Source organism: Miscanthus floridulus, chromosome 8 (genome assembly GCF_019320115.1).
Source record: "Miscanthus floridulus cultivar M001 chromosome 8, ASM1932011v1, whole genome shotgun sequence".
Classification (NCBI taxonomy): domain Eukaryota; kingdom Viridiplantae; phylum Streptophyta; class Magnoliopsida; order Poales; family Poaceae; genus Miscanthus; species Miscanthus floridulus.
The window spans coordinates 68,362,202-68,434,290 of NC_089587.1; the positions used below are offsets into that span (position 1 = coordinate 68,362,202).

At 45.9% G+C, this 72,089-nt stretch overlaps 2 protein-coding genes and 1 pseudogene across 5 annotated transcripts; 1 reads left to right on the forward strand and 2 right to left on the reverse strand.

Annotated features, from left to right (window-relative positions):
• The first annotated feature begins 34,935 nt into the window (after positions 1-34,935).
• Positions 34,936-39,732, forward strand: LOC136476621 (uncharacterized). The gene has a single exon (XM_066474532.1). The coding sequence runs from the start codon at positions 35,128-35,130 to the stop codon at positions 39,337-39,339; it is 4,212 nt and encodes a 1,403-aa protein (XP_066330629.1). The 5' UTR covers positions 34,936-35,127; the 3' UTR covers positions 39,340-39,732.
• Positions 39,733-44,430: 4,698 nt separating this feature from the next.
• Positions 44,431-46,523, reverse strand: LOC136472443 (beta-carotene isomerase D27, chloroplastic-like). Of its 4 annotated transcripts, none has more exons than XR_010762345.1 (5): positions 45,662-46,523; positions 45,316-45,411; positions 45,150-45,214; positions 44,720-44,791; positions 44,431-44,621 (listed from the first exon to the last, which is right to left on the reverse strand). XR_010762345.1 is itself a non-coding variant. In XM_066470150.1 (4 exons), the coding sequence occupies exons 1-3, from the start codon at positions 46,317-46,319 to the stop codon at positions 45,165-45,167; spliced, it is 804 nt and encodes a 267-aa protein (XP_066326247.1). In that variant the 5' UTR covers positions 46,320-46,523; the 3' UTR covers positions 44,431-44,791; positions 45,150-45,164. The 4 variants fall into 4 exon arrangements, 1 of the variants encoding a protein (XP_066326247.1); XR_010762344.1 differs by having other exon boundaries at positions 44,694-44,791; XR_010762346.1 differs by lacking the exon at positions 44,720-44,791 and having other exon boundaries at positions 45,069-45,214.
• A 1,497-nt stretch (positions 46,524-48,020) lies between these two features.
• LOC136469304 (putative F-box/FBD/LRR-repeat protein At5g56810) lies at positions 48,021-56,921 on the reverse strand (annotated as a pseudogene).
• Between the last annotated feature and the right edge of the window lie 15,168 nt (positions 56,922-72,089).

Below are 72,089 nucleotides of genomic sequence, written 5' to 3' on the forward strand. Positions count from 1 at the left end.
ATGATGAAGGCAAGTCCTAGCTCCCCTCCCTACCATCTTGCTTTAAACCACTGAAATGCTAAAACATGACTATAAGATTATTACCCTAGAATATGAGCTCGATCATCGTGATATGATTATTGCTAAATTAAGATAAATGGTTATCTTGTTATTTTATGAGCTCCACGCTATGAATAGGTTTAGGGATAATAATGGAACTTAAAATTGTTAAACCTGAAACTAAACTCCAACATGGGGCAAGTGGTGGTAAACTATGGAGATAGTTTACCATGGTTGGGATGCCTGGAGAGGATTCCTGTGGGAGATACTCGCCTCAGTCACATAAGGACCGGTTCATAGTCCCTCTCGTCTAGTGAGATATTACGTACATCCACATGTCTATATGGGTAGGCTTGATCTCACACCCCGTTAGATAGAAGTATAATTTCTACTAGGAGGCCGGTGTAGGTAGCGAAATATCAGGAGCCGACACGGGGGATATGTTTTCTTCCGTGGTCCAGTTGGCGTGGATGCTATGTGATCTTCCACGTTAAGCTTTTGGTTTTTGGCCGCGTTCGAGCCCTTGATTTCCTTGGCCGTGTTCGAGCCATGTTTTTTTGTGATGATTTGGTATCATCGTGTTGGGAGGATTAGGTATCTTCTCGGTATTTGTGTTTCCAACCCCTGAGAAGCCATAGTAGAGTTATATGGACATCTAAGGTCGCGTACATTCGGGTATGAGGTTTTGTTAGGTCTATTTCATCCACTGATCATGGATGAGATTGCACCTATCATGTGGGGAAATTTGAACACCTCTGTAGAGTTACTTAAACCTATTCGAATAGCCACATCCTTGGAATGAGTAAATGCTAGGATGGGATACTATGATTAGTTTTACTTTTATGTGTAATGAAACTAGTAATGGAATTGATGCTAATCCGGGCACTAGTGGGAATGGTAATACTCCGCTAGGACCCAACCTTTAATTATAATCACCACTACACTTCTATATCCACCCTATGGTTAGGGCTTGCTGAGTACGTTTGTACTCACCCGTTGTTGACACACAGACCTCGACACGAAAGAAAACTATGACTTCGATGAGGAAGCATACCATGAGGATTAGGATTCTCGTGAGGAAATACATTCGTAGGAGTATGACATCGAGGCTAGGGTTTCGGCCTCGCTCAAGTTGCCCGCGGAATAGGACACCGCTTCGCTGTATAATAATCCTGCTCTAGAGACCACCAATAATGCTGTTTCACGGTCGTAGTCTTCTGCTAGTTATGTAGCCCATGACCATGCCCCTTTGGGTCACTATTGTAAGACCTTATTTCTAGATATCAATAAAACTTGGAACCTTTTATTATATATCTATGTACCATTCTTGTGATTTGTGTGTATTTATGCGTGATCCTGGCACAAATACGGATGCACTTAGGACTCTCAAATTGAGGGGCCGGCAGAGTGGTATCGGAGCCGAGCTTGACTGTAGGACAAAGCCCTAGGATTGGAACGCGTTAGATAGTTTTATAGTAATAGTAATGACACCAAACCTAATACTAGTAAAGTCAATGAACCTTTTCTCATTGTCGTTCCTCATTTGCGCCGCAAAAATGTTTCTAACCCTTGTGGTGAACTTTTGCAGCAAATGGTTAACAATTGGGTTAAGTTGGACGGCCTGCAAGCCGAAGGATTCCCACTGCTCCTATGGGAGATGCTCTAGTGACTTGGCTACACCGAGGCACCGATGTACTATAGACGTGAGTACATCGAGGATGGTGCACCCAAGTGTGAGATTTGTGTGTGAATTCCAGAACATCCATCATGCCCAGCATTTTAGACTCAGTACCTCATAGCCTATGGAAGAGAATTACAGGACACAAGCCAGAAAGCAACATGCCAGGCTCTTGCAGAATACTGTCAGATTTTTGAAGAAGACATTGAGCACACCCCTACCAGATTCTTCCTGGTGCCTAATTAGACCACCCCCATGTGGTGTGAGAAGGTACGGGCCATGGAGAAGATCAACCCGCAGACACCAGAGTACACAGCCATATCCACTGTCAAGTATCTACATGTGCTTGACTCCCTCTATGAAAACTAGCAGCGGGAATTGTCAAGATGGATTACTATGGCAAAGGAGATTGGAGATGAGTTACGTGACACCAACTGGGAGTTATTTCTAGTAAGACAAGAGAGAGAAATTATAAAGAACAAGTTAGACTCCTATCACCAGGAGTTGAAGGATACCCTACAACAGTCACGCGCCAAGACACTGCTTCGCTGTATAATAATCCCGCTCTAGAGACCACCAATAATGATGTTTCACGGCCATAGTCTTCCACTAGATATGTAGCCCATGACCAGGCCCCTTTGGGCCACTGTTGTAAGACCTTATTTCTAGATATCAATAAAGCTTGGAACCTTTTATTATATATCTATGTACCATTCTTGTGATTTATGCGTATTTGTGTGTGATCCTAGCACAAATACGGATGCACTTAGGACTCTTAAATTGAGGGGCCGACACACCTTCATGGACTTCTCCCATAGCTACTATAGCCTGATCATCGTCCAAGTATTTAATCAACAAATCTTTAGCAGTTGTCCTATATAATTCACCATTGTGCAAAATAAATTTGAAAGCACTCCGCCGAACATTCTTGTCAACTTTAACCTTGGATCATGTAAATATGCAACTATAGGAGCCCTCTAATCACTTGAATTGGCTTTAGCATCAATAAGGAGCAATTTAAGCCGATTTGAGGAAAATTCTACAGGCAAACCGGCCTGGCCGGTTCATCAGCCACAACATACAATAAAACCGGCCTAGCTGGTTCTAGAACTGGCCTGGCCAGTTTGGTAGACCTAGAAGCAGCGATGTAGTGCATCGGCTCCCTTTTGATGTGGAAATTCCGCCCACCAACGTCATAACCTGATGCTTGTTGAGCCAACATGTTGACCTTAAAATTCCCATGCCTTGGAAATATACCAAAGTCGAAATTCGGCAAAAGAAGCAATTATATCAAGGCACATATCAAGATGAGCATTAATAAGTGATCCTTCTAGGCATTGAAGCTCACCAACTACTTGATGTGCCACTAGCAAGGAATCACCAATGGCTTCAACATGTCATACCCCATGGATTGCAATATGGCCAAACCGAATAAGAAAACTTCACATTCGACTCAAATGTTGGTGCAAATATAGTTTTAATTGGCTTGACATCTCAAATAGCACCATTGTGAGAAATAATGATTATGCCGACACCTTAGCCTTATTTGCAAGCCGATTAATCATATTGTCATATCCATAAAGTAAATCAACATGCATATATCATGCCCTCGGGCCTAAAAGCCATCAAAGTAAATTCCATGGGGGTCTTACTAATAGCACGATGGTTGCAAGCATTCATCGGCTATATTTTTACACTAAGGGCGATATCAAAATATCGGTCATATCAATTCATCCACAAAAGTATGCATTACCAAAATAAATATTTCAGCTCTTGATCATCGGTAAGCAAAATAATTTGATAACCCTCCATAACATAAAGTTCTAGACCAAGGATCAAAATAAGGAGCTAAGGGATAACCATACATACCAGGGGATAAATTCCACATAGGCATAGGCAAGAGTATGGATGATGCCAGGACCAATGATTTTGATGATTTGGTGCAAACCTCTAACTTGGCAATTATTTCTTGAATCTCCTTCTCTTCTTTGCCTTTGTTGCAGCACTTGCTTGAGCATCATCTTTCTGAACTTGAATATTTCCTTTAGGAATCCATGCCAAGCCTTTTTCTTTTAACTTCTTAGTAACCCATGCCAAGCCTTTTCCTTTCAGCTTCTCTGCACTAAGCTTATGTAACTTCTTTTCTTATCACCTTGGTAAACCGATTGAGCATATCGGTTTTATTTCTATTTTGGACAATAGCAATTCTTTCTTGATTTTTGGCACTCTCACCTTCTTTCGTTCAGATTTGGAATCTAGAATATCAATAGATAATTTTCCCATGTCTTTGCCATCAATAGCCAGATTTTTCAGCAATGTAATCGGCTTTTTAATAGTTGAATTCAGTTCTGAACTTTTCTCCTTTTGGCCATCATACTTCACACGGTAAACTTGCTTTACCACTTTCTTCTTTGGCTGAGCTCCGGACCGATTTTGATCAAAACGGTCTTTACAAGATGATGACCTCTCTGAATGTCTAGGAACTGCATACTCTACATATTGTGGCCTAAAATATGGTGGAACATGTGCCACTTGATCAAACCAGCCCCAATATGAATAAGGATGAAAATATATGGGTTGTGGTCCATCTAACATGGGAATTGGCTGCTCAAAAGGAGAATATGTTGCTACTACGTGAGATCTATCTCCTTGCCAATTCCACTCTCGAGACTTACATTTTGGAGGTAATTTTGATGATTGGACCTTGCTTGGTCGATTGGTGACATTTGCTTCTACTTCCTTCTTGTATTTAGCTAGAAGTTCCTCGAAGCTAAGCTTCGGCCTTCTACTTCTTTGTTTGTCATGACCTATACCTCTGTTACCTTTATGGGCATCATCCTTCTTCTTTCCATCTTGATAGATATGCTTCAAAGGAGGATCCTTGACCGATTCCTCTTGCTCAGTGGGATCCATCGGCCTTTGCTTTAGTTGGAGAGATTTCACCTGCCACCTAGTTTCTTCTGGAATTGTGATCACTTTGTTGTCCACTGGAATATGTTCAACTTGCAATTCTTGGACAACAACCTTGTTTCCACTTGAGGGCTCCACATCTCTCTTGGGCATTTGAGCCTTGAGCTTTGAGTGAATCGGCTAATGTAAGCTGATTCAAAACCTTTTTACCATCATGACCAATTGAATCCAATTGGTCCATTTGCTAAGCTTCAGAAAATCTCAATCGCCCTTTATCAATGGCCGATTGAATCACTCGAGGAAATATATTGCAATTATAAGTATTATGATCAAAAGAGTTATGCCACTTGCAATATGTAAGCTCTTCTAAGTTTTGAATAGATGGCAAAGCATTGTGATCAATAATTCTAATAAAATTATTTTTGAGCAAGACATCAAAGACATGATCACAAAAAATAAAGTCAAAGGTGTACTTTGATTTCTTCAGTTGATTCTTTTGTGGAGCCGGCTTTAAAGCTAGGCAAACGAAGGGATCAGATTTAATATCAATCCATTCGGCCACACCTTTGCAATTGCTTTTGGCAAGCCTTAGCTTTGACAAACTAGCACTATCGGCCTTGCCATATGGCACAATGTGTTGGCCGATAGAATCTAAATTTATTTTATCATCAACAAATAAAATGCTATTCTTAATTGGTCTTTTACAACTACTTCTAAGGATATCACCAATAGATGCAGAAATTGAAATAGTATGACTGGATTGGAACTTGAACAAAATATTTGTATTTTGTACCTTGTTGATCATGTTGGAGAAGTGTGGGTCTTTGATTTGAATGATGTTGCTCTTCATCTCTAGAAAATCATCAACAACAGGTGCCAAATCATTCAAAGATGCATCGGTGGCTCCTGGAACCAGTGGAACCAGCCTAGCCAGTTCGGAAACTGGCCTGGCCAGTTTGGTAGTGTGCTCAGCTAGGGGAATCGGCCTAGCTGGTTCAGAAACCGGCCTGGCCGATATGGCAGCAACAACAATAAGGGATGAACTAGCCTGGCCGATTCCAGAACTAGCCTGCCTGGTTTCATCTAAACCACCAGTCGTCTTTCCTCTCTTCTTGCTTGTAGGAGCTTCATCTTCATCATCTTGATATGCTTTATTAACCGAAGCTTGTTCGGCTATAATTTGAGGCCTATCAATAATGCCGTAGCCGCCAGCCGTCTTTCCTCCCTTTAGCTCCTGAAAAATTAAGTCTAGGTAGTTTCTTGCGCTTCCTATGTTTTTCTACAGTTGGACTTGTTTCTTGATATTTGATTGATTTGAAAAGGATATTGTATTGTTCGGCTTTGGTAGCCGAACATTTGCTTACATCTGAATCAATTCTCACTTTACTAACTGTACTAATGGGCAAAGCTTCTTTTTTCATACTCATGGCCGATGACTTAGATGTGATCGGCCTCTTGCTAGTATTCCCAAAGTATTTATTTTTAAAATCTTTGTTTTGCTTCTCAAGACTTATTTCAAACTCTAACATTGCCCTTTTGAAATCAATGTTTGATTGAGAATATCTTGCTGAATTCTTATTGATTCGACTTGAATTACTGGCAACATATGGAGTTGAATCATGAGTATGAATATTTACCCACCTTTCATTGATTCGGCACGAGTTAGGAGCAACATTTGAAGCCGAATCATGAGTACTACCATTAGCATATCTTGCTGAATTTTCATTAATTCGGCTCAAGTTGGGAGTAACATATGAAGCCGAATTATAAATAGGAGCATTGGCGTATGATGCTGAATTTTAAGAGTAATTGGCTAAATAATTAGCATTGTCATAGCCAATTCTCTCATTCATCGGCATGTCTTGTGGTGAAACCACATATTGTGAACTTATAGCCGATGAACAAAGGTTTACATATTGTATGTTGCTAGAAGCATCAAAACTCGAAGAATTTATAATCGGCATCGGCTCTTGACCATAATATCCATAATTATGTTGTGTATAATGAGGATGATTAACAAAAGTATTAGCTGATGCAACATATGTAGTATGATTATGACTAGCAACATCAACATGAGAGTTTATAGAACTTGCAAAATAATTATTGGTGTCATGAGATGCATTTGCAAGCTATACCTCAGGGTAATTGTAGTAGTTTTATGATGCAACACCTCGGTACTCCATGATTCAGAACTTAACCGCCTTGCTGAATTTTCCAATAGCAAGCGCAACACGTTGCAAAATAGCAAACGAGAACACAAGGGGTCAAAACCAGATGCGATCGGTCTTTTGGGCTAGATGCAACGGTAATGACGAGCACAAGAAGATAAATCAGTGAGGAGTAGGGCTAGGGCAAGAAGATTCGGCCACAAAGTAGAGCCGAAGCAAATTTTTCCCCAGCGGAGTTGCCAAAAACTGTGTTGACGTCGGATGTGGTCCGAATCACACACCAGCAGGGCTTTGAACACCCGGGCCGCCACGGACCGAAGAACACAACAAGGTTGTCACTCTTTCGTGATGACGAACGGATAGGTTTATGAGCAAACCACCAAAGGATAACCAACGTACTTGCGTGATGAAGAACCGGCTAGTTTTCAAGCAAACTAGCAAAGGAACTATCGAAGCTCTCGCCCGAGAGGGACCTCGTCGCGGAAAGGACGTCGCCGGGTTGCCCTAGGTCGGCCGGCAAGCCTAGGATGCCATCCTTGATCGTTGGATTAAGGGGCGAACATCATGGGATTGAAAAAGAGGGTAAAAGGGAGTTTGTAGATTGATTTTTTGATGATTGAGTGTCGGATCCCTCAATCGGCCATGATCCTCTTATATATATATAAAGGGGGTGGTCTTATTCCAATAGAAAACAACTCCAAATCGTAATCTTCAAGTTTTCTATCAAAAATCCCAATCAAAACGAGTCTTAGTCAGTTTGGAACAGGCAAACCGGCCTGGCTGGTCTACAAACCGGTCTGGCTGGTCCAAACCAGCATGGCCGGTTCCCCAACCGGCCTGGCCAGTTCTACTGTAGTCCGGTGCAGAAAATCTTTCAAAAATTGTAATTAATTCATCCAGACTCTAAATGAGGCGAAACATATATGTCTTTCGATCAGCTTGACAAGAGGAACGCAATGGTGCAGTCCAATCTTGCGTTTGAACAACTTGTACAAACCGGCCTGTCTGGTTTGGGAACCGGCCTGGCCAGTTCCAGCAGGTCCAGCACCTCCGAAACGCCATTTCTTCGTCCAGGCTTCAAATGGGATGATCCAAATATGTTTGCTGACCGTCTCTACAATAGAAACATGATAGCGGAGTCCATTATATGCTTTGGCCACTTTTGGTTGTCAACAGGCCTGTTTGGATCCCATGGACTAACAAGTAGTCTTGTTAGCTCTTATAAGTGGACTAGTGAACTAACAACTAATCCATAACTAGTGAACCAACAATTAGTTCGTCTATTTAGATATTTAAGGACTAAAAATTAGTCAGCTAGTTGTTAGTTCTGTGGCTAAGGCAGAAGAATTTCAACGTCGCATTTATATACTGGTCGCTATATCTAGTTGGTGACTGACGTTCTATATATATTACAATTTCCAATGGATGACACACACACACAGAAGCAGCAGGTCGTTGTTGCATATGATGCTGTGTGGAAATTAGCTACCTAGATAAAGCTGAAGAAGAATAGATAGGTGGAACCTTCCTAATTTGAATTTGTTCCGAGCTTTATTAGATGATAGCCAACCAGCTTTGAACGAACTGCATGAATATACGATTCTTGACGACTTGTTGAGGCAGCAGAACGATACGTGGAAGGGAAAAGCGCCGACCGTTGTGCCGCGACGTATAGACATGCACTATGTATATACACCACATTATGCCGATTTTCCACTTTGGAGTTCGGACTAGGACTCCTTACGGGGAGAGAGAAGCGAGATTTTTTTTTATAAACAATGCTACAGTACTCTCCATACCTAAATTTGACTAAAATTATAGAGAGAGAATTATAAAGATTTTTGACATCAAACAACTAGGTATACTATGAATAATCTAATTACACTTATTTAGTATTATAAATGCATTATTTTATTATATAAATTTGATCAAATTTGAGAGGCTTTGACTCTTTAAGAAAATTGATCTCTGTAAAAAAAACCTCAGATTAGTATGGAATACAGTAGATTCCAAGAATTCTATAATCCATGGATCTCCAACCTGCTAATATATAGGATTAGTTCAACAAACAATAATCCTAAGGTTCGAAACAAACCGTCGCAAGGATGGAAGGAATGAAGGAAGGAAGCTGCCCGTGTGTACGGTGCTTATTAGCTTGAGTTTGTGTCTTGTTCATCTAATTATCTCTTTTAATTTGATGTGAGGTGAGGTGGATTATTATTAGGCAGACCCCCGGCGATCTCATGACACATGTACAGCCGCTAAGCCGTCTCGGGAAGGATCATTTGGGCATGGAAACCCCCGTGCCGGTCTCATCTGGACGAGGCGAGACCAGACTAGACTCGCCTGAACATGGAGTAATTGCATTTTGCTTGGAGTCTTTGGACGACGGCGCCGCCGCCATTGCATGCGTCCCTCTTCCTTCGTTCCGGCCCGACAACTCTCCCTCTCGATCTGTCTCTCTCTATCGTCGCTCGCAATCGATGTGAAATTGTGAATGCGATATAACTATGTAAGCTAGGTAGCCACTTAAGCTAGCTAGTTATAAGCACCAAGTCATGCGTCGACGGTGACATCACAGAAAGGGAAAAGGTTCGATTTGGGTCCCTCTCCAGCTAGAGTCTTTGGACGACGGCGACGCTGCCATTGCATGCGTCCCTCTTCCTTCGTTCCGGCTCGGCAACTCTCCCTCTCGATCTGTCTCTCTCTATCGTCGCTCGCAATCGATGTGAAATTGTGAATGCGATATAACTATGTAAGCTAGGGCCTTGTTTAGTTGGCGAAATTTTTGGCGAAATGGTACTGTAGCACTTTCGTTATTATTTGACAATTAGTGTCCAATCATAGTCTAATTAAGCTTAAAAGATTCGTCTCGTGAATTTCGTCTAAACTGTGTAATTAGTTTTATTTTTTATTTATATTTAATGTTTCATGCATGCGTCCAAAGATTCGATGTGACGGGGAATCTTAAAAAATTTTGTAAAATTTTAGGAACTAAACACGCAGCCGCTTAAGCTAGCTAGTTATAAGCACCAAGTCATGCGTCGACGGTGACATCACAGAAAGGGAAAAGGTTCGATTTGGGTCCCTCTCCAGCTAGCCCGCCCAAAGATCCGTGTAGGATCCAAAAAGATCCGTGCAGTCATCAAATCAAATCAAACTACTTAAATATTTGTATTTAACTAGTAAATATGACCGTGCGTTACAACAGGGGAAAAATAAATCCATATATATCGGAATTCTATTAAAAATAAGCCTTCTTCATCCTCGGTGCCCATGCGTGGTCAATATGTTTGTTGACTCAAGTTTAGATGAGGGCTGGAGGTTAGTCATATCTTGTCGACGGTGGGTTAGATCAGTGCATTATAAGGATTCTAATGTCCGTACCCTCACCTCTAGCTAGGACGAATGGATAAGAAATTATGCTTTAATATTTGATAGACATGGATGCAAGCGAGACATAAAGACTTTTGGTAAACGCATAACGTTTTTCTCTCTCCCATCGTACACGAACCCAAAACAAAAGTTATATATGACAACAAACACAAATTATCCAAAAGATGGACAACATATCCTAGCAAACTCTTCCCAAAGCGTCTCTGTAGGCATCGCGTTGGTGGCGTCTGCACTGGTCCTCGCGTGGCACTTGCAGAGCAACCCCAGCCTCTGCACGTCCTGTGCCTTCACGATCCTTCACATACGGTGTCTCCTCGACGATGGTGGCCGTGCATTGAACGGCGAAGCAGTGGTCCTTAAGGATACAAACTGGACTGCTCGATGAATCACGGACTTCCTCAGGTGCCCGAGACACCGTACTATGATGACAGTCGCCGTACCAGCGTGATGCCCTCTTTTTTTTTTTGTTTCCTATAAGTTATTGTACTGTGCTCTCCCATTTTAAAGTTCAATAAATTTCCTGTAGGGGCTAAGGCCCCTCCCGTGCTTTCAAAATAAAAAATAAAAAAAACCAACGTGATGCCCTGGTGATGATGCGCCGGAGAAAGGTCGAACTTGATGTGGACGACGGTCCCGGCGGAGCCTACAGAAGTACCCTCCTGCCTTGGTCGCACAGGACTCTATGTAGATGGTGTTCTTGCCGTTATGCGTCGTCTTGAGCCGCGAGTAACCCTCGACATTGAACACGTGGTGCCTGGTGCCGACCGTCGTTGCGGCGACGGTGGACACAGAGATCTATGGAGACGACGTGCGGCGTAGGCCATTGGCATAGGCATCGGCATCGGCACCGTGTAGGGGCACGTAAAAAAAGCTCGTCGAGAACGGCGACATCGCCCCAGCACCGATCAAATTGGGTAGAACATAAATAAAGGCTCTTCTTAAAAACTGGAAGCGATCGATCGATGGCACAAGATTTTGGCTTAGAAAGATTTATATATATGGGCAAAAAATACCTGCTCTTAATGAACCAAGAAACCTCCTGTGATTATTACACGGACAAAAAAATGTCTAGGACTCTAGGCCGGATCTCCGTCCGTAGCGCTTTTCCACTTTTCTTTATTTGTTTTTTGTCCATTAATTAATTAATGAACGTGTCCAATTTCTTTTCCAACTTTCCATCTTCTATATAGCGCGTCAGTTGTTTTTTTATTCACGTTTGTGTTCTGTTCGGTTTGCTTGGTTGTGCCAGCCTTAATTTTCTTTTCTTCCTACCCGTCTTGTGCTCGATTTCATGTTGGTTTCGGAAGTGTTTTTTTATCCAAATTCCACCATCCTTATAAGTAGTTAGGAAAAGGCTGGCCAAAAAAAATATAGATATAGATAAAAAACGGAAGAAACTCTCTATTGTCTGGTACATAGGGAGAGACGGACCATAAAAATAGGTGAAAAGAAATTTTATTTTTTTATTATTAGGTATAGGTAGAGGTATAGATTCTAACAAGCCGTAGGCAAATTATTCAATTCAAGCAAATACCTTTGACGTCCGTGCACGGTGTACCTCTGTCTCCGGAGGCAGGCATCCCGCCCGAACAAGGGACTCTGAGCGACCTAGCTGACACTTTTTTTCCTACGTGGAGAGAACGGCAAAATATAGATGCGAAATTTCGAATCCAAATTCGCTGTCACTAAAAAGATGCAAACAAAAAAAGAAGCAACAGCCCAGTTGGACTTAACGGGCTTTGAGCCAATGGCTACGCCTACGCGCTGGGCCTTCAAGATTTACTACTTAAATCCAGGTCCAGCCCACTCAATCGGCGGGGAACCGTACCCTCACGGCCTCACGGGCTCGTGCCTCGGTCTCGATCCGGTCCTCACGTGTTGCACCCAGGCTGCCGATGATTATTGGCATTCGCCGGTTGCTCCGCAAGTTCTACTTGCTTTGCTTCATCTAGAATTTTCATTTTGAGTTTTTTTGTGTGCAAATTACACAATTTCAGACGCAAGCGCTTAATATGCACGCACTCACCCCTATAAATACACGTACGCAAACCTTACCCTTATGAGCATCCCTGAAAGACTATGCTGACATATCTCGAGAGTCAAAATTGACAAAGTCACCACAAGCGCCTCGCTATTCGACAGAAACGTCGCCTACCAAAGTGGATTTGAAAAATGACTTGCCCTGTCTCCGCTAAACATGGTGATTCTAGATCAAGCTACCAAAAAAAAAGGAGATGTTCAATCTCGATCAGTCCTTGCTGCCTCCGTCCCAAAATCACCTTGATAAGTTGTACACGGATAAGGGATTATTTGATACACGCGTATCCACTTTAGGTCTTGTTTAGATGCGCATATATTTATCTCAATCCACATTTGTTGAGTGGATTAGAGTGGAGTTAAATTAAGTTTCATTCTAATCCACTCTAACACATATAGATTGAATTAGATACACATGCATCCAAACAAGACCTAGACTTCTTTTGACTACGCGTGTGTTTCATACACCTGTCTCCTAACCCACACGTGGATTGGGTTAAACCATCCCACCCACCCGATCCACATCTTAAAACCACGGGAGATCTCCTTGCCATATCCATCCGAAGCGACGATAGAGGACAAACGGGATTGGGTGGGTTTGAGGCCTGTTCCACGCCCAAACACGGCCAACCAAACGAGGCCTTAATACATATATATTGAGGTGAATTAATTAAAGTGAAAACTTAACAAATTTCTTCATTAATCACTCCAACATTTGTATCAGACGGCTTATCAGCTAGAATCTACAATATTTTTCTCTCACAACAAAACAGCTTCAGCCGGCTTTTCTATCAGCCGAACATAGCCATAGATAGAGGTGGATACGTGCATACAAACAAGCTCTAAGTTTCAGCTGCATACTCGGAAATACGATTATTTTCGAATGAAGTGTGTATCTTCTCAAGTGGTAGTACGTGGCAAATGCAGTGGCCGGTGCCTCCTCTCCACCAGCTGGTACGCGCGCAAAATAATATCTCCAAGCCCATGGTCTGAAATCGACCCATGAGAAGTGATCCTGCGGGCCAGAATGGATGAAGTATGTTCTCAAGTAAGGGTTTCTTCATCCTGCGGGCGTAAGGGTTATTATCTTCTAGCCCGTACTATGTACTCAGTTTCAGAAATCATCGGGTTTTCAGACCCGAGTCTCTGTCTAAACGCTCCTTTCCTCTCCCCCACTCCCTTCCTCTCCCGTTCCTTTCCTGTCCACGGCCGTCTTCCTCTCATCGATGCCCGCGCCCACGCCCGCACCCGCGCTCCGACCCAAGCTCAAGTTTGTCATTGTTAGGGTTCCGGCAGTTCTCTCCCTCCCTCGTCTCCAACTCTGGCGGGCTTAGAAGGAAGGGGCTCGGGGCCATGGCGGCAAAGCTCCGATGAAACCCTACCATGCCACGGTAGGGGCGGGGGTGAGGTCAAGGACGGCGTCTGTCGGTCACCGACATCCATCCTGTCAGGAATCGACATCAAAGCCAACGAGGGTTGTCGAATTCACACTTCGAGGCCCCCAGGAGCGCACTAAGCAACTCCTCTTCAGGATCAGGTTGAGTGGCATACAACGGTTCACATACCAAACCAGCACATGCTAATGAATAATGCTCAAACAGATTATATTGGATAAATTACAAGAGAAAGTTTACATAAGTTACATGGTCTAAACCAACCATTAGGTGAGATCTAGAATCCATTCTAGAGTTGATCACTCAAAGTCACTCGAACAAACTACGGAGTTAACTTGTAGCATGCTCAGGGTCACCCCTCCCCGACGCTACTAGGCAGCGGCGATGGAGACTCGACTCACATCGATCTACATCTTTCCTGCAAAACAACTTAACGGCTGCACCATGAGTACATTGCGTACTCGCAGGACTTAATTCCAACACATAATATTTGGTGGATGCATAGGGTAATTATCAGACATTTGTATAAGTGCGGAAAGCAATGATGTTCGTTAAGATTATGACATCTATGCTCAACATTAGAAGTAAAGATATTTATCATCATAGCAAGGTGCTCATAAACCATCTTCCATTCTACCATGGGTATAGAAAGAAAGAACAAGCGAACAGTTTTGTCCCAAGGGACTCCATGCTTTCAAGACTCTGTAGAGGTGTACAACTGTACCCACACAGAGAAACGGGATGAACCTCCATATCTCATGCACCAGTGATAAGGGTTGCCTCACGTCTCCAACATTTCCCTAATCTAACCCGAATGTCCGACAAAAGGTTCGACTAGGTTCCCAGTCAATGTCCTAGACATTCTCGACCGAAGCCACCCCCTTGCCAGTTTCACAGACAAACAGGTCGCAACTAGTTACTCAGCTTGTCGACCCCATCCACGACATGTGGTCTGTATGGATGGTTACTTGGACTTATGTATCCCAATACACGGTCCTTACTACTCCACGAGCTATGTCATCTGACATCCCACACTCACGATGACCTACCCCTCACATGAGCAAGATATCCAAGTTATCATCAGGATTATCATATTAGGAATATTAGTCCTTAGCCAGATTCATTAGGTAAGTCAAGTTGTACCCTCATTGGTTTTAGTAGTTAATTATCCAGGTGTAGCATCCTACACGCGTGAGTATGAGTTCCCTTCTCATGCTCGACTTCTACCATTGCCCAAGCAACTAAGCAATAAGCATTAAGCGTTTCCCTTCCCATTGTTTAGGCTAGAGGCTTCTAGCAGATTATTGAGCTACTCTAGGTGTAGTGTGAAGGTGATCATTATCCAAGACTACATGTAATGCATGACTCATAATGTAACTTGATAAGTATCCAAAGTAGGGTTCATAATAGTGGGGTGCCTACCTGATGGTGTTGCCGTTTAGACATTTAGGAGTCGACGATGAAGACTTACGCACGTTCCTTACATGAGACAGTCCTGAAAGAATACAAGAGATCGACTAAGAGACTCATCGATGATCGAAACAGTGAGGAGGAACATGGGTGGATAGGATTAGGTTACTACTTTAGAACTTAGGGAGAGTCATCTAACTGTGGCTCTACTACTGCATTGGGCATGACTAAGCTCTCTTGGTTGTAGGTTGATTACTCAGGTAGGTTGCTTAAGTGGGCTCAGTCTTCCAGTGACTAGAGAACACTCTGTCCTACCGACGGACATTCTGTTGTGTTGGATACCGAGATGGGTTGTCTCTGGTCTTGCTCTGTACTGATCGACGAACTATCCATGGAGTTAACGGAGACTCCGATAGGTTTGGGACTTAGGCTTATCTAGAGTTCTCTGTCCACATCGGATAGTTCGTTCAATCGACGGACGCTCCGATATGAACTGGGTACTCTCGGGTTGCTAGGTACTTATCCCTATAATTCAATGGATGCTCCGCTGTGAGTGACAGATGCTCTGTGGTGCTATTGGGTACTCTATGGTACTTACATGGCTCCCTGCTTGGGTCGGCGGACACTCCGCGCAATTCTGTGGATGCTCTGTTGTGCTAAGCTGACAGAAAATAAGATTCCTTGGTGGTTTCCTAAGGGCTAACAGACACTCCGTTGGGTTGATGGACATTCCGTCACACGGATGACAGAACCTATGCTCTTGGGAAATCCTAGGCTTCAAGCTTAGATTTGTAGAGTCGTGCATCTTGCATGTGCTAAACATTCCTATGGTAGTTTAGGTGGATTACTAGGCTCACTATGGCTAGGTTGTAAGCTAGTTTCACTAAGTGTGGCTTAAGGCTTAGGGATTAAACCAAAACTCATGAGATAAGAGATAAACCTTGAGATCGAGATAGAGATCCTTGGCTTTGAGATGTAACACCTCTAGTGTTACGAGCTCGCTAAGCACCGAGATTATGGCCTAAGAGATAGATCTAATAATATAGTGAGTTCATTTATTTAGCGTAAAGAGGGGGTGATGAAAACACCTAACAAAAAGAATAGAATGAGTTTTGTTAATTGTTGGCATGAAAACAATTTCTATGAACAACGACCAATTATAACTGGAGTATAGTGTGGAAATAAAGATTTGAGGGCAAATTACGTAACTGGGCATGCAATTTTAAATCTTGGAGAATAATAATGCCAGCTAGTATTTTTGGGAAGCTCAGAAACTGAATTGAATTAAATCCACTCTTCATGGTTAACTCGACAAACAAATGATTATGTTTAAAGTGTTATCTTTGGTGAATTATATAGTGGAACATACTTAAATAGTGCTTTAATATTTTGTTCCTACGAGTTAGTATGAAATATGGACTAGGTCATGGTATGTTAGTTAGTTAAAATTAACAAGGTTTAGACCCTTTGAAAATTACGGCTAAAGTGTTAAAAGTTGTAGATCAAACTGATCTCTTAACTTTTCTAAATCGGAAATGATAGACAATGTCGTTTTTTGGCATCTAAATTTCAACAAAATTGGTTAAGTGACACACCTATGTTTTTGCACGATTGGGTGCATCAAGGTGTGAACTTGAGCGTGGTGAAGGTTGTGGTTGTGTTTGAGTTGCAATGTTCACGCAAGTAGTGTCCGAACTACGTCAGAACGCGTTTTAGCTATGTCGTTGCCGCTCTGTTCGTGAACTGTCATTCGGCGCGACAAACCTACCTTGGTGCCTCTCCAACTTCCTCTCGGGGCATCCAGTGGTGACGACAATTGCTTCGTTAGCAAGTCGATAGTGCCAATATAGGTTTCGTGGAATTGGTGGATTTTTGTCGAGCTAGTAAGTGAACTTTGGGCTGCTTTAAGAAGCATGCAAGATGCCGCTCCAGGCTCTCGGCTTGACTACCCCGGTCACCACGCGAGAATGTCATCGTGGGCTAGCCGCTCCTGGCCATGGCCGCTGCTCCGCTGGCCTCCCTCGCTGGCTCTAGCTGCACGCCGCGCCGCGGGATGTCGCTGTTGCTGCCGCTCTCGGTGTTGTGTAGTGTCCATGCCTGAGCCATGCAAGCCAGGTCGTGCTGCTGCACTGTGGTGCCACTGCACGTGCGCTGCCATGCGTGAGGCCGATGACTACTACTAGCCAAGAGCCATAGCTTTAGCTGACGTGGCACCCGTCTCGACCACTCAATCCACCTACTACCGAGCCGTTGCCTGTCTTTGCTGTCCTATCGTGTTGCTGCCTGCCTGCCATAGCCGCTGATGGAACTACACCGCTCCATGAGTTAAATTCATGCTCCATGGGGCACCGCACCTCGATTCAATGCCCCAGTAGCTAGGTGTGGAAGCTAGCTAATAGCCCGTCCCGCACTAGGGCATAGCCAAGCTTTATTGTCGGCCAATTTCGAGTTTTGCTCACCGCCGATCCATTTCACCATCGTGTCTTGGTTTGGTTTACGGTGAGTCTCTTCTCACCACTGTAGTTCATTTGATGGCCATACAAACTCACCATTGACCCCTCTATCTAGTGCACGCCTTAGCTTGGCTAGAACCTTCACCGGTGATGGGCTGACGCATTGATGTCGTGCCCGGAGCGCCACTGCGTGGTGTGGGCGCACGTGGCCCGGTCACCTCGTCACTTCCCCATCTTTTCCATCACCGTAGCTAGCCTCGGGGTAAGCTCCTGTTTCTCTTGCCCGGTCCGTTATACTCATTGTAGCCCTAGTTCGTCAGAGAAGGTGCGCCGTCGTGGAGGTTTGCCCACCTGTGTGGGCAGCACACTGGGGGTCATCGTTAAGCTTCAATTCACCGCTCTAGGTTTTGTCTTGGCCCCACGGTGCTCGTAGGCTTGCTCGTAGGGCGGGTGCTTCGCTCTGATGGCCGACGAGGGCACGCTACGACGGTCGGAGCCGCGCCGCTGTGTGCGCGGGGGGGGGGTGTCAAGCTCTAGCTTGTTACGAAGATAGGTTTGTTGGGGTGCTCTCTACAAAGGCTTTCTCTGGTGCAATAGTACTCGGAGGTGCCGCATAATATTTAGGTAGGCTAGGGGCTATTTTACAAAAAGTGCAACGTGGGCGCGGGCTCCCCCGCCTTGGGCCATTGCTGGGCCAGCTGTCGCGCATGCCACGTTCGTGTGGGCCGCTGGGGCCGATATGGTTGCTGCCGACCTCTTTTTCTTTTCTAGGCATTTTCTAATTTAGTTTCTAAGGCAAATTGTAAATTCAATATAAATTTGTGCAGTGGACCAAAAATTGTAAAACCAATTTTGTTAAGCTTCTAAAATCATGGTCTACCTACTAGTATACTTGGTTCACGTGGTTCTAAAATATTTCACAGATGCTTAAAATGTTTTAACATGCTCTAAAATTATTAAAGTATGAACTTGTAGGAATTTTTGTGGTAAAATAATGATAGTGTTAGCTTTGAAATTTTTACGGTAGCTTCACAATATTATTATGTGCTTTCTGTAATTTTTGCAGCTCTAGAATAATTAGTTTGCTAGAATACCTATTAAGCCCTGGTTTAAAAATATATTAAATCAATAAAATGAATTAAGGATATATCTGGGGATTTTGTAGCTAAAATACTTATTGGGAAGTAATGCCTCGCCCATCAACATGCATACATAGCCGTGTGCATTAGTCGCTAGAGCCAGCTCATTAGTTTAGTAGCGTAATCGTATTTTAGAGTTGCGATTGCCATGATCATTTACGTTTCTGTGTTTCATCCACATATATCGTAATAGGAACAACGATGGATCATGAAGTTGACCGAAGTAGCAGAAGCAAATGGTGACTTGATGATCATGCCACCATGATGAAAAGCTAACTTAGTTATATTTTACCTAGGCAAGCCCCGGTGCATAACCCCTATTATTCTACACTTTATTTTATGCTTGTGCATTAAGTTTAAGGAGTTGAATGAAACCCACTTGCATATATATATCCTTATCCTATGAGTCTTACTAGTATGATAGGATCATGTAGATTACTATGCTATAGGACTCTGGTAGAAGTCGAGTGGTTGCCTGTCACTCGCAAGAGATAGGAAAGATATTATTATTGTTATTATATTACTATCACATGGAATATATGTGAATTATAATTGGAGGCCGGGTGGAATGGTACTTTGGATCTAGACTTGGTTTGGCATTTGAGCGAGGCTCGGATTGCACTTGTTCTGCCTGTGTCGGTTAAGGACCGCTCGTTGTATTGGATTCTAGTCAGGTCACAGACTTATTATTCTGAGCACATACTTGCTTATGGGGGGGGGAAGGCTCATTGCTCTCTTGTCGTGGGTTCTGGCTCTTTTCGGACCAATTGATTAGAGGCGGGGATGGTGGAGGTCTAAGCACCACACTAAGTCCGGGACTCAGGTGTGGGAGCTTAGAGTCCAAGTTTGGACAGGGACCTGGACCCCTTGACAGGAGAGTGGTGGGTTGGTTCTACTTGTGCCTGAGTACAAGGGGGCGTGTGTTTTAGGGTACCCAGCTAGGATACATTGGTTCACAAATCACCATGTGATACAGTATGGCTTGGCTACGATCTAGCACCGTAGTAAGAACTGGAATATGAAAGATGGTTTAATGGTTCTGATTGCTTACCACCAGCTAGAAAGTAGCACAGGTGCTTACATAGAATGGTTAGTTAATGAACTAATGATGACTGCTAATGAAATTGAATATAAGGATGCACGCTTAGCAATGCTTCCTGCAGATGCAATAAAACCACAAGCCAGATAGCCTTGCATATCCTTGGAGTCTTTTCTTTCCTCCTAATGGGTAAGTCTTGTAGAGTACAATTGAGTACTCAGGGTTTGTTCTACCCTATTGTAGGTGATAGGAACATGTGGAGCTAACACTTATGTGTGGAAACCTCCTGGTGGGCTCAGCAAGGATTTCCTTAACGTTGTGGGCATAGAGTTTATTTGAAACTTCCACCCAAAATGTTTTACAATGGAAAAACTTATAACCGGTTATGATGTATGTAACGGATCATCATGTTAATATTTAACTTGTCATTAAATGATTTTATTTCCGCTAAAACTCTGATAACATGGTTATATTCTATTGTTATAAATAATAAATATTATACTCTAATGTTGCATGGAAAGTGATGTAAGAAATGGTTAAAATGTTGTAAGCTTTATTCTCCCATTTATGATCCTGTTGAAAAATATGGATTTTCAGGTTCTCCCATGAGGTGTGCTCGACAGAACTGTTTAAATTCGCTCACTCTTGGGGTGTTTAGCGCCTAATGGAAGACAAGCATCTCCAGAAGTGAGTTATTTTAGGCGGTTCTGCCACATGAGATTAAGAGCTTCCATAGCCAAGAGATTGAAGATCCAACTCTTCTTCCATCCAAGTCTCCATCATTTTCTAACCTCCATCAAAAACCACACATTAACTACTTTGGGGAAAATCCACAAAATAAGAGCTACTCTCTTGAACTCACCATGACTATGTTGAAGAGGTTGATGGAATCCATGGGAAGGCGTTGATGCTTTTCTTCTTCTTCCTCCTCTCCTCCTCTAATCCTCTCTTCATTCCTTTCACTCTCTAGTTCTAGGGTTCTTCCTTGTTCTTGAGAGGTAGAGAGAGGGTGTTTGCAAATGAGTGGATAAGTGAGAGGGTGGGTGGGAGAGTGTTCTTTCAGCTAGTGAAGTACTCCAACTCGTGCTGACATGTGGGTCCAAGTCCACAAATAAGAAACAACTTAATTTCCACTTAGCTCTATTCTGTCCTAACTTTTATCAGATGGTCCGGTGTGCTAGCGGACGATCTAGTATTCCCTATCTTTGCTGAATTAACTAAGTCATTAACTTAATGTTATCGATGACCATGCAATCACGCTGAGGTATGTCCTTGGGAATGATTGTGGTGTTGATGATGTCAATAGATGGATTGCTAATCCACGTAGATGTTCTCTTCCACTCAGGACATGAGCCTGACCATGGTTATCCGAGGTTTCTCACAAGGTGCTTCAATGGGTTCTTGATGTCGAGTGTTGCGTTGCACGTTGCAAGTCTTCACAGATGGTTGGTGGTCGTCTCCGTTTGATAAACCAAAATGGTTGTTTGGGTTGCAACGAACTCGGGTTGTTACAGCGTCGAGCACGAGGAGGAAGGCGAGGACGACCGCGAGCATGAGGAAGGCCGGCAGGGAAGATGAATTTCTTATATGTATATTGAAAGTGCATCTAGCCCTTTAGTGGGTTTTGGATGATTGAATGACAACATGATTAAAGGTCTAACCCGTTTGCTAAGTGTGGACAGGTAATAGGTTATCTCACAGGTACTTAATGAAAACCAAAATGATGTGTTGTTGTATAAACAATATAGTTCAAACATAAGACAACAATGCAAATTGAATCATACAAAGGCTTATTTATTGTGGGATTTTTATGTACTATGTGAAAGCAGGCTCGTAAGAATTAATTAACGAGACATGAGGGATTGCATATGGAATGGTCTCATATTTGAAGCTTGCTAAATTGAAATAAAAAATATAACAATACAAATGAATGGATGATTCAACACAAGATGTAACTTGATGGCTTGAGATGGTGAAGATAGCAAGGAAAGGCTTCGAGGTACTAAGCAAGGGTGAAGGGCAAGAGACGGCTTGGCGGCCAAAGAACCTAGCTAAGGTGAAGAAGGAAGTACTTGCATTTAGTTGAGGTACTAATCAAGCTATGATGGTCATGTCTATGTGGAGGATTAAATCACTATTGGAGTGTTTGATGGAAGTGACTTGATACATTTGGGATTATTCAAATTTGATGAATGGAATCAAGTCATGTGCTCAAGATGGCTATGCTCAAGTGAAAAGATCAATATCAACATGGTGGCACCCTCACTTGATGAAGAGTGGAATACACGGCTTCGGTTGAAAGAGATCAACTCAAAAGGTTTAAATTTGTTATACTTTTAAATTTGAGTTAATAAGAATGTCGTACTATTAAGAGGGATGCATCATGTTGATAGATAAGGTTTCATAAGTGCTCAAGCCAATCCATGTGAGTTTTTAGAGTATTTGAGAGACAAAAAGAGCTAACAGATTTTTGCTGGTCTGGCAATACTGGACGTGTCCGGTATTGATACCGGACGTGTCCGGTATTGATACCGGACGTGTCCGGTATTTGCCCAGCAATGGTAATATTGTTGATCTCAGGTTGGTTCGTCGAGAGTTCCAACGTCTCGTGCTTAATTGACTTGGAGAGTTCACTGTGGTGGTCATACCGGACGTGTTCATTATTCATACCGGACGTGTCTGGTATGGACGGCCAGAAGCCAATGGCTAGTTTTCAAATGCCTTGAGGGTCAAGAGTTCTGACATGAGTCGGGAGTTCCGGCATGAGTCGGGAGTTCTGACACCTCACATACTTTAACTCAGTTACCTTAGTTTTCAAATGTGTTGAGGCTCGGGAGTTCCGACGCCTCACAATGTTACTGTAACTCAGTTACCGTTGGCGCAATGTAAGTCATACCAGACGTGTCCGGTATGCGTATGGCAACAGCTATAAAACACCTAGTTTTCCCAAGGGGGCTATAAATACCCCAAGCCTCCACCTTTGGATGCTGCTGATTCTGCTGATACAAATACACGTTTTTGAGCCTTGCCAACTCTCCCAAACCCTCTCTTAGTGAGTGTGTGATCCAAATTGCCAAATCAATTAGTGGGTTGAGAGAAATTCAAAAATAGAGCAATCCAACCATTTGAGCACTTGTGCATATTGTCAATCTTGTGATTTGTATTTTTACTCTTGGACTCTTCGGTCCTAGACGGTTAGGCGTCACCGGAGAGCACCCGAGAGATTGTGGTGTGCCTCGGAAAGTTTGTAGCAGTCGATTTCGCCGCCTCAGAATCAACTAGTGAAAGGAGGAAAAGAAGTTGAAAAAGACTCCGGCTAGAGTGACCTTCATGGTACCCTCTAGGGCTGACCTTCGCTGGGTCGCCCGTAGCCTCCTCAATGGAGAGTAGGACTCGAACGAGTCCGAACTTCGATAAAACATATATCGTGTCTCAATTCGCATTTCATTTGATGTTTGTGTTGCTCTTGCTCTTGTGCAGGTTATTTGTGTACATTGTCATATCTAGTAGGTACCTGCAATTTGATTTGAAGTTAGAAATCGAAAGGAGCAAGTTTAGGGCTGTTCCACTGAAACCGTGTATACCGGACATGTCTGGTATAGCTACCGGACACGTCCGGTTTTGATCACTGTGCCAGGCTGTTCTGCAGAACACGTGCATACCGGACACGTCCGGTATTTCCTGCCTGTGCTGAATATATTCATTCTCTGTTCTAACTTTGTATTACAGGGTTGTAACTTCTATATATATTCTTTATACCTTGTTTACTCTGTGGCTAACTTGTGAGGGGTGGTACTACACTTAATTTAGAGTTTTCATTTTGAAAACTCTCTTTACTAATCGTTTCCGCATTTAAAGGTGTTAATTTTCAGAAACGCCTATTCACCCCCCTCTAGGCGGCATCCTATGTCCTTTCATATATGAGATAGGTATCAATATCCAAATGATCTGTTTCTAGTTCTAAGATCTGATAAAAAAATATGGGATATAATATGAGATATGGGATATAATGCAGGATCACTGGTATCATTATGTATTCTATCTAGTTTCATCCCTACTAGAAAATCCTCATTTCTGACCAATTTTGAGTAGACGCTCAGTATCTCCATAGTGGGGCGCCTCAAATTCACTCAAGCTTGCACCACTGCTATCGTCGTATCTGGGCCAAAAACTTTCAATTGATGGCAGCGGTGGCTGAAAGTCCTAGTTTTGTTTTGGTTAATTGAAAAAAACCTAAGTGTACTAACTTTTGTCATGAGTGAAATGTAAAGATAGGTTGGTACACACCAAGTGATGAAGCTAGATGATGGTCATGGTGATGGAGGTGACCAAAAGATGATGATATGTGCTCCAACTTAAAAAGAAGAAAGAAAAAAACAAAATAGGCTTAAGGCAAAGGTATATTTGATAGAGCCATTTTGTTTTGCCACTCAAGACACCATAGAGGGTGTGAGTGGATTTAGGATAGATAACCATACTATAAAGAGGAGAAATCTTTAATTGCAATGGTTATCTAGTGCCACTAAGTATGTGTTTTTTTTGCATATACTTAACTTAGTGACGTGGTGAGATGCATGAGAAAGCCTATGAAACATATTTGTGAAAAGCTAACTTAAGTGTCCAATTTATTTTGGAATATTTTGGTGAAGTTAGCACTCGAAAAGGTTTGAAAAGTGGTGTTGGAAATTCACAGAAGGTGCTCTGTTGAAGTGAGCTGTCTGCTGGTCGCTCTGCTGGGCTAGGCTGCTGGCCGTGTGGGCCTTTGGCGGCCTTGGGCCAGGCCCGTCGACCCCGCGTAGGACAGAGGGAGCGCGGTGAGACGGGAGGAAGCGGAGGCCTCGTGGCCGCTCGTTTATTTGGCTGTTTGACCGCGCATGCATGCCTGTTGGAGAAGACAGAAGAGTGGAGCGGCGTGGTGTTGCTGCCAATTTTAAATGCATGTGTGGGGCCCACGCCGAAGTGAATGTGAGAGAGAGCGGCGGAGTGCAGGCGCTGTTTTGGTTTGTCTGCTGCCGCTCCCTTATACCGTCTCCGGCAAGGGAGACCTAAATACGACACCAGTTTCGGTTTTGGTTATACACAGGTAAAGGTAACGCACACATAGCTCAGCTCTCTCCAACAGCGACGCAAAAGCAGAGCCCATCCCGAAGCAGAGGACGACTGCACGACTGAGGACGCCGCCGAGCAGCCTACCTCGCCCGCCGCGGCCTCGACGTTCACCCGCGCCACGGCCTCCCACACGGGCGCCTCCACCACCCCCCGTACCGCCCGGCCAGGTCCCTGCCTGGGCGCAGGAACGCGCGGTGGAGCCAGAGGAGGAAGGTGGCGGCGGACCACACGACGAGCTCGATTTGGGGACGGGGAAGCTCGATTCGGCGGTGGGGAAAGTCGATTCGGAGGCGGGGAAGCTCGATTCGGGCGTCGGGAGGCTCGATTTGGGCTCCTACGAGCTGGAGAAGAAGGTCGGTGGAGGTCGTGCTTGCCGACTTGCTCGTGCTTGTGTTTGCCGGTGTGCTCATGCTCGTGCTTGCCGGCGTGCGCGTGAAGGACGGTGTGCTTGTGCTTGCCCGCCGTTGCTCGTCTGTTGCTAGTGCTTGCCGGCGTGCTCGTGCTAGCCGGCGGATGTTGCGTGCTCCTGCGTGCTCGTGAAGGCCAGCGTGCTCCTGCGTGCTCGTGCTTGCCGGCGGAGGCTCCTGTGTGCTCGCGCGTGCTTGTGCTTGCCGCGGAGGCTCCTGCGTGCTCGCGTGCGTGCCGGTGGAGGTCGCGCGCGGAGAAGAAGGTGCGGCAGACTCCGCTCGGAGAGTTGCGTAGCGAGGAGAGATGCGACGTTTTTTTACGTTTTGTTTGGGCTGACAGGCAAAATACGTCGTGTGGTTGAGTCACCCGTTGGAGCATAGGAAAAGTACTATGCGAGACTTATTTTTGGAGCGGTGCCGCTGCCATTCGTTGACCGCGTGCGTGTCGAGCAGGGAGCGTCGTCAGGAGATTTCCCAGCAGCTTCGTAGGAGCGCCTGCTCGTCCCGTTGTGTTGGCCCCGCGTGGGGGCACGTCTGTCTTGCGTTTGGAGCCGTTGGGCTTGGGGAGGCCGGTGCGCCTGGCCTGTGCGCTGGACTGGCTGGGGGTTAAGGCTCGGCCTCCCCTTCTCTGTCCAGCAACTCTCCCATTCCCCGTTCTTGCAAGAACCCTGAGAGAAGAAAAAGAAAGCTCTCGTCTCCTTCTCTCTCACTCCTATTGATTTATGCTCCAATCAAGTGAGAGAAGCTCTAGTGTTGATCTTGAAAGCTTCAAGAGCATCTCCTCCCTCTCCTCTCCTTCGTCAAGCGTGGTGCTCACTTTTTAGAGGATTTGAGGGAAACCCTAGTGTTGTGCATTTGTGATTGCATATTTAGTGGCACTAGGTGGTGATTGCAATTGTGGATTTCTTGTTACTCTTAGAGATTGCCGTCACCTAGACGGTTGGTGATTTGGTGATTGGTGAGGGGATTTGGTGATTGTGTCTGCCCCCAATCAAGGATTATTGTTGTGATGGGTTCTTGATCTTTCCCCGATGGAGAGTCAAAAGGTACTCTAGTGGATTGCGCGTGGCTTGTGCAATCTCCATCTTGTGTTGGTTGTGCGGCACCCGATTGCGGGTTAGGCGTGTGATGCCTATTAGCGTGTGAACCTCCAAGTGGGTGAATCGCCACAACGGGGATTAACTTGCTGGCAAGCAAGTGAACCTCGGTGAAAAATCATTGTGTCATCTTGTCTCCGAGGATTTCATTGATATTGATTGATTGTCATTTACCACGGTGGTATATCTATCTCAATCTATCTTGTATTTATATTCCTAATGTAGCTAAGTTATTTAGTGTAATTAGTTTTGAGAGCTAGCTTGTGTCTTGTTAGTTTAGTTAGTGATGTTCTTTATTTAGTCTTTGAGAGCTCACTAACTTAGAGAGTAGTGACTTAGCCATTGTGTGACTTAGAGATCATAGTAACTAGAATTGTGGATAGGTGGCTTGCATTTTTAGTAGGCTAGCGCAACACTCGTTTCGCTATTTAATTATCTACCCCCTTGGCTTTAGTGTTGTTGTAGAAATTTTTATAGGCTATTCACCCCCTTCTAGCCATTTAGGACTTTTCAAGGCTGCGATGGGAAGGCGAATTTCGACTGAGGTGGTGCAGCCGACAATGGAGTTGCCGGCGACAACTGTGGGGCTCTCGGCAAAGAGGGAGACGTGGTGGAGTTGCTGACACCCTTCTTCTATGGCGTGATGTTGAAGACATTGTCGCTTTGCTCGCCATGTCACCCTTCCGAGCGCTGATTCATTGCAGCAGCTCATCGACGTCACCCCTGTCCTCCCCGCTTGCTAATGTTGCCCTACCACACCGCTTGCCGACGTCGCCCCACCGCGTAACGATGCTACCCTGCGCACACAATGGTAGCGCTGGCCCCAGCAGCCGTGAAATAAGAAGGGTAAGGCATGATATAGGATTAGGGATTGAGGGATTTAGCGTGAAACAAGAATGGGGAAGGCGAGAGGCGGCTGTTAGCAACAATAGGAGTTTTACCTTGTATGGTAACAAACCAACCGTGATATATGGTAACAAACCAACCGTGATATATGGATGCCGTGCATGCTAGGATAGAGAAAGATATATATGGTTATTGTAACAATAGATAGAAATAGTACTGGCTATTCATGAATCACGGTTGGTTACTTGTAAGCCACGCAGAGGGCTGTTCTCTGTATGTATTAATAGAGCTACGCGGCCTCGAGAGAGGTTGAACGCTTCCACAAACTTTGACATGGTAATCAGAGCTTTCCTCTGAGCCATGTCCAACAACTCAGTCGCCATGGCGACGCCGTCCAACAACAGCGTCATCTCGCCCCTCGTCCATCCAGTGACCGAGCGCCTCACCAAGAACAACTACGCGCTGTGGAAGCTACATGTTCTTCCTACGATCCGCGGTGCTCAACTCGTCGGCATGATCGACGGCTCGTCCCTGGCTCCGGCCAAAGAGGTAGAAGGGAGTGATGGCAAGGGCAAAGTGCCCAACCCGGCGTATGGTGCCTGGCTGGCAGCCGACTAGCAAATCTTCACCTATCTCATCACGTCTCTGGGTAAGGATCTGATGAAACAGGTCTCCAGCTGTGAAACCACAGCTAATCTATGGCGCACGATTGAGGAATTGTGTGCCTCCCAGGCCAGGGTGCGTGCGGTCAACATTCGCATTGCGCTCGCCACTACGAAGAAGGGGTCAATGACCATCGACGAGTACGTCACCAAGATGAAGGGCTACACCGACGAGATGGCAGCGGCAGGCAAGCCTGTCGATGATGAAGAACTCGTCTCCTACATCTGCACCGGCCTCGACCTCGACTACAACCCCATCATCTCCGCCGCGCTGGCACGTACCGAGCCGATCACCGTCACCGAGTTCACTGTCCAGCTCCAAGCTTTTGAGCAGCGCGTGAACCTCTTCCACGGCAACAATGGCTCGGCTTCCTCAGGCTCCTCGGCAAACGCTGCTTCTCGCACCCGTGGTGCTGGTCGCGGGCAGCGTGGCCGTGGCTCGCGTGGCCGCGGAGATCAGGGAGGACGAAGCCGCGGCACCTACAACAGTAACTCCGGCAAGGAGAAGGTCAAGTGCCAGATCTACAAGAAAGTAGGCGTCCACACCGCTGCCGAGTGCTGGCACCGTTTTGACGAGGAATTCGTCATGCCAGAAGAAAAGAGCGCGAACTCAGCAAACTATGGCAGCTATGGCGTGGACTCCAACTGGTACACCGACTCGGGTGCCTCCAACCATGTCACGAGCGAACTGGACAAGCTTCACATCCATGACCGTTACCATGGCAATGAGCAGATCCGCACAGCGGATGGGTCAGGTATGGACATTGCAAACATTGGCCATGTTATTTGTCGCACTCCTGGTAGGAATCTACATCTTAAGAATGTTCTTCATGTTCCTAGTGCCGCAAAGAATCTTGTCTCGGTTCATAGATTAGTTGCTGATAATGATGCATATCTTGAATTTCATCCAAATCTTTTCTTTATTAAGGACCGAGCAACGAAGCAAACTCTTTTGCGAGGAACATGTAAGGTAGGTCTCTATCCTTTGCCAGCTGCGGCCTTCAAGAATAAACACGTCCTCAGTGTGTCGAGTGGCGCCCAACCATCCTTGGAGAGGTGGCACCATCACCTAGGTCATCCGTCCTTTAGCATTGTTCAACAAGTAGTCAATAAACACAAACTACCATGCTCCTCGCAGCCTAGAATTGGTTCTATTTATGACTCATGTCAAATGGCCAAGAGCCATCAGTTGCCTTATCAAAGGTCCTCGAGTCAGTCTACATTTCCTTTAGAACTTATTTTCTCAGATGTTTGGGGCCCAGCTTGTGATTCGTTTGGACGTTATCAATATTATGTGAGCTTCATAGATGATCATAGTAAATTCACATGGATTTATCTTCTGAAACACAAGTCAGATGTGTTCCAGCGCTTTCGTGAGTTTCAAAGCCTTGTTGAGAGACAACTCGATAGGAAAATCCTAGCCGTCCAATCCGATTGGGGAGGAGAGTATGAAAGCTTAAACTCCTTTCGTCAACTTGGCATCTCACATCATGTGTCCTGCCCACATACGCACCAACAAAATGGTTCCGCGGAACGCAAGCATAGGCATATTGTTGAAGTCGGGCTCTCCTTACTTGCCCAAGCTTCTATGCCTCTGAAATATTGGGATCAAGCTTTCCTAGCCGCCACCTATCTTATAAATAGATTGCCAAGTAGGGTGATCAATAATTCCACCCCTCTTGAGCGCCTCCTCAATCAAGAGTCTGATTACAGTTCTCTTAGAACCTTTGGTTGCGCTTGTTGGCCTAATCTTAGGCCATACAACCAGCACAAATTAGCGTTCCGTTCCAAACAATGCGCCTTTCTTGGGTACAGCAACATGCATAAGGGGTTCAAGTGTCTCGACATCAATACAGGATGCATCTATATATCACGTGATGTAGTCTTTGACGAACATATTTTTCCCTTTGCTCAATTGCACCAAAATGCCGGCACCAGATTCACCACAGAATCCCTCTTGCTGCCAGAATCCCTCTTGCTGCCTTCTAGTGCTCCTAGCTTCCAGGGTGCACAAGTGCATGACAATGAGTTGCATACTCCAGATACTAATCCCGCTAACCATGTCCAAGAAATCCAGGAAGAAAATCCAGTATTTTTTGGTGCAGAATCCGTAGGAAATGGTGATTTTACGCCATGTATACCGCCTAGCGCATTTCCCGGAGATGATCCGCCAACCAACGCCGACAACGGGGTTCGGCGATCCACGATGACAGGCGCGTCGGACACGCTAGGATCGAACGATGGGGCGCCACGAGGACCTCTATCTCCCGAACCGCGGATCGCCGAACCGCGAGGAGCAGATCGCGCTGGATCTTCTGCGCCCATGGATGCCGGGCCAGCCACCACAGCTCCCGCACCCGGATCCGGTGCAGCGGGCGCTTCCCTCAACGACGATTCTCCCGGATTGCCTGTGCCATCGCCGCCTGCTGCCCACCGTCCGCGACCTTGCACTAGACTCCAATCCGGCATTTGCAAGCCCAAACAATTCACTGATGGGACTGTCAAGTACGGTCTCCTTGCTGCTAATGGTGAGCCGAATACTCTTGATGAAGCACTCACTAATACAAATTGGAAGCATGCCATGGATGTGGAATTCTCAGCCTTGCAGAAGAACCAAACCTGGCGGCTTGTCCCATCTGTCCCAGGGAGGAACATCATCGACTGTAAGTGGGTGTACAAAATTAAAAGATGTACAGATGGCACAATCGACAGGTATAAAGCCCAGCTAGTGGCCAAAGGCTTCAAACAACGATATGGCATTGACTACGAGGACACATTCAGTCCTGTAGTCAAGGCAGCAACTATCAGACTGGTTCTCTCCATTGCAGTATCGCAAGGGTGGAGCCTACATCAGTTGGATGTGCAGAACACGTTTCTCCATGGTGTTCTAGAGGAAGAAGTTTACATGCGACAGCCTCCTGGGTATCAAGATAAAAGGTTCCCTGATTACGTTTGCAAGCTTGACAAAGCTATTTATGGTCTGAAACAGGCGCCCAGAGCCTGGTATCACAGGTTAAGTGCAAAGTTGCAAGAGTTAGGTTTTAAACCATCTAAGGGCGACACCTCTCTCTTTTACTTCCGCAACAATGACTTGGTCATGTTTATTCTCATCTATGTTGATGATATTATTGTTGCCAGTTCGTCAGTAGAAGGTACCAAGGGGTTACTTCGTGCTCTCCAGTCCGACTTTGCCCTCAAGGATTTGGGTGATCTACATTACTTTCTTGGCATTGAAGTAAATAAATCAATAATGGGATGGTGATGACTCAGTCAAAATACAGCAAGGATGTTTTGAGAAGAACAGGAATGCTCAACTGCAAGCCGTGTCATACTCCCATGGCAACCTTGGAAAAACTATCAGCCTATGAAGGTACGCCACTGGGTCCTGAAGATTCTACTCGGTTCAGAAGTGTTGTAGGAGCACTCCAGTACTTGACACTTACACGGCCAGACATTTCATTTGCTGTAAACAAAGTGTGCCATTTTCTTCATAAACCTACAACAATACATTGGAAGGCAGTAAAAAGGATACTACGGTATATTCAGCACACCTTGGGACTGGGACTCAGGATTACCAAATCTATGTCTACACTAGTCAGTGGTTTCTCGGACGCAGATTGGGCAGGCTGTGTGGATGACCGATGCTCCACTGGTGGTTTTGCCATATTTCTTGGCGGTAATCTTGTGTCATGGAGTGCACGCAAGCAGCCCACAGTGTCAAGATCGAGCACTGAAGCGGAGTACAAGGCGATGGCAAATGCAACAGCAGAAGTAATCTGGATTCAGTCACTACTGCGAGAGCTTGGCATCAAATCTCCATCAGCTGCAACACTATGGTGTGACAATCTTGGTGCGACATATCTGTCGGCAAATCCGGTATTTCATGCAAGGACCAAACATATCGAAATCGACTATCACTTTGTTCGAGAAAGAGTAGCACAAGGACTATTGCGGATTCGGCTCATTGGAACAGGAGACCAAGTCGCTGATGGATTAACCAAGCCACTGAATGTCTATAAAATGGAGGAGCTAAAACGCAATCTCAAACTTGGATCAGCAGGTTGATATTGAGAGAGGATGTTAGCAACAATAGGAGTTTTACCTTGTATGGTAACAAACCAACCGTGATATATGGATGCCGTGCATGCTAGGATAGAGAAAGATATATATGGTTATTGTAACAATAGATAGAAATAGTACTGGCTATTCATGAATCACGGTTGGTTACTTGTAAGCCACGCAGAGGGCTGTTCTCTGTATGTATTAATAGAGCTACGCGGCCTCGAGAGAGGTTGAACGCTTCCACAAACTTTCACAGTGGCGCCGGGAGGGAGAAGTCTTGCGCGCTGTATGGGATCCACCTGATCGACTAAGATCAAAACTCGTCGGCCTCAATGAGGGTTTTATGCTAACGGTGAGGAGCGGGTTTCATCCTGATGAAACTGTCTTCCCCTCTCTCCTCACAAATACTTTGCAACCTAAACAAATTTGCTAATGTGCCACATCATTAAATGAGAATAAAACTTTTTTCAAAACTTCATTGAATCTAGCCTAAGGCCAATCTCGGTGAGTAGTTTCATAGCGTTGTTTACATGATTATCATGTCATATTAAATAAAATGAAATATAGATGAAACACTAACTCTCAATGAAAAGTTTTATTATAAGGTTTCATAGACATTTAATTTCATGACTTACAGAGAGATGGTAACCGTGTCAAAAGAGTTTCATCCCCATGAAATTACTTCTTCTCTTATTTAAAACGTTGTCACATCATCAAAAACGCTTATGTGGTAGCTTATAAAATATAAATAAAACTCTGATGAAACTTTCATTGAGACTGAAGTGACCCTAGCCATGAGAATTTGCCAACTCCGCCACCGGCTGTGGTTGATGGACTAATTAATACACATAGTTATGATTCTTTTTTTTTAAAGCAAAGACCCGTAGCTTTATTATGTCTCAGGTGGATCGTGAATGAACCGCCAGAGTAATTACAAACTCTGGGAGGGGATCAATCCAAACATAGGATTGATCCGGGTCCTATAACAAACCACAACAAGCTAACTCATGTGCACAAACATTGCAAAAACGTGGAACATAATTTACATAAAAAAAGAGCTAGGTGTCTAAAAGAAATTTAGCTTCTTTAAACAGAATACCTCCAGCGGAAAGATCATATTCAAAACATTTGAGGGCCTTTACCGGAACCATAGAATCCGATTCAAGCTGAATTTGCATCATTCCTGGATCTGCTGCCACGGTGATAGCTATCAAGCAAGCATGCACTTCAGCATATAGAGCATCATGGACATTATCCAAATTTCCCGCCGGAATCATGGATCCTTCATGATCCCTCACAATAAAGCCCCAGGCTCCACACTATAAAAGAATCATCAAAATTAATTTTCACATATTCAGAGTTTGGCGGACACCAACGTACCTTTTCTATCATTGGTTTTTCACCTTTCTCTTGCCACTGCATATAGAAAAAGGGTTTATAATCTTCCTTCCATGCGACTTCCCGATTTCCTTTTGAGACGCTTGATTCCGACGATGTGACTTCCCTCCACTTTATTTTCGACCACTTGCCTCCGTAGGTTCCTCGGGAGGGTAGGATAAACACGCCATTGACTTAGAAAATTAGACCAGTCTGCTTCTGTGTCAAGGATAACAAGTTCACTGAATTGTTCGAATGATAATTTGCTGGCAGGCAGGTACTTGCAAGAAGCTGGTTCGCTCGGTTGGATTATCTCGGCACTGAACAGGCTGGCGACATCTACTCATCCACATTATTTAATTCTGACATCGCCATAGGCCTTTCAAAGAAATGTATCATTGATCTTGCTTGATGCATCATTGATCTTGCTTGATGCCCCAATGAAAACGACGGTTGTCCTTTCCATCTCTGAAGAGAGGCCAAAGGCCAGTGCCCACTCAACAACACACTGGGTCCAAATTTTATAATTCTTTTACTGCAGTGACATAATCACTACTGTGGTGACATCGTCACTGCAGTGACATAATCAGCTAATTTATCAAGAGAGTAGTCAAGGGTGCCTGTCACGATGACAGAATATTATTATCATTATTACAAGATTGTAATCTTCATGAGATGCACAATAAAGAAAAATATAATATTTTCATCTGTCAAAATATCTTACTACTACTAATTAGAGGCTCCATCAGAGCCTCCAGGGCAATTCGCACCAGATGCGCTAGAGAAAAAAAAAGATAGATTCTTGAAATTCTCACAATAATAAAAAACGATTAGTCTTTAATTTGGTAGATGTTAATCATCATCTTCGATAAGAGCCATTAGATCATTATGTTATATAAAAAATTACCCAGCTCTATTATTATGAAAATAGATAAACTAACCCCTTAAGTTTGTATGTAAATCACCCACCTCCACCATTATGAAAGATAATCCAAATAAGCCTCCTAAATGTGTATCTAAATTACCACCTTTAACGTTATAAAAATGTTTCAAAATGCCCCCTAAATTTGCATCTAATTACCCATTTTTACCATATATGAATGATAATTCAAAAGAATCCCCTAAAATTTTACCTAAATTACCCATTTGTAGCATTATGAAAGATAATTCAACCCACATATGTAGTTGTGTAAAACAACACAAAATTAACCCATGAATCTATATTTAATTTACCCACCTATAATATTAACAAACATGATCTAAAGTAAACCTAAATTTGCATCTAATTACCCACTTTTGTTATTATGATAGATAATCTACATAACCCCTTAAATTTGCATCTAAATTACCACCTCTGTCATTAATAAAAAAAATATCACCTCAAATCTACATCTAAAATGTCAACGTCTTCTATTATGAAAAAATTTAAATAATCATAAACCATATATGTTTCTACATTATCCACTTCTGCTAATTTTAATTTAATATATTAAATTTTGATTAAAGTACATATACATGTTGTACCATATTACAGATCAAGTACACATGTATGTATGAACAATAAATATGTATATAAACGTTATGTTTCATTAATATTTTCTTAATTAATGACTCCTATACTAATGATACTAACAAATTAATTAAAACTATATTAATAACCATGACATATATAATTAATATAAGTTGTTACTTTTCATATAATGCTTGATAACTCGTATGTCCATGATAACCAGACGGCCCCGGGCCCCAAGTCTATGATAACTCGCATGTCGCCCAAGTCACACTATCATTGCGGCGCAGCACACAAAACATCTCCACCGTACCCCAGCTAGGCAGCAAGCCTGCCGGCCGGCCGACGGAAGGAGGGGGGACCGGGGGAGGGAAGCAGGGAGCCGCCATCAACCATGACTGAGCTGGCGGCTGGCGCCGTGAGCTCACTGCTGGTCGTCGTCCGCAACGAGGCGCTGCTGCTTGGCGGCGTCCGGGACGACGTGCAGTTCATCAAGGAGGAGATGGAGAGCATGAAGAGTTTCCTGGCGCACCTAGCCCGGAGCACGCCCCCCGGCAGGGAGCACGACGAGCAGGTGCGCACCTGGATGAACCAGGTGCGGCTGCTAGCTCAGGACTGCCACAACTGCATCGACCTCTACCTGTACAGCGGGAACCCCGACATCCACCGTGCCAAGGGCAGGCTCCGGCGCTACCTCTGGTGGGTTTACTGGTTCCTGCGCAAGCTGCTCGCGCAGCACCGCGCGGCGGTCCAGCTACGCCAGCTCAAGGACCGGGCGCGTGATGTCGGCGAGCGACGCTTGAGGTACGGCGTGGAGGTGCCAGTGAAGTCAGGGTCGGGGGAATCGCCTCCCACCGCTGGCCGGTTAGTGGCGGCGACAGCATCTTCATCAGCTCGGGCTGCTGCGCCTGTGCGCGGTGGCTATGCTGCTGGTGCTTCTTCTGCCGGAGACGACAACGAAGAAGAATACGAAGACGGCGACGATCAACTCATGGGGGCAACGACCGCCGGCGGTCATTCTGGTCGAAGAGCCTTCACCGAGCCTCGCACTCTTGACGACTACGTCAAGGCAAAGCTATGGGAGTGGGTAGGAAAAATTACTGTAAATGCCGGCAAAAGTCTGTCCATGGTCATCGTGGCACCGTATACATATCAGGACCTCCTCGCTCTCGTACAAGAAATTTGGGTTTCCAAGGGCATCGGTTACCAACGCATGGTCTTGGTCGACATCCCGGCCGTGCACCCCGATCTCATGCCGCTACGAGCCAAGGAAGTCCTCTTCTACATTCAGCACGAGCTCAAGCATGCCAAATCCCAACCTCAACCCCAGGAGCCAGGCCCAGATGAAGGCGAAGGGGACTGGGAAGTTTACATAAGAAAATTGCAAATTTACCATGAAAAAAAGAGGGCTCTTTCTCTTCTTAAAATCAAGGAGAATATCAAAGAGATGAAGGTTCATGAGAAGCTTGACAAAATCAAAAGTGATATCCAAGGTCGACTAGGGAATGGCGACGGACTACCCAAGGGTGACAAGCTGCAGGGTGAGCTTGACCACCTAGACATTGACGTCCTCCTTCAGCTGCTGCTCCATGCAGCTGTTGCTGCGTCCCAACAAGACCAAGGGAAGAACAAAAACATACATATACCAGCGCAGATCGTCAAGAAGCTTAAGGAGCATATGGAAGCAGAGGAAAAGGACAAGACCCTTGAAGAGGAAGAAGTAGCCAAACATATGGGGTTGGAAGAAGGAGAAGCCGCAGGCAAGAACATGGAGGAGAAGGAGGAGGAGGAGGAGGAGGAAGAAGAAGAAGAAGAAGAAGAAGAAGAAGAAGAAGAAGACGAAGACGAAGAAGAGGAGGAGGAGGAGGTGGTGGTGGAGGATACGACATGGATTCACCTCGATGAGGCACAATATGCACACATCCTGCGGAATCTGTTCCCCAAGAGCATAAGCAGCAGTAGCAGGCCCCTGCAAGCTCAAGACAGATCGTTGGTGGGCAAGCAAGCCACAAAGCCCACAACGGCTACATTACTCGGTGAAGATGAAATCAAACAAATGATCCATGACGCAAAGAAAGACATCTTACGGGAGCTGCAGGAAGGAAAATATGACAAGGGTGAAGGGACAGGTGAATTTGCTGTTCCAGATCAAAACCCAGAAACTGTTTCTGAAAAAATCGGTCAGATGATTGACGACATGAAGCAGGAGTTCAAAGAGCAGCTCAAGATCAAAGGGCTCGTGGAAGAGATCAATAAACAATTGAACTATGCAAGTGCCCTGTTTATCCTCAAAGTTGACGAGCTGATGGATGTTTCCACATTGGAGGATACCAGAAATGCTCTGAGCCTGTTAAACACCAGCTCCGATATAATGGTCGTCACCACCACAAAGGTGGACAGCCAGGTGGCTAAAGAATATTGCTATCCACAGCTGGAACCTATAGACTACTCTCTTGCTGGCCTCTACCATGATACAGTTCTAGAGCTTACTGGCCAGCTGCAGAAGAAGAATGAAGACAAGCACTACGACGACCACCACCTCCGAATTTTTCATGATATCTTGGACGAGTGTGAGCCACATGAATTCTGCATGAAGATCTTCACGCATGCCTTGTATGCTAACCCCAAGAGGAGCACCGAGGAGTTACTCAAGCTGCACATCACCCTGCGGGATTTGCCAGCATCATTCAATAGCATCAGGGTGATGTTCAAATTCTCTTACAATGATCTGCCCAAAGAATACAAGTCCTGCTTGCTGTACCTAGCTATCTTCCCTCCGGGACACAAGATCAGGCGGTCAACCTTGATTGGACGGTGGGTTGCAGAAGGGCTAACTTCCAAGGAAGATTGGCACAGTTCCGTGCGTCAGGCCAACCGATGTTTTGACGCACTAGTTGACCGGTGCCTTGTTTATCCAGCTGATATAGGTGCCACAGGAAATGTAAAGAGCTGCATCGTAGGTGAACCGGTTCATGGAATCATTACCACCATCGCCAGAAAACAACACATCCTGGAGACACGTCTGTCACATCACTTGGCTCGCCACTTCTCCGTCTTCAACGATCTCCAGCTTCGCAGCTCTGACGGGATTGATAAATTCTTCCAGGGGCTCTATAGATCATCTCGAGTGTCCGTGCTCAAGGTGCTAGATCTAGAAGGCTGTAAGTGCTTTACTGGGAAGAACCAACGGTACCTCAAGGACATCTGCAGAAAGATGTTACTGCTGAAATATCTGAGCCTAAGGAGAACAAATATTAGCCAGCTACCTACAGAAATCAACAACCTCCGTGAGCTAGAGGTATTGGATATCCGACAAACTGAGGTGCCTTCACATGCAACAGCAAATATCCTGCTCTTGAAGCTGAAGCGTCTGCTTGCTGGTCACGTTGGTCTGAATTATCCAAGCAGTTTTGGCTCTGCTAGTGCTAGTGGCCAGATCCCTCACAAGATCTACAAAATGGTAAACATGGAGGTACTGTCTAATGTCAAGGCCCAGCGCAGTCATGATTTACAAGACATTGGAAACCTATGGCAGCTGAGGAAGCTGGGTGTGGTTATCGATGATAAGGATAGTCACCTCAGGAAGTTGCTTCAGACGATCAGTGACCTACACGAGTGCCTCCGTTCTCTGTCAATCACTACTATTCCCGTAGCCACACCCACACCACGCGAGGCATTGGGTACTACTCCTAGTCCTGCTAGTGCAGATGAGTTACCTGCAGATGGCAATGTCAATGGCATTGGCTCTCTCTTAAAAAAACATCCCAAGATTCTTCATAGTTTAAGCATCAGGGGAACCACGCACAAGGGGAATGTTCTTTCATTGTTCATAAAAGGTAATAAAAACATACTGGCCAAGGTAACTCTAAGTGACACGCCGCTGACCAAAGATGATCTCAAATTCCTTGCCAAGCTGCCCAAGTTACGGTGTGTCAGGCTCCAACACATTGCATGCACCGACACCGAGCACATGCTCGCCTTCGAGAAGGATGAGTTCATAAGTCTTAAGTACCTTCTCGTCGAGGGGTCCGACTTGACTAATATCACTTTTGTGGATGGATCAGCCCCTGAGCTTGAGAAGATGGTTCTGTCTTTCACCAGCACAGGTTCTATCTCTGGAGTTCACTGGCTTTCAAAATTGGAAGAGCTTGAGTTGAACAACAGCTTCTGCGGCAGGTTGCTATCCTCGTTTGACGATGCCACACAAATAGCCAAGCTGACTCTTCGTGGTACAAAGCTAGAGCAAGACGCTCTACAAAGCCTCACCAAGAACCCAAATATACGCAGTCTGGTGCTCTTGGAAGGGTCTTTCGGTGGAATACAGAACGAGACTATATTAGAAAAGGATGACTTATTATGGCTCAACCTTCTTGTTGTTGACTGCTCGGCCATCACCAAGATCGTCTTCACCAGCGGATCTGCTCCTAGGCTCGAGAAGATTGTCTGGTCCTCTTCCACATCTCTCTCCAGCATCGACAAACTTCCCAGATTGAAGGAACTCGAGTTCAAGGGTGACCAAGCAGTCCCTGATGAGATGATAGAGGCCATTGACAAACATCAAAACAAGCCCATTCTTAAACTTAATGGACCAGAAACTCAAGACTAAGCAAAAGGAGATGAACAAGATCGGTTCTCTTCCAGCTGGAAGTAACAGGTTTCACGCTGGAGGGGCCTCTCACCTTTGATCCCATTGGTGTGGTTTGCGTGTGTGCTATTGTGGTGGATTGCCATTTGTTCTGCTGCACATGAACAGGTGTTTGCGTCCTGGGCGCATTACAAGTTTACAACTGAGTATGTCCGTTTACTTGCTCTGTACAAATGGTTGTATTTATGCTTGGATTTGAATTTGTGTGCCTTTCCTCTATATCGAGCATCTTATGCATTCGTGTACAGTTCATGTAATAAGTGTGCTGTTTGTGGACACATTTGACTTCTTATATCAATGTAAAGTGTGATATATATCAGTATGCTTTGATTGGGCTCTGCAGCTCAAAGACGAACTGGCTTGTGTCATGATATAGTTACTTGTACTGTAGGCATCAGTTGATTCAAACGAGCTGAGTAGCTGTTGCACTAATGACTGCCTAGGTACTTGAAGCAGAGCTTTATGCAGATTAAGCATGTGTGATCAGTGGCGGAGCTCGTGAATCTTGATGCCTAGCCGCCTAGGGCAACTATCTAAGCACCTAAACAACTCAAGCTCAGCCATGTACAGATAATTTACAAACGCGAATGAAAAGATGCATAATTTAGTGATATCAATTCCCCGCTTAATCATACAACAAACTTGGTAAAACAATAATGTGGTGCAAAATAAATACGTAACTAAAGATGATTTTGCTTTATCCTCACCTCTTATATCTGGATCAACATACGAACCTACTTATGAAGGTGACCCTGAACCTACTTAATACTTATCACATATGAAGGTGACCTGGTGGACTTTTCAGGCACATGATCTTTCTATCTGATTGCTACATGCTACAAAGCCAAGTACAACAACCATTTGATCTTTGAATCTGCTAGGTACTTGCTACAAAGCCAAGTAAATAAGCAGCTTGCTACTTGCTATTATAAACAAAAAACAGCCTGTACTTAGGCACAAACAACTGAGAACAAAATTGGAATGAAAATTTAACACTGCATAATTGGAAATTATTAGGAACAAGTGAATGACCTGCTGACTGCTAGGTGCTAGCTTTGGTCTGGCCGGCCGCGGCGGTGTGTCGTTGGTCTGCAGTGCGGGAGGCCAAAAGCTGTTGGTCAGCTTGGGCTTTGCGGTTGCGCCTTTGTTGCAGGCTGCAGCACAGCATTGTAGGGGTCGCTAGCCCTTGACCGTCTGCGGCTGGCCGCCTGGCTCCGCCCCCGCAGCATACCAGACCAGCTCCTCGATATGGCAGTGCGCCGCCGCCTGCCGCCTGCCGGCTGCCCGAGTAGCGGCACCGTCGCTGAGCCCCTGATGTGGCCGTGCCGCCGCTCGATTTTGATTTTTGGCCAGCGTCCAACACTGGGGTTCGATTTGACTAGCGGCGTCGCTAGGGCAGGCTGATGGATTGGGGCACGAAGACTTACTGGGCCAAGTATCGGCCCATCAATCTCCTACGACTAAAAAAAATATAGATATTTTTTTATACGATATTTATTTTGGTTCGTTCGTCTGTCGACATCTGCGATCCCACGACATCTTAATTACTGATTGATCGTGTTATTCTCCTTGATTGAATATTGCCTATCATGTGATAGAGGAATCACGGTAAAATATGAAGTAGAAAATTATTGTGCTATCCATATACACATTACATGTTTGCATGCACCAGCATACATGACAACGAGCAAAAAGAAAAAGAATTAACACAGAAGGAAAGAGAATTAAGACAAAAGGAACTTCTTTGCATTTCTAAGAACCTTGCCAAATCTGCCTATATTTAATTACTTCCCCTCTTTGCATTTGCAAAAGGGACAGTTTTTTTTCTCCTTTCATTTGGTTTCACGCTCACGTGTTCCATCGCCCCCGTTTGCTGTTTCTTGCGTGAACCATAGTTGATGTCATCTGTCTTCCATGGCTCAGCCTCTCAATCCCAAGAGAAGGTCCCTACCTCTCCCTGACTGGAGATCTAGCCTGCCAGAGGATCTCCTCGAGTCCATCGGCCAGCGTCTCGTGTCAGGCTACGACGCGACGTCCTTCTGATCCGCTTGCTCCCCATGGTGCGCCGTCGTCCCGTTCGCGACCTTCGGGCCGCTCCTGCGGCTCCCGTTCGACCCAAACTTGAACCGCGTCGGCTTCTACTGCGTCCCAGAGAAGAAGGTCTTGTCCAAGACGCTGCCCAACGTGCGCGGCAAGGTGGCGTGTGGCTCCTCGTGTGGGTGGGTGGCGCTTATGGATGAGGCGGTGTTCGTGACGCTGCTGAATCCATTCGTCGGTGCCCGTGCCCCCCCCCCCCGCGTTGAGCTCCCGCCAGCAGGCGAACACGTCGCGGCGGCGTCCTCATCAGAACGCGTGTCTAGGGTCCACGGTCGGTGTGTCCTCCATCCCACCAACGGCTACGGGGACGCGGATGCCGCAGGTAGGGCCATCAAGCTAGAAGACATGAGGGACGTGTTCTTTCGTGAGATCGTGCTCTCGGCGCCTCCTGACGCCGTCGGCCGTGAATGCATGGCCATGGCCATGCTTGGGTGCTCCATGGAGGTCGCATTCTACCGGGTTGGAGTCGACAGCGCATGGACGCTGCTCGACACCAAACTGGAGTTCTCCGTGGGGTCCATCGTCTATTGCTAAGACAAGTTCTTGGCGATCGACTGCACTGGAGAAATCTCCATCTGTAGCAGCAACACCGTCGGCGCTACTCCAACCGCGACGCTGCTGCCATCGCCGTCGCCACCTGCGGGGCTCTGCCACCACAGCTACCTAGAATCAAACGGTGAGCTGCACATTGTGGGTGCCATGGTGAGCATGTTCCATGAGACACAGAGCTTCACCTACGGCAGCGCGATCTACAAGTGCAACCTCCACGACCGTACGCCGGAGTAGTCCAAGGTGAGGGACATCGGTGATCAGACACTGTTCGTGTCTAAATATTTTAATGAAAGCTTCAGTGGAATAAGTGTATCCAAGTAAAAGGAGAACAAAATCTACATGTCTGAGCCATTGTATGGGGATCCATATAATTTGGTCCATCGATTGGAGATCGTTGATATTGCTATCGGCGTATCCGAAGTGAAGCCCGTCCAGGAAAAGATGTAGAGTTTGTAAGCTTACGACGCCGCGCACTCCGTGACTGTATTAAATTCATAAACTTTGCTTTTTGGATTAAATATCACTTTAACGTTGATATTTAATTTAACAGTATTGTTATCTTATCGTGCGATCTGTGTGTTTTTAGTATAAATTGTTAGTTATCCCGTAGCAACGCGCGGGTATGCTACCTAATTAAACCCTTAAATTTAAAGGGAAAAAATTCATATTACCTCCCATAACTTTTGCGAAAGTCTGTTTTTCCTCTCTGAACTCCAAAACCAGTACACCACCACCTTAGAACTTTTAAAACAGTTTCAAAGATTCAGACGAAATAAATAAAAAAGGAAAAGACAAATTTTCTTTTTTATTTATTTCGGCTGGATGTTTGAAAAATCATAGTAAATCACAGAAAAATTCTAAAATGGAAAATTCAATTTTGTTGGACTCCACATGAGTAGATCTACACAATGAACATATAATATGACATGCTTTAGTACAAGTTTTTTTATGTAGCTTTAGATATATGTTTTTCTGTAATTAATTCATAGCTGCAGTTTCTATGATCCAATTGTAGTGAAATTTTTATGATGGACTAATTATTATATGCTTGAACTGTAGTAAAAATTTTATACTTATTGGATCATGTATAACTTAGTTATAGATTTATTTAGGTGTATGCTCGTTAACTAAGTTATACATAATCCAATATGTATGAAATTTTTACTGTAGTTCAAGCATACAATAACTAGCCCACCATAACATTTTTATCACAATTGGACCACAGAAACTGCAGCTATGAATTAATTATAGATAAGCATATATCTAAAGCTACAGAAAAAAACTTGTACTAAAGCATACCATATTATATGTTCACTGTATAGATCTACTCATGTGGAGTCCAACAAAATCTGATTTTCCATTCTATGATTTTTCTATGATTTACTATGATTTTTCAAAGATTCAGCCGAAATAAATAAAAAAGAAAAAGACAAAATCGTCTTTAAAAACTGCTTATAACTGGTCAGGGATGTAAAACGAACTGTCTTAAAAGTTTAGGGAGGTGCTTTACCCAATTTTAAGTTTAGGGAGGAAAAACAGACTTTTGCAAATGTTAAGAGAGGTAATGTGGACGTTTTCTATTTGAAGGGTGCTAAGTGGGGTTTTTGGGCCACGCCTAGGGCTATAGCCCTAGTGGCCCTAGGCCCATATGTGATACACAATATGTCTGCATTTTTTATGATTGCCGGGCAAGAATTAGCCCACCAGAAAAAAAAAATGAAACTATATTTTTAGATGTACGTTGGTGTGCTCACGTAGTTTCTCCTGTTAGCTGTTGGAGCCCTGTTTTTCCTAAAAACATCTAAATTTAGACTTAAGACAAATATACACCATCTGTTGGAGTTGCTCTAACAATAAAATTAGTGCAACTCCAGAAAGGGTCCCTGCTTGAGCCCCCATAGCTAAATATGGGGGCTCATGACAAAAAAAAACGTGAATTGACCAGGGTTGAAATTCTTGAGCAAATTCTTATCTAATCTAATCTAAATAAATGTATTTCCAGGTTGCATTTATATACCAGTGCAACCTTTGATCAGGAGGAAATCGAGAGAGGTCTCCGGACAGATTAATCCTTGACATGACGATAACTAACTTTTTGACAATTTTAATCAAATATCAAAATTATATATTTTTATGGGTCCTCAAATGAAGTCACTGAACTCGATATTTAACTCTACCAACACATGTATAGTAAGGAAATTAAAGTTATGATATATTTACAAGTAAATATTTATGTACCTTACTAGGGAGAAAAATCTATATTTTAATTTGATTAAATTTAATAGGGCATTGTTATATTATTGGCACTATTAACTTATGTTATGGATGTCATGGACATCAAAAAATAAATTATAGATTTAAAATTTTATAAAAGGAAAAACATAAATAGATATGTAGCATGGGTAGTAGAAAATAGAGTCTGATCCCTGTTGGATTGATCTTTATTCTTTACATACATATATAGAGAATGCTCTGTAACCTTAGGTACAAGTTACGTTATGTACATTCTGTATAAAAACTAATGATACTACCTCACCAAACCAGTTTCCGTGTGCAAACCCTCGATCTCAAGCCAACGGTTTCCTAGCAACGGCCTGCAAGCAGCATAACAAAGAGAATCAGAGAGCAGCGCAGCACGAACAGGGCACAATGCAACCGATCCTTACCTATACTACTACTATGTAATAGTTACCATATTAAGTTTGAACTGCAGTTTATCCCATGCATGTTTCTCTGACGAAACTGAATGTGCACTGGACATGAACTCAGGGTCCGTTTGGTTGGGTTTTTGGTTTTGGCTTTTGGCCCCAAAAGCCAAAAGCCCAACCAAATGGACTGCTTTTGGAGGCTGTTTTTTTCAGAAGCAGCTGTTTTTCCGTAGTACATTTTTGAAAGCTGATTTGACCTTGCTTTTTGCTTTTGGCTTTCTGCTTTTCAAAATTGGTGGAATAAAAAGCTCTTCCATAGTTGTTTCAAGAGAGATAAGGATAAAATGTATATTTTATACTTGTTTAACCAAACAGCTTTCAGCTTTTCTACACCTCACAGCTCACAGTAGCTTTCTCACAGCTCACAGCCCACAGCAGCTTTTTGCCCACAGCCACAGCTCAACCAAACACACCCTCAACCTCGTCTACCTACGCCTGAAGCTTGGGACAGACCGGGACAGACGGCGTCGACATGGAGCCTGAAGAAACAAAACGATCAGAATGTATATGTATAGCCATCCCGTTTTGCAAGTGTGCAGCACTTAATAAAATTGGTTGCGGTGAATTTGGGAGCACTCACAGAGGTTAGGGTAGCAAGGTTGCTTTGACACTGGATCCTCTTCCAGAGGAGGTGGCACTTGACCGTATATCATCTCACAGCTCATGTCTTCAAAATCTGCAGATGGGTACGGTCAATGTGCATGATATGACAAACAGTAGGCTAGACTGGTGTTTCTGAAAGATAAAAAGGCCAATTGTTTCCTTGAACTGTTCAGCCTGAACATCATGAGCATATTCAGTCACACACACACACACACACACACACAAACTACACAAGGCTGTTTCTGCATTTTCAGGTAGTGAAAACTGAATGGAAGAAAAAAGGGCATTTTCAGGTAGTGAGAACTGCATTTTCAGGTACTCACTTGGATTCATGGTGAGTGGGAGTCCAAACTCGTTGGTGAAGAAGTCCTGCGTGGGGATCTTGCACATGTTGACGCACATCCCAACACACCCACTGTTCTCCAGGTACCTGCATTTCTTGATGAGCACCCCGCTGCGCTGCCTGACGCCGTCGACCTCCACCTCGATGACCTCGGAGGGCCCAACGAGCCAGCGGAAGAAAGGGACGGTGAGCGCGGCGTTGAACTCGCAGGCCCAGCGCGTGGGCGGGAACAGCTTCCGGAACTGCTCGGGCGCGCCGGGCGGGAGCATGGACAGCAGCACCTCGCGCACCGCCTCCTGCTGCTGCGCGCCGGTGCGCCCCACCATCACGCGCCGCGACACGTCCACGAAGCTCTCGTAGTCCCAATCCCACACCGCCTTCTTCTTCTCCGGCCCCGGCGGCTGCTTCTTCTTGGTCGCGTACTTCTCCATCTTCCGTGCGAACAGCCCCATGAACGCGCGCTCCAGCGGACCGTCACGGTACTCCGTCTTCTCCCCCATGGGCGCCGGCGCCGTCGCCACGCACCGCACGGTGCTGCCGCCGGCGCGTCGCTTGTTCGGGCTGATCGTCGGCGCCCTCTGGCACGTCCCGGCGCTCGCGGCGAAGCAGAGCTCCATGGGTCGCGGCAGCGCGGCCATCAAGCTGACGGAGTTGCGACGCGCACTGGTTGTCACCGCACGGGCTACTCGGTGGGTGCTGGGACTGGGACGACGGCGCCGGGCTCGGGCTGTGTTGCTGGCGCAGTGGCTCTGCCGCGAGACAGAAAGAGAGACCGAGATGCCCGCCCGCGTTGTGAGGCTGCGAGGGTGCGGCCGGTGGACGAGAGAACCTCTCCAGGTGGCACGACGGCCACAGCAATCTGCGCGTGGTTTGGATATCGTGCCATCGATCGGCAGAGACGAATGGACTGGCGTGTGGTGTCCACGGCCACGGGTGCCTTCTCGGTCCCGCGCAAAAATGACTTCAGGCCCGTGGGCTCAAAGCGGCCCAAGAGAAGAGATCCTACAGGCCCGTAGGTTATCGTCAGGCCCATACTAATTGGCACGGGCCTTGTACTCAGTGTGGGCCCAAGAGAAGAAGAGCAAAATTCCCATTGCTCAAAAAAAAAAAAAAACCTGTCCTTAGTTTACCCACTCATCAGATAGCTGGCTTAGTAGTAACTCAGTCAGATGGCAGGATGGTTACAGTCGATCGAGCACCAAATTTAATTCTGCTGATACTGCCAGTAACAAAATAGCTTGAGTAACCCCATAAAAAAATAGCTTGAGTAACGAATTACAACACATCTTTCGACTGAAAAAATTTATCCTTAAGCATATAGGCAAACTGTAAGCTTATCTCCACAAACAGAATCGATATGTCATCATACTACAAAAATTAAAACATTAGTTAGGATATATACCTGCAGAGACATAACCGATATGGCTAGGTAAGTTTATTCTCTCTACATAGCTGCAAAAAAAAAAGTGCACAACTCTCTTCTCTTTCTGTTGAGACATATCAGCTTGATGCACTGATGTTGCGCTAGAAGCATTCAGCCAGTCTCAGTCTCCGTTGTGTGATAAAAAAAAATTAAGCCTAAACATACCATGTGGATTAGCACTCAATCATTCAACACAGTGCCCTAGAAGCTCCATCCCATGACAATTTGCATTGTATCTGAGTGACTAGAGAGGCATTTGCTTCAAGTCCAAATTCAGCCTCCAAAATCAAGACATTCCTGCTATTCCGGAGGCTGATCGAGCTACTTGGCCATCGGTTCTTCTTACACTTCTATGGCGCCTGTGGGATGCTCGGAAGGCCGCCATCTTCAGAGGAGAGACGCACCATTGTCTCTCGGGTATGCGATGACAACCTGGGAAGGGCGGTTTGTTTCGGCGTCCATGGTCCCTGGTCTGCGACAATGGAAAATGTATTTTCGTTCATGTATCATTGATCAGCCCACGTCTAGTGCTAGCGCTGGATCGCTGGATCGCTGTTATGTAATTGACTCTTGTGCTCCCTTTTAATAAAATCCAGGCGGGGAATCTCTCCCCTCCGTAGTTCTTCCTCAAAAAAAAATCTACCATGGCAGTCTCAATTCCCTTGGTTTCAGGTGCAGAGATTTGTGTGTCAAAATAAAGACATTTGTGTGTATCATACACACAAATTGACACCATATATATACGAGCAAATCAACATGTCCTACTACAAAAAGTAAAGATTACTAAATAAGTCTGGTATTCATATACAAAGCATGGTCCATCCAAAGTTAACTTAAATTTGTTCTACATTTGGGCGACAGCCATAAATACACGAAACAAAGCATGGTACACTTAAAATTCTATAAATGGAAATAGCATGATGACTGCGATGATATCCGCCATCTTCCTCCAAAATATATTAGATCCCACCACCATGGCATCGTCAGCAAGGCCCCAGAACAGTTAAATTAACTGTAAATGGAACTTTATTCTCAATGTATGTTCTGATAGCCGACAGCGCTCTAGGGGCTTCCATGAGAACACCATTACCAATGGGAAGACAATATCTATACTTGCCTTGACCACACCTAGGGCCATACATGGTGTCCAACGTAAGGCACTCAAGTGACACCGCATTCTTGAGAATATAACAGGCTAGTTCAACCAAGCACTTAGCTGAGCTGAAACCAAAGATCTTCACACTCTGGAGGTTTCCATGGCGGCGATCAGGCATGTCTCTCAGTTGTGAATCCACAAAAACCGATTCATGCATCATACTTGACCGAGGCACCTGACGATGAAAAGGATAAGATGATTAAATTAAATGGACCCAGACTGACCACATAGCTTTGCAGGAAGAAAGCCTTACAGTTAACACTAAGGTCTCCAAGGAAGGAGAAGCATCAAGGAAAGAAACCAGAGACAAGTGTAGTCATATGGTCGGGAGTCGTCTGTAATCGACAACCAGATGTTTAGGTGCTTAAGGTTGAGGAATTTGGTAGGTAGCATTGGTGCATCAACCACCTCCACACACAAAAAAGGCATGTATCAGATATGAAAAATGTAATCCTTACGTGTTACTAGCTTAGAACACCCTATCTTGTAGAGAACATACCTCAACCATTGAAATTATGTCAAGAGTTTCAAGATTTGGCATAATGGTTAGCAGCTTGGCACGAGCACCATGGACAAAGTTTGAACAAAAGTACACTAGTTTCTTCATTTGCAATGTTTCCACAAGTGAAAAGTTCAACCTGTGTCCTCGAAGGAAAATACTAGAGAGATTTGGAGCTTTGCTTTCTATCACTTTCAGTCTCTCGCATCCAACAACACTAAGGCAGCTGAGCCGCTGCAGGGCACAAAGTATCTTTAGGCAAACAATCTCCGCACAGCATTCCAGCTCTAGTTGTTCCAAAGCAAGAGAGTTGCAAAGAAGTCACTTTAACTCATCCCATGTAATGTTTTTTTTAAGGTCATCCCATGTAATGTTCACATACGACAGATGCAGCCTTGTTAGGCTTCCCAAGGGGCCAAGTTCAACTGTGGGATGGAGGGCAGCAAAACGAAGTTTAAGGCACTTAAGTGAATTTCGAACCCCATCGGATAATAGTGAGCATGGGAAGTTGTATTGTTTTTCTGTTTTAATCAACAAGAGGGTGAGTTCTTCAATCCCTGGCTTAAGAGCAATCTGAAGCCAAGTATCAAAATAACTAGTGCCATTGAATCCCCTCATGCCAGTGTAGTCAAGATTGAACGTTTTCAAGCTAATGCCTGAGTGGTTCCTAAGAATGCGGTCAATTTTGTGGTGGAAATTCTCTCCACGTCCATTTTTCTTCAAGCCAATTGTATCCTTATTGAAGATGAGATTGGGATGGCATCTCCAGGAATGTAAAAAGGCACGAGATGCACGAGCAGCATGAGCAGCTTCACACATTGGCATCAGGGAATGTATGTGAAACAACATTTCCTGCACACATAACCATTGGATAAAAGATCATCATTAAGATTGGAAAGCCATTACTTCAACTGAAGAAGGAAAACACAGTACAATGTACAAGCACACAGAGTAACATTGTTCCCAGGTAGCTCTCCACACAATGGCACGTGGTACACTGCATTATGTAGGTACATTGTTCAGAGGAATATAACTGTGCTAGGTAAACTCAGTAATGCAGCACAGTTGCAAACAGCTAGCCCCAATTAACAACAGCTTCAGTAAACTTACTTTTGCTTGTATTAGTAGTCAACAACAATGTTTTCGGTGCAGTGTGATGATGAAGTACTATTGTGTAATAAGATGCTAAAAGTGAATAAACAGAAATGAATATGTAAATTCTGAGGCTGCAATAGCATATCTTAAAAATTAAACAAATTGAAGCCCATCAAATAGAATCTGACTGTTTTGACAGTTACAATGCACAATAGACATGAACTTGGTTGGCTAAGATGAAGATATCCTTGATAATAAATAAGACAAAAAAGACAAAGAAAAAGAGGCGAATGATAAAAGAATACATAATTCAATTCATATTTTGTTCTGGATTTAGGTTCCACAAATTGCACAAAAGCAAAAAAAAACCAATATATCTTGTAACATTTAGAGCACAATTGTGAAACCCCATTAACTCTTTTATAGATTTATTTAGGTACCACAAGAGCAGAACGACGCTTTGGAGAGGATTGTAGAGCAGGTGGAAAGATTAACCATTTATCAGGTTTCTTCTAGAATGAATATTCGAATCAATGATTATATGAACTTGGTTACAGACAGAACAAAACTAGCAACATTGTACAAATTAATAATCCTTAGGTTCACTTTTACAAGGCGTAGTTTGACTGTACAAAATCAACCTTTGACCATCATTTTTTTTCTATAATAGTCATCTGAAATAGTTACAAAATCATAATGGTTTAAAAGTTCTTTAAATACAGAATCCAATCATACCAATTTTGAGGCACAGTGCTGTTACTGGTCAAAATGTGAATTTGGACAGGCAAACTACACCCTATATAAATGAATGGTGAGAGTAATTAAAGACAAGCAGTTATGCATAAAATTCTGGAGAGATGTGTTGGCGTTGGACACGTTACCAGCCTTTGCAGAAAAACAGTTATAAATTGTCAATTTTCTCATTAGTTCAGTAAGAGTGTAGGATGTGACCAAATCACAGAATTACAAGATTTTTCTCTGTTCATAAATCATAATATGCAGCTAGCCTAGCATAAATTTCCAAATAATTAGTCCCCGGAGAACAGTTAGGTGATATTATGGTTGCAATCTGTAAACCTGCATCATCAGAATTTAATATATGGCCTCGGTACCTCAGGAAGGTCTGGGATTGAACTTGTCATCATTTTGCCAGCTTGAGAATCACCATCGCCGTCTTGTTGACAGGGTGATCCCTTTCTTTTACCTGTTGATGAGGCAATAAGCCGACCTGTGACACAAAAAGACAAGATGGTTATGGTAGTCCGGGCATGAATGAATAAAAAGAAAATCAGAAAAGGCACCCAATCTCTTGAGATCTCCCCCCAAAATCAAATCCCTCCTCTCTCTGGAACCTATGCAGCAGGGTCAAGGGTGTCACCCGCCTGAATCGAATTGGAACTCAATGTTGCTTACTTGTGCCAAAAAAAAAAACCTCAAACTCAAAGGAGATATCGATAAGGGGAAGAAAAGCAACAATTTTACATCTTAGGTACTCTCACTAATGAGATGGATCATCAACTCTTTTTTTTACGAAAAGAAAAAGACTATGAACCGAAGAAAACATGGATCGAGCTAAACGTGGGAGGGTGATCGAGGGAGGTGTTAGGAGGAAGGAAGCTTACGCCAGGCTCGTTTCTGCGTCCGATGACGAGGCCGCCGCCGATGGCGCTACCCTTGCTGGGACATAGGTTTCCCCATCAACGAAGCCTTCCTTCCTTTCACTACACCACAGCATCGAGATTGACGATGGACGATTGGATGCCAAAAGCAGATACAGACGATCTGTCACTAAAAATTATAGCGGCAGACTTGTGCAGACGGTGTAAGTGCTGTCGCTAAAACTCTTAGCGACACATAGAACTTTTACCGACAGATGGTCTGTTGCCCTGAATATCTATAGCGACAGATGGTCTGCCAGTACTCTATAGCGACATATAGCCTGCCAGTACTCTGTAGCGACAGACAATTTGACGCTATAAATACTTTTAGCGACTAATGGTCCGACGAGATCATTTAAATGCATTTAAAAAAATAAAAGGCCATTTGGTTGCAAATTAATATAAAAGTAACATCATTGTACATATTTCTCATACAAATATATTCATTCATGACCAAGTCTAAACACTCACTAAGACATACATATATGGTCAGCCATTACAATCATAAAATATTGATTCATCAATGATAAGTCTATAGTATCAGCTACCTGTATCCAAAAGAGATAGACTAGCATCTAAATCAGCTTTGAGTGACAAATCATCCACGAACTTGCTAACTAGCACCGTAGCAGACCCTGAAACCAAAACCTAACATACAATCAGTAACATGTTAACATAGATCCATGACTAGGTAAAGTTATTATGCTTCATTTTTTGTTAAATTAATTGGATCTTAAATAATGTGCATGTAGATCGGTACTTAGGGAAAATTTGAAGGCCTCATATTGGGACTTGGTTTTCCGTATCTTTGAAGCTTACTTATGTGCCGAGCAAGTCAAATCATGTAATAAATAGATGCTCTAAAGAAATCTAACTAGTCAATTAACACTTGTGCTACTCAAGCTAATGTTGCGGTACAAACACATGCAAATTAGATCTCGTTGTATCTCTTGTTTTGACTTGTTTGCACTAGGGTTCAACGAGATAGTTTAGATGAATCAAAAATAAATAAAAATTCATCACAGCTCCTATCTCAAGGTCTGGTCGTTTTTTGCCTACTAACTGTACATATGCCACCAGCTCCTATTTCAAGTTTCTTATCACACCTCCTATCTCAAGTTTGGAAAAAGTCTACTTAATCCCCCCATAATCCCCCCACCTATCAACCATGGTCTACTTCACCCCCCAAACTATAAAACCGTCTATTTTACCCCCTGAACTTTTCAAAATCATCTATTTTACCCCCCCCCGGGCGGTTTTCGACGGTGGTTTTGCTACAGTAATGGTGGTTTTGCTACAGTGATGGTGTTTTTGTCTTTTCTTTTTTTATTTATTTTCGCCGAATCTTTGAAAAATCATAGTAAATCATAGAAAAATCATAAAATAGAAAATCCAATTTTGTTAGACTCCACATGAGTAGATCTACATAGTTAACATATAATATGGTATGCTTTAGTATAAAGGTTTTGCTGTACCTTTAGATTAATTGGAAAATCTAATTTTATCTGTAATTAATTAGAATTTATCTATAACTAAGTTATACATGGTCCAATGAGTACGAAATTTTTACTATAGTTCAAGCATACAATAATTAGCCTACCATAAAAATTTCACCATAATTGGACCACAGAAGCTACAGCTATGAATTGTCCCAATTAATTACAGACAAAATTGGATTTTCCAATTAATCTAAAACTACAGCAAAAATTTTGTACTAAAGCATATCATATTATATGTTCATTGTGTAGATCTACTCATGTGGAGTCCAACAAAATTAGATTTTTCATTTTATAATTTTTCTGTGATTTACTATGATTTTTTAAAGATTCACCAGAAATAAATAAAAAGAAAAAGACAAAACCACCATCACTGTAGCAAAACCACCGTTATGGTAGCAAAACCACCGTCGAAAACCGCCCAGGGGTAAAATAGACGGTTTTAAAAAGTTCAAGGGGTAAAATAGACGGTTTTATAGTTTGGGGTGAAGTAGACCATGGTTGATAGGTGGATGGTGAAGTAGACTTTTTCCTCTCAAGTTTCCAGGAAGCTTTCTTCTCACTGAAAAATATGCGATTGCAGCCCATGTAAAGGAAAACAAACTAGGATCTATTGGAACACAGATAGTCTAAGAATAGTTTATATATCACAGAACTACATAAGATCGTTGAATTGAATGTTGAACTGCATAAATCAGTCCTTTATGTGCTAGCAATTGACAAAAATATTTATCATAGCTCCTAAATTTTAACATTATATCAAATTTTAGGTATCGAAATGATCTCAAATAGAAATGTTGTCAACTACAAAGTTGTAGGTCTCATCACGGTCTAAAACTTCTGTTTTGGTCATTTCTCCATCCGAGTTTATTTGAACAGTTCAAAAATATTTGAATTGTAGGATTACGATTTTTAATTAATGACGATCACATTCTATAACTAATGTGGGACCATTTTTTAGCGATGGACCACGGTTTTAGCGACAGACCGCATGACAATAAATATACTTATCTATACCGACAGATAGTGAATCATTAAATGAGGAAATAGTGATAGATGATCTATGAGTTATCTTTAACGATAGATTATTCATCGATAAATATTATTTTTAGCATCAGATGTCTAACGCTAATGCGGTATTATGGTGTAGTGTTCCTCCCTTAATCTGGCCGAGAAGAAATAAGAAATCACTTCCTATACGTTTGGAACTGAACTGGCCTGCGTGCAGACTGCAGAGACCAAAGGCAAAAATCAACCGAGCCCTGGCATATAAAAGTGGGGTTTTTTTTTTCTATGCGACGCCCACCGCACCACGTTCCCATGCAACATCCTATACGCGCGTGCAGCGGAAAGCATTGGGTGCCTTCGCGGTCGCGCGCAGAAACGACGTCCGGCCCGTGGGCTCCAAGCGGCCCAGGAGAAGAGATCCTGTGAGCCAGCAACGCTGAAGCTGCTTCTCTTAGACGTCAGAGCCAGACCTACAGGCTACACGCACGGCACCACTATGGGCCCAAGACAACAAAAGGAATAGCAAAAATTTCATTGCTTATGCGAAAGGGCGTGTAGACCAGCAGTTACAAGAGCATCAATAGCACTCAGGTCCTAGGTTCGACTTCTCGTGGAAATATTTTTTTTTAGATTTAATGACATTATGTTTTCAGTGGTAGACAACGTTCCTCTCGATAGAGAAGCGTCTGTGGTGACTTTCTCGGAGAACCCAAACCCTAACCTTGTCAAAGCTGTCGTAGAGGTTGGAGAAGACGCCAAGGTTGAATCATAGGTACATGGCCCGTATACTATACGACGCAAGTGGCACCGGGATGCCTAGCTCAAAAAAATTAAAGCCTCACTAATCAGTAATTAAAGGCCCAATTAGACTCCTTGCCGCAGCCCACGCGAGCACCGATTGACATTCAACAATGCAGCTCCATTCCATTGGCCATCACAACCTTCCCAGCTTCTTCGGACTCCATCAGCTCCGCAACTGCTCGTACTCGGCAACTCGTCTTCGGCCTTCCAACTTCCAAGTGAAGATTAAGCCATGCAGTGGCGGATCCAAAAACAAGGCAAGAGGGAGCTGGGTTTTACGATGTCTGGCGAGTGGGGCTAGGCCTTCTAGACCAGAGTTTTCATGAGCTGTTGGAGGAGAAAAAAATAGTAGTAGTCACTTTGTTTTGGATCCTGTTGACGACCAAATTGGGACAAGTCAATTTTCGAATTGGCCAATGATAGTTTGGTCCGGTCTACGAAAAACTCTATAAAAGGACATAAGAACAGTATCACATTGGTTTTCCGACGGGATAAGATCATCCTTACTCCTTATAAAATATTGGGTACATGGCCGATTGAGGTATCCAACATCCAATCGTCGTTTTTACATCTACTACCCTATTTTACATTGTTTTCCAACCCTTTGATGTTCATTGCATCTCTTCGCGAGATTCAATTGTGTTCTAGGTGGCCTTGCCGACCCTAACAACCCTAGACGTGCTCCTTCCTGATGGGTCCTCCCGAGAGGTGTTCCCAGGCTTTTGCGACAAAGGACAAGATTTAGATCGGCCTAACTGGTCTCTAGATCATTTTAGTCGATCCCAAGAGTTGCTTGCTGTGTGTATCAGGTTGTTTCCAACCTAGGGCGTGCTAGCCCTTGCTGGTGTGTGATTTGGATCAAAATCCAATGTTAACACACTTTTTGTCAACTTCGCTGGGAAAGAAGAAGAAGATCAATCAAGAAGCCCATATGGCAGACTTTGTCGCTTATATTTCCGTACTAGTACCGCTATTCCTGGTCGTGGCTTTGTGCATCTAGTTGATCTACCTGCTTGGGCCTTTCGCCTGTGCAGCGGTCTCATCGTGGTGAATGGCGAAGCTCAATCATGGTAGCAGGGACAGAACTGGTAGCATGGCAAACATGATGGTAGCATTGAACATATTCTATTCACCTATTATCTTCCAAGGCACCATGTTTGGGGTACTGCTCCTCACTATAGGCATCAGCCTTAGAGTCATGGCCATCCACCTCCATGCACTAGAGCAACTTCTAAAGGAGTGCGGCAAGGACGCCATCCACAGGTACCTCTACCATATCAGTGCAAAATGTAGAAAGGATCCTAATAGGACTTGATGCCCTACCGGTGTTGCTACGTAGATTATAGGGGTGGAAAAGGGGAGGACGTGGTCTGTACTCTCGACGGATGTGCGTCGGGTGCGCACGCCGGAGGAGGCTGACCCTAACGTGGAGCCGGACGAGCGGCTCGAGGAGGCAGCACCGGCTGCATGGCAGCCGCACGACGCTCGAACGCCCGGGCATAGTACATGGTCGTCTGGAGGTCCAGGGGGTCGCGCATCTCCACGTCCACTCGGATATGATCCGGAAGGCCACCAACGAAGAGCTCAGCCCGCTGATGTGTGGAGACATCTCGGGCGTGACATGCCACCGCCTGGAAGCGATCGACGAACTCCTGCACAGTGGAAACAAATGGTAGCCAGCCCAGTTCAGCCAGCCGACTCCCGCGGAGGGCCGAAGCGCAGATGACACAACTCCTTGAAGTGCTCCCACGGTGGCATGCCCTCGTCCTGCTCGAGGGCGTAGTACCAAGTCTGGCCCCCCCCCCCAGAGATGATAGGAGGCGAGCCAGGTACGGTCGGAGGCGAGCGTGCGCTGACCCCGAAAGAATTGCTCACACTGGCTGAGCCAATTTAGGGGATCAACGGAGCCGTCGTATGTGGCGAACTCCAACTTGTAAAACTTGGGCGGCGGTGGGTCCTGTGCGGTGGCCGAGGATGCCGCGCCCGTGCTGTCCAGTGAGGGCGATGCGGCGGAGAGCATTGGCATCAGGATGCCGTCGTGGAACAGGGGGCCGTCCACCTCGCCGTAGAGGATGCCCAGAGCTAGGGCGCCGCCAGGCGCCATGACAGCCCCGGTGGTCGGGAGCGGCAGTAGGTGCGGCTGGGTACTGGGCGCCGTGTAGATGGGTTTCAACGAACCGATGATCTAAGCCGAAAGCGGTGACGGCGACGACGGGAACCTGATCTGCTGGATGGGGACGTCCTTGGATGGCGGTGGCGCGGCTAGGAACGAGGTCAGTGCAAGCCCGTCGTAGGGCATCCCATACTGGTACAAGATGACTGGCGCCGTGGTCGTGGTCGAGGGCGGCGGCGGCGGTGGGGGTAGCTGTTGTTGGTGTGGCGGCGGCGGAGGTGGCAGCTGAGGCTGCGGCTAGGGCGCATAGGGCCCGATGAGGAAGGCCCTGATGCCCACCACGACTTGCCCTAATTCTAGGATTGCGGCCATCATCTGCTCTGGGGTGAGGACAAGGGAGGCGGAAGACAACGGCGCCGGGGCAGAGGGCGCGAGCGCCCCTGAGGATGCCAGCATGCCTAAAGCTGGCGCACTTGATGTGTGGGGCAGCAGCGCCGACGAAGACACTGGTGGCGGCGGTGGGTGGGAAGAACTCGGTAGAGGGCTGGACATGATCGAACCAGAGGTCTCTGATACCAAATTGATAGGACTTGATGCCCTATCGGTGTTGCTGCGCAGGTTATAGGGTGGAAGAGGGGAGGATGTGGTATGTACTCTCGATGTTGGTGAGGGGCCATGGCAGCGAGAGCGACGGCTGCTGCTGCTGCCCTAGAGTTCCATAGCGCTACAGTAACGCAAGTGCTATTCACACGAGGGAGAGGGTAGGGACGGTTGGCTCTCAAGGGAAGCCAACAACTTAATTGTTGCTTTCTGCTTAATTCCAATCATCCCTGATTACAAGTATTTATCCTTCCCTATAGATGCTATAATTAAGAAACTATATCTATCTCTAAGAAAATACCAAATAAGCGATAAATTGAGCCTCTAAGCCCCTTAACAGACCAGCCCCCTAGCCACTATTGGGCCTGCGCTTGGCATAGGAGATGCCGGTCATAACAGATCCTCTATCCATCAAGGGCACAGACATGATCAAGTACGCTGCTGAGTTGGTGGATTCTGAATCCCAGCAGGACTACTTGCATGGTGCAAGGAGACTGAGTGCCTTTATTAATTAACATGGGGGAAGATGTGAGGTGGCTACTGCTTCCCTCGATGCACTAGATTCAAAAATTAGTAGATTCACTGTGGATAAGCGGCTACAACCTAGATGAGAACAGAGACATTTGAGAGCTCAGTGGCGATGATAGTGCTAGGTCTTGCTGCCCACATAGATGTAGCTAGGTACCATCGGGCTTTGCACCCTAGTAGAGAATAGACATTCGGTTTAGCACATTAATCCCAGCTAGAGTTGGACCTGAGACTAATCACATCAGTCCTAGGTCCAAGTTTCATAAGCGTCGGAGGACCTTTAGTCCTGGTTGGTAACACCAACCTAGACTAAAATGTCTACGTTAGTCCCGGTTGGTGTTACCAACCCAAACTAAAAGGGACTAATGTGTATACCCTTTGGTCCTGGTTGGTAACACCAACCTAGATGACCAAAGACTAACCGGGACTAAAGGGTCCTTTGCACGGGTTGGTTCAAAAGGAAATCATCTTATCCAAAGTCACATGTGTTGTGTAGGTGTGGTGGAAGGCTACATGTGAGGCCATGCATGAGGTCTTAGGTTCGAGTCCCATGAATCATAGGGGTTTGGAACAGCAGCCGCCTCAGCTACTAGGACCATTAGAAATCTTACATCGATCCAAAGAGGAACATATGAAGAACCTGACCAGAAGAGAAGAGGAACGCTAGTGGAGACTGATGAGAGAACAGATGAAGAACCTACTCATATGGAATAGGTTTTATCAGTTTTTTTTTCTGATGCCACTGAATTGCCAAATGTCAAGAACCTTGTACAAGATCAAAAGATAGCACCTTTGCACATGTGAGTTTTATTCCTAATCATGTATTCTTTGTAGGCATTTGATGAAGCCATGTCTGAATTGCACACCCTTGGAGAAGACATACTGAGATAGTACCTTGATAATGCACCTTCTAGGGAACAATTGATGTATTGCTGCTGCTATTAAAGTCATTCATTCTATTTTGGTTGCTCTTGCAATTGTTCCTATCATGCTAGTTTTGGTTTTGCTAAGAATGCTAATATTGGTTAATATTGTGTTAATGCTTGCCACGTTGCTATCAAGTCTAGTCTGTGCTATTGATGATATAAAATGTTCTTTAGGGGCTGTTTGGATACTTTTATTTTGGAGGAATTGTAATCTACTTAATGGACTAGGCTATTTGGCTTGAAATTTGACATCCCACAACTTTCTAAAGTTCACATATAAGCCTATCCCAAATTCATAGGGTGTGAGATGAAAATTAATTGTATAGATCACCATGCTATATTTGTATTCTACAACTTATAGCATACTCTTCGGCTCGCTCCCCTACATCAGAAATGCAACACATAAGTATCTTCCTCGTATGGCCAACAATAGTATATAAATATATTCCACATAAAACATTTTAGCTTAATTAATCTGTGCCTAAGTTTTGATTATTAGAATGAATTTCAATTCCAAGGATCCAAATGGGGCTTTACAGATTTTTAATATCAAGTTTAGGCTATGTTATTGATGAATGGAATCTTTGATTTTTTAGGTCAAATGGATTAGAGGTAGTGTCGACAGAATATCATCGGCAGTCCTTTGAGGGGTATCCCACGAAGGTAGATTGATCGGCTGAGGAGCGTGAGATCAAGAACAAGAAGGCAACAGAGACACATGAGTTAGACAGGTTCAGGCCATCGGTATGACGTAATACCCTACTCCTATGGTCTGTTGGTTTGTATTAGCTATCGTCTGATATTGCGTGTGTTTGGAGGGGTCCCTGCCTGCCTTATATAGTCCGGGGAGCAGGGTAACAAGTCGGTTAGATCTGAGAGATAACCGAAAAGTAATAACTGATTACAGGAATCTTGAGATCATACATATCCTAACAGATCTCATAGTATCTTTGGGGTATCTTCCAGATGTCTTGCGGAAGGCACCGACCAGAGTCGTGCCCCGCAAGGCTTCATTTTGTGGGCTGGGCCGCCCCTAAGGGCGCAGCCCATGTGGTCTGCCATGGGTATCCAGGGTCATACCCCCCACAGCTAGTCCCTAAGTGCCTTGTACCCGTTGTGCAATGTCGTCTTGAGCTTGTCCGAGCAGGTGCGAACAAAGCCGAGCAGTCGAACTCATGGCCCGACCACCGTGATGAGTTGCCGAGCAGTTGTGAGCAGTTGCCAAGTAGCGTGTACTATTTTCGAGCAGCACGAACCATAGCCAAGCAACACGAACCATAGGCGAGCAGCATAACCCAAGCACGGCTTGCCATAAGGGTGTAAGGAGCTCAAGTTCAGAACCAAAAATTTCTTCGTAGTGGATGAAGTGTGCCCACGTAGAGTCCGTCCAGGAGAAAAGGAGATAATCTTCCTCAGTTTCGAGAGGCACGGAGTCTTCCAGAATAAAGCAATCACATTCACCGTGAGGTGAAGTGTGCCCACTTAGTCCCCGAGCCTGACAGTAGATGATGTAGTCATATGGTGTTAGGGTCCAAAGTAGAAGAATAGCAAAAGACCAGCCAAGCAGGCAGCTAGTCCTCGAGCGTAGCCCTGAAATGAGAGAGAGAACACATTCACCGTAAGGTGAAGTGTGCCCACTTAGTCCCCAAGCCTGACAGTAAGTGACGTAGTCACATGGTGCCAGGGTTAGAAATAGAAAATATTAAAAAAACCAACTGAGCAGGTAGCCAGTCCACGAGTCGTGTACGGAGATATCTAAAAAATTCCACCATGGAGAAAAAACCAGAGTAATGGTTGTACAGTAACCGTTACTGAGCCTCAATAAATGGTGGAGAAGGCGGAGATTATTCGGCGAGTAATAACCAGCAACGGCGATAAATGAGCTACATGGGCTGCAGTTATGCGAAAGCCTAGGCTATGGCCCATTAATCCACGTCGGAGAATTCGGAGGGGCACAAATTACGGGCACAGTTTCCCAAAAACCCTCGAATGTGAGAGGGTAGGGAAAGTGCTTTATAACTATGCCGCCGCATCCCGCGTTCATACCTTTGCCACTCTGCCATTCCGTCTTCATCCTCAATCCTCGCGTTTCTAGATTCGCTTCCACATTTGCTTCCGCCGCCAAACCCCAATCACATCGGAGAGATGGTGCCAAAGAAAGGAGCTGCCAAATCGAAGAAAACAAGCCCCAAGAAGGTGAGCATCGGCGCCCGGTGGGACAAAGACTAGGTGCCATCGTGAATGGGAGAGGTGGAGCTTAATAGATTGGTGGAGACTGGCATTCTTCCTGACTGTGCTACCGCCGAATGGCGGCCAGCCCTCGGTGAGTCCTTCCCAACACCTCATACCGATCAAGTGGTGGTATTCGAGGATTATTTCTGGCATGGGTTGGGATTTCCTGTTCATCCATTCCTGAGGGATCTGTTGGAGCTTTGGGTAGTTAGTCTGTGCAACCTCCACCCCAATACCATTCTGTACATCACAATCTTCATCCATTTCTGTGAGGCATATCTCAGAATCCTTCCCCACTTCAACATCTTCCGTTACCTATTCTGGCTGAAAAAGAGAGGCGGTGGTGGTTCCAAAGTGGTCAGCAGGGTGTACCTTCAGCTTCATGATGGGATGGCGGGCGAGTACCTTACTATGCCGCTGAATACATCATTGAAGGGGTGGAATTCCACGTGGTTCTACATAAAATAGAGCCACCCAGCCGTCCGCTGCGACACTGACCACATCCTAGAGAGTCAGAGGAGCTGGTCGGAGACGCCGAACAGCGCTGACATGGAGCAAGTGAGGGAGCTTCTTGCCTTAATAAGGGGCATGAGAACCAACAGTGGATTGGTAGCAGCAAGCTTTATAGTACGCCATGTGTAGCCCTGTAAAGAGAGGGCGCATCCAGCCTTCGAGTTCAAGGGGGAAACCGACGGTACTCGAGAGAGGCTAGAGATGCTGTCGAGGAACATTTGTGAAGAGTGGGCTACAAAGCTATTCGCTCCATTTTCCTCTTTCAACATGCCAGGGTATACGAGGCCCTTCAACTGCAAAATCTGCCTCCTCAAGTAAAAATCTTAGTTGTGTATTCCTGATGCTTTTTATCCTTCTTCATTGCCGAGCAGTAGACTGATTTACCTATGCGAAGATCCATTCATAGGATAGGGCGGTGTACTTTTCAAGTGTGCCAAAGGGCAATTGGCCACCAGCTATGGAGGCACGACCACCAACTCAACCTGAAGGAAGTGCCATCAGCGTCTCGTCGGACTCCGGAGGCACGGATGTTGGTCGGACGGAGAGTTCTCCCCCGGTGTCGGAGAAAGCCTGGGGGAAGAGGGCAGTGGCAGATGAGCCGGCCTAGAAGAGGAGGAAGATGGCGGGTTCTGCTTCCATCAAACTGGGTGGCATCTCGCTTGGCGATGATCAGACCAGTCGAACGTGAAGGACCACTATGTTTGACTGGTCGGATGACAACGAAGTTCCGATGGATCCTCCACAGAGCATGAAAGAGCCTCCGCGTAGCACTCTGATGGGGAATCAATCAAGGGGAGGCAAAGAAGTCCCTAAGCCACAGATGAGGGAAGTCCCCGAGCAGCGGGCAAGGGAAGTTCCCGCGCAGTAGACGATGGGAGTCCCTGAGCAACAAGCAGAGGGAAAACTAGAGCAGTAGGCGGAGAGGGCAACAGAGTGTCAGGCAGAACAAAGGTCGACTGTGGAGGAGCCAAGACCTCCTCCACAGAGTATGGGAGTTGATCCCACACTATGCCTGGGGGCTCGGGCAAGCACCGTTGGTTCAAGAAATTGAACCGGCAGACCAAACCGTAGTATCATTGCCTTGGAGTTAATTTGTTGTAGGTTCTTAACTTTTGTGACGATTGACGAGCTAACTTGATGCAGAGCAAGGCATATGATGGATCCAGTCTCGCCCATCTAGACTGACAAGCAACCGAAGGCTGGCTCTAGGACAGAGGGAATACCGGTGGACCCCATCCTAGAGTCCTCGGGTGCTCGTCAGCATGCGGTGGAGCCAATTACCGCTGTTGGCAGACTTGGCGGCGATGAACAGCTGCCGTCGACGATGAACAAGTCAGCGACTGTACCCTCAGTGATGAGAGGCGCCGCCGCATCCTCTGGAGTAGAAACTGTAGTTACTAGCATCACGCCAGAATCTAGAGCGGAGAATCTTGCAGTGTTGAAGGAGTAGACGGCGCTCCCCGAGTCGTTGGAGGGCATAGTTAGACCCGCTATCCGGCCGTCGAGCCCCCAGGTGGTGCCTTCGGCTGCAGCAGAGGAGGACGAGGTGGAGGAGATTGAGCATGAGGAACCTCAACCCCAAACTGTCCGAATCCTCTGAAAGCACGATGATGACATAGTAATTGTCAAAGAGGAGGACACCACCAGGGAGTTCAGGAGACTAGAAACTGCCCTTACCGGGGTGATGAAGCAAATCAAGGTTAGTACTGTGTCTGAAATGCTCCTCTTTGACTTTTGTAACTGGATTTCGACATTGTCATTATGCATTTGCAGGAGATAACGTGGACTACCGAACAACGCCGCCAGCTGATGAAGAGGATGGAGCCCCTTGTCGAGGAGAACGAAAAACTCAAAGAGGTGATGAACGTCTAGGAGAGAAACATCCAGAGGGCCTGGCGCGAATGAGACCTTGCAGAGTCCAACGCGCGGGACCTAGAATACCAAAAGGGGGTCCTGTCCGAGCGGCTGGCGGCTACGTCTGAGCAGCTGCAAAACTAGTCTGAGCAGCTGTAGAGCCAGTCCAAGTAGCTGGCTGCTGTCTCTGGACAACTGAGGAGTGCCTCCAAGTAGTTGGAATAGAAATCCGAAGAGCTCAGAAGTGTATCCGAGCAGAAAGCAGGTAGAGTATATTGGTGAATGCACTTGGTATTGCTGAACAGCCATATTTTTGGTGCTAACTATTGCACTTGTAGAGCAAGATGCGGAGCTCGGCCAACTGTGCTAGGCCATCAAACAACTTCAACAAGAGAAGGCGAAGGAGTCTGAGCGAACAGACAAACTAATCGAGGAGCTAAAAGGTGAATACCTCCTAGTCGGAATTACTGTCGAAGTAGTTTCCTTGTATGATGGAACATTGTAACGCTTGTAGGCTACCATCATAAAGCCAAGGCATAGTTTGATGTGCTGGTGCAGGAGGCTAGGACCCAAAGGGATAACTTCGACACTGTAGTCGCCGCAATTAAACCGGTGCTTGACTGCGTCAACTTAGAACCGGGTATTCAGCTCAACGGTAGGCGACAATGTTTGGACACCATCATCTAGAGGTGCAAGGCAGCTTGGGAGAACTTCAAGAGCTTCAACTGCGATGATGTTGTGTCCGTCGCTACTCACACCCTTGCGGTGGTTTGGTCCCATTACCCAACCATCGACCTTCAGGCAATAGGGGGTGCGTTCACCGAAGGACTGAGCGATGCGGAGACCCAATAGTTGGAGGATCAGGTGGAGGATGCAGCAAAAAAGCTGGCCAGTGATATAGACCTATTCAGTGAGATGGACGGTGATGGTTGAGCTCGGTGATATGTTTAGAGATTGTCATCTGTAATATCTTGACAGTGTAGTTAGAACGCGTGAAAGCGCAAAAAACAATTATGTATGTGAGGAATGTTACAAGGTGCATGTGTATGCAGTTTGCTTGTAGTTTTGGCGAAAGAAAATCCTCATAATGTTGACCATGACGTATTTATATGGAGTATAAGTAGAGTCTGAGCAGTTAGTTCGATACTGACCCCTATGGCCTCATCTAGCCCATAGTCCATAACATCGAGCGCGGAGCCCGTGCATGTGTAGGAGGAACAGGTGTGACCAAGGAACCATAGCTGACCACCCATAACGCAGAGCGCGGAGCCCGTAGCACGTGTAGGGAGAGATCGGAGACTGGGTCACTCTTCTCCATAGAGAATAGAGTGAAACATGTGATGCTCGGTGATTGTTGAAATAACTTAGAGATATAGGTAGTATAAGCGGCGTCCAAGCAATTAGTTCTGTGTTGAACTCTCAGCCTTGGCTAGCCCAAAGTCCATAATATCGAGCGTGGAGCCCGTGGACGTGTAGGATGAACAGGCGTGACCAAGGAACCATAGCCAACCACCCATAACGCAGAGCACGGAGCCCATGGCATATGTAGGGAGAGATCAGAAACTGGGTCTTCTCCAAAGAGAACAGAAAAGAAAGTTTGTTGCTCGCTATGCGGCGAAATATCTTGGAGATTTGGAGAAAAGTGTTCGGTGATTTGGAGAAGACTTATTTGGTGATTTTTGGTGAAAATGTGTCGGCGTTTTGGAGAAATCGTTCGGCGACATTGGAGAGAACCGTTCGGCGATATTGGAGAGAACCATTCGGCGATAACGTTGGAGATTTAGAGAAACGTGATCGACGCAGTTATGTCTATTTCGTATTGGAGATCATTATGGAGTGGCATAGAGCTCAACGACCATAAGTGGGGGTTAAACCACAATGCAGAAAAAGTGGAGACAGGTTATGGAGACCAAAACTTTATTCAACATAACGTGGAGAGTACATATCTAGAGCGCTTCAAGGATAGAAACGTATAAGGTGCTCGATGTGCCACGAGTTGGGAACATCAATTCTGTCTAAGTCATGTAGGCAATAAGACCCTATCGGGTGACCTCTTTGACGATGTAAGGCCCTTCCTAAGGGGAAGAGAGCTTGTGCATCCCTTCGGTTTTTTGTTTTTTTGCGGAGAACGAGGTCGCCGACAGTGAATGAACGACCTTTGATGTTGCGGTTGTAGCACCTCCGCAAGCCTTCTAGATATTTGGCTGTGCAGACATAGGTGATTAGGCATTCCTCCTTGGCCTTGTCGACGTCCTCTGTCCGAACAGCTGTGGCATGCTCTTCATCAAAGTTTTCCACCCTAGGTGCTTGGAAGGCAATGTCTGTTGGTAGGATGGCTTCTGAGCCATAAACCAAGAAGTATGGAGACACATCGGTGATGCGACTAGCTTGAGTACGTAGTCCCTAGACTATAGCTGGTAGCTCCTTGAGCCATCTGCCCGGGTGCTTTTCTTCTTTCTTATATAGTCTCTTTTTTAGGGCATCAAGGATCATGCCATTCGCCCGTTCGACCTGTCCGTTGGCTCTTGGATGAGCAATCAAGACGTATTTGATGGAGATGCAATGGTCTTCGCAGAAGTCCCAAAAGTGATGGCCAGTAAATGTAGTTCCGAGGTTGGTGATGATGCTGTTCGGGAGACCGAATCTGTGGATGATGTCTTCGAAGAGCTTGACTGCTTTCTTTGTAGTAGCCAAGACGAGCGGTTTATACTCAATCCACTTAGAGAACTTATCAATGGTGAAATATATGTACCGAAAGCCACGTGGTGCTGGCTTGAAAGGCCCAATCATATCCAGTCCCCAACATGCGAAGGGCCAGGAAGCTGGGATGGTTTGCAGCTCTTGTGCCAGCATGTTGTCGGGGACCTAATACCGGGGTACCTCAAAAGGTGGAACCAATAACCACCAAGCGTTAAAAACTTCTGGACGCATAAGAGCGCCATTTCATCCCTTGTTTGAATGACAGGAGTTTGGTTCCACCTCGCCCGACGTCTTTTGAGATAGCTCTGACTCGCCCGAGGGCTCAGGGTTAGTCTCCGTCTCGCCCAACGCCCTTGGGGCAGGCTCGGTCTCGCCCGAGGGCCGAGGGATAGATTTCGCCTCGCCTGACCCCGGAGGGGCAGGGTCGGTCTCGCCTAAGAGATAGGGATTGGTCTCCGTTTCGCCCGACGGCGAGGAACGAGCCTCACCCTACTCCATATCTAAAGACTGGATTCATCTTACCTGACAACTTCTCCCCGTTCTCTCAAGATGATAGGTACAGGGCAAGACAAGATGTTTGGGTCAACCATGGCTCCAAGGACCATACCCTGTGCCCTGGCAGGAAAAGTACTGCCAGGGGATGACGGGATAGGTGCTTTAGACCATTCCGGGCACCGCAGAGCCCGAAAGATTGTACAGGTGCGTGCTCCTTACCCTGTAGAGTTGTAGGCGCCACCTTCAGCCCTAGGACACGGAACCCGATGAAGATATACGACAACTGCTATGCTCCATAAAAGGATTTGCTATCTCCACAAATGACGGATATTCCATCACCACGCTATGGACCCGAGGGAGCGGTGCCCGCTTCCTGACCCCTCAGGTCCGCCAAGTCAGAAGGCCTTGACCACGGTGTTACTTCGGACCCCGACCCCTCGTCCCTCCGACGAAGACTCACAGGAACCAGAAGGCGTGCGAAGCAAGGCTGGGAGAGGCTAATAAGTCAAAACCACTATACTACAGCCCATACCCTATGCAGGGTAGCATTCTGTAATTAACCTGACATTCTACAGAGACATCGACAGTATTGTAGGCACTTATATTCCTTCGCACTGATCAGAATGAAGAACCAGGCCAGGTAGACACGAGCCACAAGATTAGGTAAAGCCCTCATCCTTGTAAAGCTAGCCCCTTCATCTATAAAAGGGGATGCGCTTCTCCCATCAAAGGGAAGGACTTTGGACCGAACAAGACAACACACACACAGTCAAGCTGCTACGAAGCTCTTGACCTCCTTTCAACCCTTCCATCAGAGACCTGGGACTAGTCCCTCTCTCGATCATTTGTATCCCCTACTACAAATCGTTCACAGTGCTAATAACACGAGCAGCAACAAACTAGACGTAGGGACATTCGGCCCGAACCAGTATAAATCTTGTGTCCTTTAGCGCACCATCCGAGCCTAATGCGCATTACTATAAATTTACTTGCTAGTGCTTGTACGAAACACCAACAATTGGTGCTCCAGGTAGGGGCCTTGCGCATTCCAGAAAAGGCCTCGGATGGCCACCCACATAATCAGCTGGGCCCCGGGCGCACATGTGCGTTTCGGCGACCTAGATTTCATCATCACACTAGGAGGAGAGCTGGCGCTGACTCACACAGCCGCCCCGTCTCTCCCTTCCGTCGACCTCAACCGTCTTAGGCTTAAGGACCCGTTGGGCAACTCCCTTGGACCCTAGTCATCAAGGGAGGCCACGCACAACATCACTCTATGTCCGGAAGGTCCCATACGGAGCACCCCGACAGCGTTTCCATTCGGTCTCCGCAACACTGCGGCGACCGTTGGCCACCCTCTGGCACTACATGTGGTTCAGTCACCCACGGACATCGAGTTCGTGGGGGCGATTGAGCATGATATGGAGACCCTCTACGGGCTCCTCAACGAGGAACTAGGATCATTCTCTAGCTCGGATTCCAGTAGGGGGAGCCACCACCCTTCTCGGGAATGCTTCATGACGCAGACCCCCGAGGGTCATGTCGAAAGTGTCTCTGGGGAAGAGGTCACCCCTCCAAACAACCCTGACGACAGATCTAGGGAAGAGATGACTGCCCCATCTCGCCTAAGGATGGAGCAGCTGAGGGCCCATCAGCAAGAGATCGATGAGGCCAGGCAAGGGCTCATCCAGGAGTACATGGACATCAATCGCGAGATTGAACGCCGCAAAGACAAGGGGCGCGTGCGCCACGGCCCGCACCGTACACCAAAGGATCCTCACCGATGATGGGACCCTTCCTCACTTTGCCTGAGCCAGCCAGAACATCGCCGCAGCAACCGCCTTGCTGCATGGCCTTCCGGAGGCCGCGACGTCTGAGGATCGCCGCGCCCACCGAGAAATTCGCACGTTGCTCGAGCGTGCGGCGGCGCAGCAGGCAGAAAGTTCATTGTCCCGACAACGCGAACCTGACACCAGCTAGCACACGCCCTCAGTGCATCCCACAAAGGACGCGTCCATCCACCAAACGCCGCCAGGCGGCAGGCTTCCCTCCGCCGTCCCAGTGCATCAACGCCTCGGCCATGGCCACGACGTACGCAGCATCATCGACGCTCGGAGATGTGCCCACAGCGACGATGGAGAAGCAGCACGCCGTGGCTACCATCCCCGACATGGCAGACACTATGATAGCAACGAGGACCAAAGCCCGAGCCCCAGTCTGCCAGGTCCTTAGGCCTTCGGTCGGCACATCCTCAATGCCGCATTCCCCCTAAGGTATTGACCGCCTACCAATATCCCTAAATATTCTGGCGAAACAAATCCCGGGCTTTGGCTCGAAGACTACCGGCTTGCATGTCAGGCCGGTGGTGCGAGTAATGACAATTTCATTATTCGCAATCTCCCGCTGTTCTTGGCCAATTCGGTGCGAGCATGGCTGGAGCACCTGCCGTCCAATGTCATTCAGAATTGGGCGGATCTGGCGGAGATCTTCGTGGGCAACTTCCAGGGCATGTACAAACGCCCTAGAAACCCATGGGACCTCAAGAACTGCCGCCAGAAGGCTGATGAAACCCTTCATGGGTACATTCAGCGCTTCTCTCGGCAGTGCAATGAACTCCTGAACGTCGCCGACGCCAACGTGATAGGAGCCTTTCTGTCCGAGACAACCTATGAATCCCTGGTCCACAAGCTAGGACGCAGGGGCCTGCGGACTACTAAGGAACTCCTGGACATCGCCACCAGTCACGCCTCTAGAGAAGAGGCGGTCGGAGCCATCTTTGATCGCTCCGACGGAAAGATGAGGCGAGACGAGGACGCCGGCGAAGGCGCCTCCAACCATCCCGCTAAGAGAAAAAACAAGAAGCAACGGTGAGACAACTCGCTCGTGGCCGCGGCCAATCGCAAAGGTGGCTAGAATCCCACGGAGGGCACTCCGAACCACTTCAAGAAAATGCTCGAGGGGCCATGCCCAAACCATGCCTTCTCGGCCAAGCATCTATATAAGGATTGCGGCCTCATGCGCAAATACTTGGCCGGGGGCCTTAACAAAGGGGAGCAGGGGAAGGAACCTGTTCCCACCATAGATGACGTAGAGGAGAAGGAAGACGCCTTCCCAACGTCGACCGGTGCCCTCATGATCTTTGGAGGATCGACGGTCTATGACTCCAAGCATCGCTAGAAGCTCGTGCGCCGCGAAGTCTATACAGCCGGACCGGCCATGCCAGCCTTCCTCCGGTGGTCAGAATCCACCATAACCTTTGACCGGACCGACCATCCGGATGTCGTCCCACATCCGGGAAGGTACCCGCTTGTCGTCGATCCGATCGTCGGACCAAAGCGGCTCACGAAAGTACTGATGGATGGAGGCAGCGGCCTCAACATCATGTACGCCAAGATGCTCGACGAGATGGGCATCGATCGAACGAACCTCCGCCCCATCTAAGCGCCTTTCCATGGTGTCGTGCCTAGTAGGCAAGCCGTGCCACTGGGGCAGATTGACCTGCCCGTCACTTTCGGGGATCGGTCCAATTACCGGACTGAGACCCTCACCTTCGACGTAGTGGGGTTCCCGGGGACTTTCCATGCCATTCTGGGATGACCATGCTACGCGAAGTTCATGGCCATCCCCAATTATACGTACCTTAAGCTGAAGATGCCGGGCCCCCATGGGGTCATCACCATCGGCACCTCCTTCCAGCGCGCTTATGAGTGCGAGGTCGAATGCTGTGGACACGCATCCGCAGTCATCGCCTCCGAAGAGCTAGCCACCCTCAGGGAGAAGGTCGTCGAAGAGGCACCCGACACGAAGAAATCAACCGGGTCGTTCGAATCGGTAGAAGGCTCCAGGGAGGTCCTCTTGGACCCCAGCAGCTTCGAGGGCAAAAAAGTCCATATCGGGACCGCGCTCTCCTCCGAATAGGAAAGCGCGCTCGTCGACTTCCTCCATGACAACAAAGACGTCTTTGCGTGGAAACCCTCAGATATGCTGGGCATCCCGAGGGAGGTCGCCGAGCATACTCTCCAGATCCTCCCGGGCTCCAAGCCGGCAAAGCAACGCCTACGCCGCTTCGACGAGGAGAAACACAGGGCCATTGGTGAGGAGATAGCCAAGCTGCTAGCCACAGGATTCATTAAGGAAGTATACCACCCAGAGTGGTTAGCAAATCCCATTCTTGTGCGAAAAAAGAGCGAGAAATGGAGAATGTGTGTCGATTATACCAGCCTCAACAAAGTGTGTCCAAAGGATCCGTTTCCTTTGCCACGAATAGACCAAATAGTCGATTCCACCTCAGGGTGCGAAACCCTCTGCTTCCTTGACGCATACTCTGGTTACCACCAAATCACGATGAAAGAGTCCGACCAGCTCGCGACATCTTTTATCACCCCCTTTGGATTGTTTTGCTACATTTCGATGCCTTTCGGTCTGAAGAATGCTGGGGCAACATACCAGCGCTGTATGCTCAATTGCTTCGGAGACCTCATCGGGCGAACCATTGAGGCCTATGTCGATGACATCGTAGTCAAATCCAAGCGAGCTGACCACCTTGTTGCCGACCTTGAACAAACCTTTGCGAAAATCCGGGCAAACTGCATCAAACTCAATCCCGAAAAATGTGTTTTCGGGGTCCTGAGGGGCATGCTGCTCGGCTTCATCGTCTCCGAGCGTGGTACCGAAGCCAACCCGGAGAAAATATCAGCCATCACAAGGATGGGCCCGATCCAAAACATAAAGGGGGTTCAGCACATCACAGGGTGTCTGGCCGCCCTCAGCCGATTCATTTCGCGCCTCGGCGAATGAGGACTCTCCCTTAACGACTCCTGAAGAAATCTGACCGCTTCGAGTGGACAACCGAGGCTCAGGAAGCGCTTGACACGATTGAATGATTTTTAACTAAACCTCCGGTCCTAGTGCCTCCATGCAACGGAGAATCCCTCCTGCTGTATATATCGGCCACCACCCAAGTGGTTAGCTCCACCTTAGTAGTAGAGCGAGAGGAAGAGGGGCACGCCTTCAAGGTGTAGCGCCCTGTATATTTCATCCGCGAGGTGTTATCTGACTCCAAAACCCGCTACTCCCAAATCCAGAAACTCCTCTACACCATCCTCATCACCAAAAGGAAGCTACGCCACTACTTCGAGTCACACCCCGTGACAGTAGTGACATCGTTCCCCCTCGGTGAGGTCATCCATAGCCATGACACTACGGAAAGAACCGCAAAGTGGGCACTCGAGCTGATGAATCAGGGCATTTCTTATGCCCCCCGAACAATGATCAAATCTCAGGTACTGGCTGACTTCATCACGGAGTGGAC

What these genes read in the sequence shown, in the direction of transcription:
- LOC136476621 (XM_066474532.1), top strand. Translation starts at nt 35,128, where the DNA reads ATGACTGAGCTGGCGGCTGGCGCCGTGAGCTCACTGCTGGTCGTCGTC.
- LOC136472443 (XM_066470150.1), bottom strand. Translation starts at nt 46,319, where the DNA reads ATGGCCGCGCTGCCGCGACCCATGGAGCTCTGCTTCGCCGCGAGCGCC. An exon ending in CCCACTCACCATGAATCCAA is followed by an intron (nt 45,412 to 45,661) that starts GTGAGTACCTGA and finishes ACCCATCTGCAG; the next exon opens with ATTTTGAAGACATGAGCTGT. An exon ending in ACCTTGCTACCCTAACCTCT is followed by an intron (nt 45,215 to 45,315) that starts GTGAGTGCTCCC and finishes TTGTTTCTTCAG; the next exon opens with GCTCCATGTCGACGCCGTCT.